Below are 66,200 nucleotides of genomic sequence, written 5' to 3' on the forward strand. Positions count from 1 at the left end.
CCCCTCGCCCTGCCCGCCGCCCTCGCCGCCCGGCTACTCCCGCTGCCGCTTCAGCCCCGCCGCGCCTCGCTCGGAGCCGGCCTCCTCCTTCTCCGCCTCGCCGCAGCCCGCCTCGCCGCCGCCCCAGTCGCCCTCGGCCGGCCAGCCCCCGCAGCACTACCACCCGGGCCGCAGGAAACGCGAGAACAAGGCCAGCACCTACGGCGTGAACTCCCTGCCGCTGCCGCCCGGCTCCCCCTGGAGGAGCAGGCCCTACCCGCCGGGCATCCAGGGGTGAGTGCGGCCCCCTGCCCGCCAGCTGAAGCCTGCAGAAGCCTCGCTGCTCCCACCAGAGCCGCCGTGGCCAACAGGAGCTCTCCAGAGGTTTTTTGCCATTGCCCATGCTGGCTGGGGCTGATGGGAGTTGTAGGCAAAAAACATCTGGCCAGCTACAGTTGCCCGCCCCCCCCCCCCCCCCCCCCCCCCAGTGCTGAAGTCTGCAGAGGCTTATCTGGGAGAACCGGGTTTGAGTCCCCACTCCTCCACTTGCACCTGCTTGGAATGGCCTTGGGTCAGCCATGGCTCTCTTATCTGGGAGAACCGGGTTTGATTCCCCACTCCTCCACTTGCAGCTGCTGGAATGGCCTTGGGTCAGCCACAGCTCTCTTATCTTGGAGAACCGGGTTTGATTCCACACTCCTCCACTTGCACCTGCTGGAATGGCCTTGGGTCAGCCACAGCTCTCTTATCTGGGAGAACCGGGTTTGATTCCACACTCCTCCACTTGCACCTGCTGGAATGGCCTTTGGGCAGCCAGAGGTCTCTTATCTGGGAGAACCGGGTTTGATTCCCCACTCCTCCACTTGCACCTGCTGGAATGGCCTTGGATCAGCCAGAGGTCTCTTATCTGGGAGAACCGGGTTTGATTCCCCACTCCTCCACTTGCACCTGCTGGAATGGCCTTGGGTCAGCCAGAGGTCTCTTATCTGGGAGAACCAGGTTTGATTCCCCACTCCTCCACTTGCAGCTGCTGGAATGGCCTTGGGTCAGCCAGAGCTCTCTTATCTGGGAGAACTGGGTTTGATTCCCCACTCCTCCACTTGCAGCTGCTGGAATGGCCTTGGGGCAGCCATGGCTCTCTTATCTGGGAGAACCGGGTTTGATTCCCCACTCCTCCACTTGCACCTGCTGGAATGGTCTTGGGTCAGCCAGAGCTCTCTTATCTGGGAGAACCCAGTTTGATTACCCACTCCTCCACTTGCAGCTGCTGGAATGGCCTTGGATCAGCCAGAGGTCTCTTATCTGGGAGAACCGGGTTTGATTCCCCACTCCTCTACTTGCAGCTGCTGGAATGGCCTTGGGGCAGCCATGGCTCTCTTATCTGGGAGAACCGGGTTTGATTCCCCACTCCTCCACTTGCACCTGCTGGAATGGTCTTGGATCAGCCAGAGGTCTCTTATCTGGGAGAACCGGGTTTGATTCCCCACTCCTCTACTTGCAGCTGCTGGAATGGCCTTGGGGCAGCCATGGCTCTCTTATCTGGGAGAACCGGGTTTGATTCCCCACTCCTCCACTTGCACCTGCTGGAATGGTCTTGGATCAGCCAGAGGTCTCTTATCTGGGAGAACCCGGTTTGATTCCCCACTCCTCCACTTGCACCTGCTGGAATGGCCTTGGATCAGCCAGAGGTCTCTTATCTGGGAGAACCGGGTTTGATTCCCCACTCCTCCACTTGCAGCTGCTGGAATGGCCTTGGGGCAGCCAGAGCTCTCTTATCTTGGAGAACCGGGTTTGATTCCCCACTCCTCCACTTGCACCTGCTGGAATGGTCTTGGATCAGCCAGAGGTCTCTTATCTGGGAGAACCCGGTTTGATTCCCCACTCCTCCACTTGCACCTGCTGGAATGGCCTTGGGTCAGCCACAGCTCTCTTATCTGGGAGAACCGGGTTTGATTCCCCACTCCTCCACTTGCAGCTGCTGGAATGGCCTTGGGGCAGCCATGGCTCTCTTATCTGGGAGAACCGGGTTTGATTCCCCACTCCTCCACTTGCACCTGCTGGAATGGTCTTGGATCAGCCAGAGGTCTCTTATCTGGGAGAACCGGGTTTGATTCCCCACTCCTCCACTTGCAGCTGCTGGAATGGCCTTGGGGCAGCCATGGCTCTCTTATCTGGGAGAACCAGGTTTGATTCCCCACTCCTCCACTTGCAGCTGCTGGAATGGCCTTGGGGCAGCCAGAGCTCTCTTATCTGGGAGAACTGGGTTTGATTCCCCACTCCTCTACTTGCACCTGCTGGAGTGGCCTTGCATCAGCCAGAGGTCTCTTATCTGGGAGAACCTGGTTTGATTCCCCACTCCTTCACTTGCAGCTGCTGGAATGGCCTTGGGGTAGCCATGGCTCTCTTATCTGGGAGAACCGGGTTGGATTCCCCACTCCTCCACTTGCAGCTGCTGGAATGGCCTTGGGGCAGCCATGGCTCTCTTATCTGGGAGAACCGGGTTTGATTCCACACTCCTCCACTTGCACCTGCTGGAATAGCCTTGGATCAGCCATGGCTCTCTTATCTGGGAGAACCGGGTTTGATTCCACACTCCTCCACTTGCAGCTGCTGGAATGGCCTTGGGTCAGCCTTAGCTCTGGCAGAGGTTGTCCTTGAACGGGCAGCTGCTGTGAGAGTCCTCTTATCCCCACCCACCTCACAGGGTGTTTGTTGTGGGGGAGGAAGGGAAAGGAGATTGTGAGCCGCTCTGAGATTCAGAGTGGAGGGTGGGATATAAATCCAATATCTTCTTCTTATGGCATCCCTCTAGGCACCCCTGCAATGATGGTCCTTATCAGGCAAGGTGAAAGGCAGCTGGGGGTGGTGAGAACCATACCTGAGGTCCCTTGATTGAGTTGATAGCAAAAGTGTTCCATAAATGGCAGCCTAACCTATCTTGGAGGGTTGCTGCGAGGACAAGGAAGAAGGAAGAAGAGCCATGCCTCAAGCTCCCTAGTACGGGCAAGATAGAAAATAAATGGTTGTCTTCTTCCTCTCTTTGTGTTCGGAGTTTTTGTAAGCTGCCTGCCTTTGGATAGAAGACTTTTTATGCATGTCACTCTTTTCAGTGTACGGTGCTGGCCTTGGTGGATCAATGGCCTTGTTCAGTATAAGAGGCTTCAAGGAAAATCACTGGGGTTTTCTTTGGGGCTGTGGGATTTCAGAAGAAAGTGGGGAGGCCTCTGTTGGGTCAGGCCAGTCATTTATCCAGTCCAGAATCCTCCTGTGACTGCTTAGATGCCCTGGAAGGCCCACAGCAAAGCAAGGTGGCTCTCTTGAGCACTGGTATTCAAAGAGCTGCTGTTTCCAGATGTAGAGGTTGCATCTGGTCATTCTGGATTTATCTTCTATGAGCAGGAATCCAGTAGCACCAAAGAGACTAGCAACATTTGTGGCATGGTATGAACTTTCGTGGGTTAGGGCTCACTTCTTTAAATTGTTACTGGAGTCTTGCTCTTTTCTAATGCTACAGACAAACTAACATGCATACCCATCTTGATCTGTCTTATGAATTTGCCTAATCTCTTGTTACAGCCAAGTTGCTTGCCATCACTATGTACTTAGCAGTAAATTCCACAAGTTTAAATAATAGTTTTTTGTATGTTTTGAATCAAGTTGATCAGATGCCTCTTAAGTTCTAGTAATATGAGAGAGGGAGAACAAAACAGATTGCTTACCTGTAACTGATGATCTTTGAGTGGTCACCTGTGCAGTAACACACTTGGGTCCTGAGCCCTGGCTGGAATCCAACCTCGGAGAACTCCCAATAGCTAGCGTCAGCGTTTTTTTGGCTGGCCTTTTCCTCCGCTCTGGGGAACAGGCAGCTACTGAGCATGCCCAGAGCTGAGGAGAAAGCCCCATCCCCACTCAGTTTCTTCCAGCCTCCGCTAGCAAGGCCATCAGCAAGCAAGTAGATGGAGATGCCAGCAGTGGGGAAGGCTGGACGGGTCGTGTGTGACTGCACAGGTGACCACTCGAAGATCATCAGTTCTTTGTTGTCCCTGTACAGTCCCACGCTTGGGTGATTAGCAAGCTGAAATATTCAGATCGAGAGTGCTGGCATATTATGAAAAACAACACCAAACAACCTCGACATGACTTCAGTATCAAGTGGTCAAAGACTCAACTCCCTAAGTCTGGACATCAAGAATGTAATATAAATGTGCAGTAAGAAGAACAGATTACAGCCATGCCAATGTCCTCCGGGGACACCCTGTCAAGGACAAAAAGATGTGGTAGGACTCAAACAACTCAGGTTAGGGCTCCTTTGTGAGCATGTAACAGAATGCAATAGTCATATCACCCAGTTTGTAACCCCAAGGAGAGTAACTGTAGGTCACCAATGAATGTAGTTAATGAAGAGAGTGGAAAATCTAGCTGAAGGACGACCTTTGCTCCAAGAAAGAATAAAGTGAATCCAAATGAATTGCACAGATGTTACTTGTCCGCCTCATGGACATAAACACGAGAAGTAAAGCTGTTTCTCGTGAAACGAAAAGGGGTATGGTTCCCAAAGTTCAAAGGGGCCCGCCATCCACTTAGGAATTACGTGGGAAAAACTATAATGGGATTAGAGGCTTGAGAGGTAAATGCAGTCATAGCATGCCTCTCACTTAGAGGATCTAAATATCCAGTGAAAGAAGAGAATCATACCAGTGACTGTGCCATAACAGAAATGGCAGAAAAACAGAGGGTTTGTGAAAAATAACTTAATTCAGATTCAGTAAGGTAAACCAGATAAGGCAGGATATGAAAAGGGGACACAGAGTCCGGGATCAAGTGATGGTGTACAACATGGATGGAAAAAAATGCTTCCACTGAGCCTGGTAAGGCTATATGGTGGTTCATTTCCAGGCATTCACAGGAACAGTCTGGGCCTCCATTGGCACTACACCAAAGCCAGAGTCAGCAAGTTCCCCCAACAAGTTGGGCAGTAAGAGCAGGGCAACTTGGCCCTATGCTTCAAGCATCTTTTAAAAGTTTTTTTTTTAGATTAGAAAGCAAATCTGAGGAGGTTTCTGAAGATATGAGGTAGAAATGCTGAGGTAAAAAAGTGGAGAAAGCGCAACAAAGTCCGTTCAGGGTGGCAGTAAAGAAGAAACTGTGCAGAGTGGGGCTTTCTTCTCAGCTCTGGGCATGCTCAGTAGTTGCCTGCTCCCCAGAGCGGAGGAAAAGGCTCGCCAAAAAAATGCTGACCCTATTGGAGTTCTCCGAGGTTGGATTCGAGCCAGGGCTTCGAGCCCAAGTGTGGGACTGAACAGGAACAATGAAGAAGATCTGAGGAGAGCCAGTTTGGTGTAGTGGTTAAGTGTGCGGACTCTTATCTGGGAGAACCGGGTTTGATTCCCCACTCCTCCGCTTGCACCTGCTGGAATGGCCTTGGGTCAGCCATAGCTCTGGCAGAGGTTGTCCTTGAAAGGGCAGCTGCTGTGAGAGCCCTCTCCAGCCCCACCCACCTCACAGGGTGTCTGTTGTGGGGGAGGAAGGGAAAGGAGATTGTGAGCCGCTCTGAGACTCTTTGGAGTGGAGGGCAGGATATAAATCCAATATCTTCATCTACCTCACAGGGTGTCTGTTGTGGGGGAGGAAGGTAAAGGAGATTGTGAGCCGCTCTGAGACTCTTCGGAGCGGAGGGCAGGATATAAATCCAATATCTTCATCTACCTCACAGGGTGTCTGTTGTGGGGGAGGAAGGTAAAGGAGATTGTAGGCCGCTCTGAGACTCTGTCCTTGAAAGGGCAGCTGCTGGGAGAGCCCTCTCCAGCCCCACCCACCTCACAGGGTGTCTGTTGTGGGGGAGGAAGGTAAAGGAGATTGTGAGCCGCTCTGAGACTCTTCGGAGTGGAGGGCGGGATATAAATCCAATATCTTCATCTACCTCACAGGGTGTCTGTTGTGTGTGGGGGGGGGAAGGTAAAGGAGATTGTGAGCAGCTCTGAGACTCTTCGGAGTGGAGGGCGGGATCTAAATCCAATATCTTCATCTACCTCACGGGGTGTCTGTTGTGGGGGAGGAAGGGAAAGGAGATTGTGAGCCGCTCTGAGACTCTTCGGAGTGGAGGGCGGGATATAAATCCAATATCTTCATCTACCTCACAGGGTGTCTGTTGTGGGGGGGGGGGGAGGTAAAGGAGATTGTGAGCCGCTCTGAGACTCTACGGAGTGGAGGGCGGGATATAAATCCAATATCTTCATCTACCTCACAGGGTGTCTGTTGTGGGGGAGGAAGGGAAAGGAGATTGTGAGCCGCTCTGAGACTCTTCGAAGTGGAGGGCGGGATATAAATCCAATATCTTCTTCTTCTTCTTCTTCTACCTTTTCCACACAGTAAATAATTCTATAAACGTCTAGCATACTTCTCCCCCTCCCCCAACCATCATCTTCCGAAACGGTTATGCTCTCCTGTAACATTTTGCTTCTTTCCTTGTATGTAACACTTGCAATGACACCTCTCTGTACTTTTCTGAGGTGACATGTGTTGGATGTCTCCTTTTTTTCCTTAGCATTTCCTACTTAACTCCATTGGCACCAAAAGATTTTGTCTTAGAGAACAGGAGAAGGGATCTTTTATTATTTTTAAGAGGGTCACGTGGGCTCAACCAGCACGGCTTCTACTTTAGCTCTAGTGCACTCATTCAAAAATTGATCCATTCTCCATTGGAGAACTGGATCAGGAGGTTACACTGACTACCAGAGAACAGGATGACTTAAGTTATAAGTGGTAGAATGGCAGAATAGTCAGTGCATGAGGGGATGGTTCTGAGGTATTTACTCTCAATAAAACAACAGTTTCCACTTCAACATAAATAGTTTATTTAGAAGTACAACACTAAGAGTTTTTGTGTAGTTCATAAGAGCACTGGTTTTGGATAGGTACAGTTCTTCTTTCTCTCTGAAGTTCTTTAAATAGACCTAGTCACAAAGGCTGATTTCCCTCACTTGCAACTTAGACTAACAACTTCCACAAAGGACACAGATTTCTCTCACACTCCACAGCACATCACTCTCTCTTCTCCCCTCTCACAGATCCTGTGAACAAACTCTCCAAACTCTGACCCCTCAGATATATGCAGGCATAACAAACTCCAAGCATTTGTCCCGCCTCCGTCTTTCTTCCTCTAGAGGCTTACCTTTTAAACTACTCCCCATTAAAACACAAAATAAAACAATACTGTAACAACAGTATAATTGTTGCCTTTATTGTATTTGCCTGTTAGCTTTGGCAAATGTAATGTCTTTAGGGTTGGAAAGGTGGAACACATGTTTCAATAGGAAGACATTTCCACTGAGGAAGAATCCACATGGCTTTTGCAGAGGAAAATCTTTCCTTATTAAATGGAGGAGTAATGTTGGTTTCCATCAAGTTACCTAGAACAGATGTTTGGCTAACTGGTCTCTGTGGTCTAGAAGAGCCGCCTTGTGCGCATGTGTATTGAATGTAGTACTTCAGTCGCTCTGTAGCATAATGGCTGAGTTTGAGTTACAAATCAGGAAGTCTTGTGCTTTAGTTTAGCCTCTGAACTCACTAAGTGGCCTTAGGCAAATTGTTCTTTCTGGACCCATCCTGCAGTCTGGAGGAGTATGGAGAGGATAATTCTGATCTTCTGTTACAGCAATAGATCTGTTAAGTGTAGTGAATACTAGTGTGCTATATAAATGTTAAGTGCTGTTGTCTAAGTGGACATTTAAAATGTGAAACCTGAATATAGCAAATGTGTAGAACAAAGTAGAAGTCTAGTATCACCTTTAAGATCAACAAAGTTTTATTCAGAATGTAAGCAATCGTGTGCATGCACACTTCATCAGACAATGAAATGGCGTACAGTGAGCAGAGTGACATATTGCTGGTGGGCAGTGATTAAACAGGCGAAATAGTACCACGTCAGAATCTATGCCAAAATAACAAAGTAGGAGTCTAGTACCATACAAGTATACTTGTTAAGAAAATGTGATAGGCAGCAGCTCCCTGTACATGGTACACTTGTTGACAAACTTGGATTTAATCTGCCATATAATGCATGCAAAGACCAGAAGAAAAAGCTTGAGGGCGGAATCCTGCACTTTTCAGAGATTCACTTGAAAGGATACCTGCCATTTTGCTTTCAAAGGTAGTTGCTCCAATAAATCCATTTGTTGTTAAGATGCTGCAGAATCCTCTGCCTTCATGCCTAAATATTGAGTATTCTGTTTTTTTTTAAATCCCTTCCTGACTTTTGGGGTTAAGTAAAGCATGTTGCATTGAATCTGGAGAACCACAAAGGATGTTTAATTGTGGGCCCCAATTATAGTGGGAAATCTACAAAAATTGCAGATCCCAAAGAAAAGCAGTGGTTGTGCTTTTGTTTGTCCAAGTGTATCTTCTGCTCCAATCTATAGTGCAGGGTTGTCAAACATGCGGCCTGGGGGCTTAATCAGGCCACCGGAGGGCTTCTATCAGACCCCTGAGCAACTGGCTGTCATTTGCTTCCTTCTCCCTCTGTCTTGCTTCTACATAACAGCTTGCTTTGCAAGGCTTGCTCAATCGCACAGGAACTACAGAGCAAAATCTCTATTTTCTCCATTGGCTGAGGCTCCTCCCTTGGGGAGAAGGGGAGGAGGGATAGCTTGCTTTGCCAGGCTCTCTCAATCACACAGCAGAGCTACTGAGCCAAGCCTCTCTTCCTATTGGCTCAGGCTCCTCCCCCTCCTCATCCCCTGGGGAAGGAAGGAAAGAACTAGAGCTTCCTTTGCCCAGTTCCCTAGGTCCCATGGGAGAAATACAAAGAAAAGACATTTAAGATCAACGGGTGTTAATGTTTTAAGCATGTTTTAAGTTTTTAGTGGGTTTTTTTTAATTGTGTTTGTCGTGTCCTTTATAAAGTTTATATTTCCGCTACCTAATCTTATATAGGTACACACATGGCCTGGTTGACATGGCCCAGCCTGACAAGGTCTCATTTATGTCAGATCTGGCCTTCATGAGTTCAGCACCCCCGCTTATAGTGCTTTGCAGGTGGCAGAAAGTCCCATTCCAGTCCTTTGTATCTCAGTGATGGTGCTGCTGTGAGGGGCCTTGAGGCCTTGGAGAGGGGCTGCTGGTAGAGCAATGTGTGCATTTACTGGAAGGCAATTTCCATGTTTTCATACATTTTTTTGTTGCTCACAGCTCTTTTTTGTGTGGGGCAGGCACTGGAAAGTCGTACAAGACTTTCATACAAGATGATATTCATATCTCTGATCATTTTTTTTAAAGTGTCAGTCACGTAAATCAGGCTGAATGGAAATTTATCATCCTGTGGCAAGGTCCATAGAAGAAATCCTGGCTTCTGTAGCTGTGAAATAATTTGCAACCCCGTTCTTCCACAAAGCAGGTGTTCGAAGACAAAAACTTTGCCGCATTCTAGTGGCTTGAATGTTGGCCTTCATGAGAAAAAGCTGATTCATATCCAATTTATGTCCATCTGTCTATAAAATACACTACAAATTCTTTCGGTGGGCTTTCAAGTGATGCTGACATCTGTATTTCCCTACAACAGGCTTCATGAAGAAATCATGGACTTTTATGACTTCATGTCCCCGCGTCCTGAAGAAGAAGTTATGAGAAGAGAGGTAGTGAAAAGAATAGAAACTGTTATCAAAGACCTCTGGCCAACAGCTGATGTGAGTACATCTTTCATCAGATTTTTTATTGAATCACGTTCATCCTTTCCCAGGCAGGTATCTAGGATTTTTTTCTGGAGGATTTTCCCCCCTGCTAATTTAGTTAAGGAAGCATAAACAAAAGGAGAGGCAGGTCAGGGGGCCAGGAGAGGGTGCAGCTGACAGATTTAGGAGGAGGCGCTGCCCCCATGGCCTCTGCCTAGTTACGGCCCTCTCCTTTGCTCTGTTCTCTATTAGCGTGCACACGAACACTCACACATACACCCATAATGTGACTGTATAGCTCCTTCCATGCCTGCTGGCCTAGACCACAATGCAGAGTGGAATAAAGAATCCCCCCCACCCAAGCAATTACATAAAATTGATGACGGCCATAAAAACATGCCAGTGATTTATAAAGCAGGTTTAAGTTCCTTGTCTTAAAACTTTATTTACAGCACAAAAGCAGAGCAGTATGGAAAGCAGCAGCTCTTATGGTTGCCTTGGGGTCTCCTTGCTGTAAGCCTCAGGGAAGGTGACTATATAGAGCCCAGGGACTGCAGCCGTAGCAGGCTGTTCTCTTCACCTAGTGAAATGCAGCACTCTCCTGTCGTCCTCCATTCTGGCAAAAATGAAGGCGCTAAAGAGAAGAGAAGGTGAAAGTAGTGGGCACCCAGGGTAGTAGTGACCATATAATTTTGCAGTTTACAGTCCTGGGGAAGGGAAAAGTTGTATGTAATCAGACATATTGGTTGGGCTTCAGGAAAGCAAATTTTGACACATTTTTGCTGGGTAGAAATACTTCAGGAGAAGGAAGTTCAAGAGCGGTGGGAGTTTCTTAAAAGTGAAATATTGAAGGCACAATCACGATGATTCCTATAAGAAGGAAAAAAGGGAGGAACCTAAAGAAACCAGCTTTGAGAGATAAGAAAAAAGACTTGTTTAGGAAGTGGAAGGAGGGCCTTATAGCCAAAGATGAATATAAACAAATGACCACTGCTTGTAGAGAGAAAGTTAGGAAAGCTAAATCTCAGTATGAGCCGAGACTAGCAAGAGATGGTAAAACAACAAAAAAGAGTTCTTGTGTTCTAAATAAGAAAAGGAGCAAGGATATGGTAGTCCCCTTGGAAGGACAGGAAGGTGAAATTGTAAGAGGTGATGAAGAGAGGGCAGAACTGCTCAAATCCGACTTTTCCTCAGTCTTCTCTTGTGAGGGAAAAGATGCTCAACCTGGCAAAAACAGAACACATGATGAGGGAAGGGAGTTGCAACCTAGGATCAGTGCCGGGGTAGTACATAAACACCTTCCAAAAACACTTCCAGCACTCAAAGAACAATCATCAGTTCTTTATTTGCATCTTGCTTACAAGCCATTTTCCATTTCCTGTGGCTGAGGGCAGTTCTTGTCACTCCTTCCTGCCCAAGTGGACATTCTTTGTTCTGTTCCTTCTTCATCCACTCCAGGCTCCGCCTCACTATGGCCTTCAAAGCTTCCCTCAGCATCCAGGCCCCATCCCCATCCCTTCTCCTGTCCCAGGAGACAGACCTCTGTACTTTTCACACTGGCCCTGTTCTCCTCCCTCCAGAAGCTCCTGCCAAGAGAAGGCACCAGTGGCTTCTCCTGGCTTCAGGAACTCACTCAGACGTTTCACAAACACCAGTAACCTTTTATATTGTCATCTGAGGGCAGCACTGGCAATAGGACCTTGCGGGAGAAATAATATTTGATCATACTTAATGGTTTGGTAATGCTTTTCAAGAGTTCACGTACATAGTCAATGGCAAATGGCACTTCCCCAAAATGAGAAGGCTTCCAAGTTCTTCTGCCTTGTCAAAGCACTCCTGGCAGCAGAGCCTGGTGGCCAAGAAGTCAAGCACACAGAAAGCATATTGATTAGTAAAGGTGTGCCGATAAGATTCCTGTCTCTATCTACACACTGAGTTGTTGATTTTATAATAAATGTTTGTTATATTGAAACCATTTAACATCTTGACTGTTTTCTTTGTGCTTCTGAAGCAATTTTTTTCCAGGTAGGCTTGTTAGCTCTGAGTTGTTGGGAAATACCTGGAGATTTTTGGGGTGGGCATTGCCTTCTGATACACTTTGGGTGATGTCAGGGGGTGTGGCATATGCAAATGAGTTATGCAAATGAGCTCCAGCACCTCTTTTTCTACAAAATGACTCCTGGTGATTGGCCACAGTGTTTTTGAGAGGAAGGGATTGTCTAGCAAAGGAAGACAAAAGTTAGTTTGGATCAAACTATTAGAAGTTAGCAAATGCCTTGTGTTAATTTTCTGTAGCTGAAAATGATGTGGGTGTCTTCAGGATATTTCTTCAGCTCAGTGGGCTCAATCACATGCTGACTTTGCACCTCTCTTCCAGGTTCAGATATTTGGGAGTTTTAGCACAGGGCTTTATTTGCCAACTAGGTAAGTACTGAGATTTCAACTAACACTATTTTTTCTCTACAGGATATATTAGTAGTGCTTTGTGATAAGAGATAATGCCAGCATTTCTTACTCCTTAAATTTGGTATTGAAAAAAAATAAGCTGAGTTATGTGGGACAATTGAATTGTCAACCTTAAATTGTAAATATGGAATACTCAGATTTTCCATGTAGAACAAATAAGCTGAGCAAATAAGGGCTATGTTTTTATGCACCAAAAATCAGAACATGTTGTCACTGGTTTTTCTTTATAAATAATTAAGCACATCATTGTACTACAGTGCCATTAGAAATTCTAATATAGCTCTGTAGGATTGCAAATTACACAGCTGTGTGCACACACGTCAGAGGCTTGCTGTTCACGTTATAGATAACTAACCACTAGACCTATTGAAAACATAATGGCTTAGGCCTGTAGTCCATTTTTGGGAATGGAAGGGCACTTCTGTTGGTGGAAGAAGGCAATCCCTTCTGATTCCATCCTCTCAGTGCATGCCTCTGTTTCCCCCTCCCCCTGCCCTCCAGGAACAAAATCTTAGGGGCTCGGAGAGCTGCTGTGGGATGGAGAGGTGAGAGTCCCTCTCTCTGAGTTCTCACTCACAAATGGGCCCTAAAATCATAGAGTTGGAAGGGACCTCAAGGGCCATCCAGTCCAACCCCCTGCACAGTGCAGGAAACACACAAACACCTCCCCCTAAATTCACAGGATCTTCATTGCTGTCAGATGGCCATCTAGCCTCTGTTTAAAATCCTCCAAGGAAGGAGAGCCCACCACCTCCCGAGGGTCCAGCCTGTAGGATCCAAGCCAGTAGTTTGATTCCTGTGGTTTCCTTCTATCAACTGATAAATTGTGTGCCTTATGAATCCTGTGTTGGTCTTTCCTCCAGTGGAAATGAACAACTGGATCCCATCCTGTGTGCCAAAGTACATATATTTGTTTTTCCCAAGCAATAGCTGAGCAAATTGACCTTGACTAGGATTCTGACATTTTTACCCAGCTTGTTGTCCTGTGCATGTTAAACTGTATGTAGGAGCCTTTCACTTATAACAGTTGGGGGAGGGGGGAATAACTAGCAAAATCAGTGGATTTAACTCTTCCAGCTAGTAATGAAGTGTGTGAAAATTTCTCTTAAGTTCAAGACCTAAGTGTTTAAAATTAAATCATGTGTGTATGTTTTTAATTATCCATAGTGATATTGATTTAGTGGTTTTTGGGAAATGGGAGAGCCTCCCTCTGCAGCTGCTGGAACAAGCACTACGGAAACACAATGTGGCTGAGCCATATTCAATTAAAGTACTTGACAAAGCTACGGTAAGTAGAGAAATGAACTGTGCTTGCCTTAAAGTAATAGCCCTGGAAAGGGACTGTATTAGCGCAAACAGTTCTTATAATGCGGCTGTTCTTTTTTGCTCAGTTGTCTTTTTGTTTTGGTAAAATTACTTCGTTGTAACCGTTTGCACACTCGCTGTTGAATCTCACTAATGAATGTTTAAAGGATGAGGAATCCAAGTTCTGACTTGTTTGATTTCTGTTTGTAACAGAATGTCAAAAAGAATGCCATCTGAATGTCAAAAAAGCTTTTGAGCATGCAGGTTACTTTAGCTTAGTTTAGTGCTCCTTATTTCTGGAACAGTTGTCTTCAGAGCTGTCTGAAAACTACAGTTTTGTTTGCAGGGTTTTCATTTGTAATTAGATGTAGATGTTCTTGAATAACCATAATTCAGGTGTATCGATACTGATGCTAATGATGCAGATGGCAGATAAAGCAGGATCTGTGGTAGACCTTCGAGCTGGAAGGGGCCATACAGGCCATCTAGCTCAACCCCCTGCTCAGTGCAAGATCAGCCAGAGCATCCCTGACAAGTGTTTGTCCAGCCGCTGCTTAAAGATTGCCAGTGAGGGGGAGCTCACCACCTCCATCAGCTAATTCCGCCATTGAAAAGCTCTCACTGTAAAAAATGGTTTTCCTAATGTCCAGTCAATAGAATCATAGAGCTGGAAGGGATCTCTAGGGTCATCTAGTCCAACCCCCTGCACAATGCAGGGTACTCACAAACACCTCCCCCCTAAATTCACAGGATCTTCATTGCTGTCAGATGGCCATCTAGCCTCTGTTTAAAAACCTCCAAGGAAGGAGAGTCCACCACCTCCTGAGGAAGCCTGTTCCACTGAGGAATCGCTCTAACGGTTAGGAAGTTCTTCCTAATGTTCAGCCGGAAACTTTTGATTTAATTTCAATTCATTGGTTCTGATGCTATGTTCCGGAGCCACAGAAAATAATTCCACACCATCCTCTATATGACAGTCCTTCAAGTACTTGAAGATGGTGATCATATCACCTCTCAGCCGTCTCCTCTCCAGGTTAAACATCCTCAGTTCCTTCAACCTTTCCTCATAGGACTTGGTATCCAGACCCCTCACCATCTTCATCGCCCTCCTCATTCTAGCTTGTCTATATCCTTCTTAAAATGTAGTGCCCAAAACTGAACACAATACTCCAGGTGAGGTCTTACCAGAGCAGAGTAAAGCGATACCATCACATCACATGATCTGGACACTATACTTCTGTTGATACAGCCCAAAATTGCATTTGCCTTTTTTAGCCACCGCATCACACTGTTGACTCATGTTCAGCGTATGATCCACTAAGACCCCTAGATCCTTTTCGTACATACTACTGCTAAGACAAGTCTCCCCCATCCTATAACCATGCATTAGATTTTTCCTACCGAAATGCAGAACTTTACATTTATCCCCATTAAAATTCATTTAATTGATTTTAGCCCAGTTTCCCAGCCTGTCAAGGTCATCCTGTATCCTGTTTCTGTCTTCTGTGTTTGCAACCCCTCCCAATTTAGTATCATCTGCAAATTTAATAAGCATTCCCTCTATTCCTTCATCCAAATCATTGATAAAAATGTTGAACAAAACAGGTCCCAGGACAGATCCTTGAGGCACTCCACTTGTCACTCCTCTCCAAGAGGATGAGGAACCATTCACAAACATTCTTTGGGTGCGATCTGTCAACCAGTTAAAGATCCACCTAACGGTAACAGAATCCAAACCACATTTTACCAACTTGTCAACAAGGATAGTATGTGGAACCTAATCAAAAGCTTTACTGAAATCAAGATAAACGATGTCCACAGCATTCCCCTGACTCCAGCAAGGTAGTCACTTTCTCAAAAAAAGAGATCAGGTTAGTCTGACATGACTTGTTCTTGAGAAACCTATGCTGGCTCTTAGTAATCACATCCATTATTTCTAAATGTTCCAGGACCGACTGTTTGATTTGTTCTAAAACTTTTCCAGGTATAGACGTCATGCTGACAGGTCGGTAGTTACCCGGATCATCTTTTTTCCTCTTTTTGAAGATGGGGGCAACATTCGCCTGCCTCCAGTCTTCCGGCACCTCTCCTATTCTCCATGAATTCTCAAAAATAATAGCCAGAGGCTCAGAAATTACATCCGCAAGCTCTTTTAGAACCCTTGGATGCAGTTCATCTGGCCCTGAGGACTTAGTTTAATTTAAAGAAACTAGGTGTTTATGTACTACCGCTATGCTGATCCTAGGTTGGAACTTCATACCCTCCTTATATGTTCTGTTTTTGCCATGTTGAGCACCGTTTCCCTCAGAAGAGAAGACTGAGGAAAAGTAGGAATTGAGCACTTCCGCCCTCTCTTCATTGCCTGTTACAATTTCACTTTCTTGCCCTCGCAGTGGGCCCACCATGTCCTTCCTCTTTTTCTTACTCTGAACATAAGAAAAGAACCCTTTTTTGTTGTTTTTAGCATCTTTGGCCAGCCTAAACTCATACTGAGCTTTAGCTTTCCTAACTTTTTCTCTATGAACACTGGTGATTTGTTTAAATTCATCCTTAGTTATAAGACCCTCCTTCCAATTCCTAAAGGAGTCTTTTTTATAGCTTCACAACCTTAATTTAAACCCATCATTGTGAGTCCTCTTCTCTTCTGGAAATGCTTAAGATTTCTGCCAGGAGTGACAGCCTTCTGTGGTGTACCCCATGCATTTCTCAGTGTTCCCCCAGCCCTTGGTGGGGAGAAGTCATGTTGGGACTGCAGCAGGGATTGTAGTTCTTCAAGCACCCTTGCATGGTTCCATTGCACAGTATTTAACTGAAATTATTTGAACTATGATTGTTATAACAATTACTGTTTATCAGCATCAGTTTTGTAGTTCTTGCTCTCTTTTTCCTCGCACATGAAGAGTTATGCTTGTGGGAGGGGCTGCGGCTTAGTAGTAGAACATCTGCTTGGCATGCAGAAGGTCTCAGGTTCAATCCCGGGCAACACCTTTTAAAAGATCCGGCAGTAGGTGATGTGAAAGAGCTCTGCCTGAGAGAGCCACTGCCAATCTGAGTAGACAAGACTGACTCTGATGGACCAAGGGTCTGATTCAGTAGAAGGCATTCATGTTTTGTTTTGATCCTAAATCTTTTTATGTGAACACTGAGTATGTCTCCCCAATAACGCAATATCTAAATATTCTTCTGAGCTCATGCTAGAGGCTTAAAATACACTACTGAGGTGTCTCCCTTGCAGATCTATATCACCTCTACACACCCATTTTTATACTTCCACAGCTTGCAGTTGTATATTTGCTAATTTCTCCTTAAATGACCGCCTTCCTTTTTGGAAACTTCATTTAAGTTTTTGTTTTCATATTTTCTTACCAGTTTTCATCTTGAACATGCTGCCCCTGGTCACCTGTAGTTTCTTCTGTTTCCTAATGAATAAACATTTCTGTTCCGTTCCTCTGCCGAGAGGTTTCCAGGGACGTTCACAGCAGTTTTTTTTTTAAATGCAGTAAGGAAGCTCAAAAAGCACAATGGAAACAGAGAACATCATTAGTCCATCAGCCCATATAAGACAACAGAGCAATAAAAATATGAGTGGAGCAGAATTAACTAATGAAAACTAGGGTATAAATTACGCAATAAACAAAATATAAAAACAACCCCCCTCCAAAAAAAGAGAAGAAAATATTTAATTAAAAAGGTGATGAACAAATGGATTTTCATCTGAAGCTGGAAACTCACAAGTTCCATCACCAGGAAAGCAGCTTGGGGGGGGGGGGGTGTCTACAGCTGAGGTGCCATGACCCAGAAGGCCTTACTTGTTGCTGTGCTCTGCTTCACTTCTGCCAAGGATGCGGATGGCAGATAAAGTAGGATCTGTGGTAGACCTTGCTTGACTGGCAGAAGTATATCGAAGCAGGTTGTCCTTCAAATATCCTGGTCACAACCAGGTGTTTAGGTCTAGGGGCTGCTTCCTCACTTGGGTGTTCTGTCCTCCTACGGCCTCTCCAATGACAAGCAGAAACCAGGAGGATGATTTTGGTTCTTATCCATTCAGCGTTACAAGTGAGCTCTGTCAAAGTCCCAGCCTAGAGTGCTAGGATACAGTCAGGAGGTCCACGTGTCCATTACTACATCTGCATGAGATCCTACCCAGGACCCTTCTGTTGCAGCCTTTCACTCCTGAATTTAGCTAAGTGGCAGCTAGGCCCCCATGCTCCTAGGATGGAGCTTCCTGCTGACTTCAGCCCTGGAAGGCCCCAGGCCTTGGCACCTGTCTGGCTGCCTGCCCTTGCCAGCCAGCTTCCCTCCCTCCTTGTTGAGGAGGCTACTGGTGGCATTCATTCCCCCTGCTCTTTCGTTACACATGGGTCTCTGTCCTCTCCTTGCCTCCCTTGGACTTTCCCCAGGCTCTGCTGCTTTATACTCCAACTTGGGGGTAATGTGGGGAAGAATGCTTGTTTTCTTTTTTATTTTCGTTCATTTTAAGTGCCCAAGGTCAGGTCCTTACAAAGCTGAGGCTCACAGCACAAGAGCAACCAAAAAGCAAGACACAAATGCCATGAATAAAGCGCCTCCTAATGGTATTGTTATTCATGCAAAATTCATAGTCATATCATGAAATTCTGTATAAATTTCATCTGGCACTTGAATAGTACAGACGTCCTTTAAAAACATATTAACAATAAGCATAATTCGTTGTCAATCACATTCAGATATGGGACTGTAAACTGCTTCTAGACAATAGTGAACAAGTGATGTCCTTGTCACAACAGAAATGAAATAGTCCTCAACAAGGGACTGTGGGCTCTATTTAATCTGTCGTCTTCAGTCCTGAAAGCTCCAAAAAACTACAAACAATCCAAACAAGATCTGGGTGACCAGTGTTCTTGTTTCGTTTATAACTTTTTCCGTGGAGATTCAGTCAAAGTGTACAGAACTGTCAAACATCATCAGTGATCGAACTTCTTCAGCTTGGAGGACATAAAATTTTACCACTTCCTGACCAGCTAGTAAACACTCAGATACAAATGACAACAGGCATGTTTATATATCCCTATTCTTACCTATTTATTTTCCATTCTCAGAAGAATTACTGGGATATCTGTTCCCCGTGCTCTTTCTTTGTCTGTCACAGCAGCAGAAACAAATACATTTATGTCAAGCATTTATATATTAGAATGTTGGCTTCTTTACCACTCTGGACTCAAAGATGTGGCTGTGACTGCCCACAGAGGCATGGTATGGCATGCATTTGGTATGATAATCTTCTCTATCGTTGCTACCAAAATGATTTTTTTCAGACTTCTAGAACTTTTCTAAGCAGTCTGCCTTCAGATTCTCCCCACCCTATCACTAATTTAATAGATTTTTTTATTGACTCTTTTCTCCAAGGATATCAGGGCAATGTACATGCTTTTTCTCTTCTTTTGCCCTTCCATTTTATCCTCACAGCAGCCCTGTGAAGTAGATTAGGATGAGAGGTAGTAACGAGCCCAAGAACGCTAGGAAGCTGCATGGCGGAGTGGAGAACTGAACTTGGGAATCCCTGACCTGTTTGAAAGCCATTGACTGGCTCTTTTACGTTAGAAAGTGCCCCCAAATCCACAGTTTGCTGGCATACATGAGGAGCTGTTGGTTGGCAAATCATCCATCCATATTCAGGGGCAGCAAGCAGGCCTCTGAATACCACTGCTAGGAGGCAGAAGAATAAACCAGAAAAAACCATTATGCTTGGATTGCTTAGCAGCAAAAGGAAATTAGACCGCCAAAAAACATGGTGGCTAGACACCATAACAGTCAACACCAGCTTGAATATAGAACAACTCAAAGAAACGGTACAAGATTGGAAAATATGGAGAGAATATGAGAGGCCCATAGAATCGCCAGGAGTCGGACACAACTGAATGGTTAACAACAACAACAGGAGGCAATATTAGAGGCTTGGTATTTGAGCCCTGTTTGTTGGCCCTCAAGGACAGCTGATTGACTGCTGTGTGAAACAAGATGCAGGACAAGATGAAACCACTCGTCTGATCCAGCAGGGTTTTTCTTGTAGCTGAAAAGATCTGGGACTTATTATGTCTTCTGTGGCCTCTGGCATAAGGAAATTGAGGCTGCTCTTGCCCTGGTCCCATTGCCTTCTCTCCTTCTTGAGATTGAATGTCAATTTTAGCTTTTTCTTCAGTACATTGTGTAAGAACATAAGAACATAAGAGAAGCCATGTTGGATCAGGCCAATGGCCCATCCAGTCCAACATTCTGTGTCACACAGTGGCCAATATATGTGTGTTTGTGTGTGTGTGTGTGTGTATATAATGTATACACACACATATATATACTGTGGCTAATAGCCACTGATGGACCTCTGCTCCATATTTTTATCCAATCCCCTCTTAAAGCTGTCTATGCTTGTAGCTGCCACCACCTCCTGTGGCAGTGAATTCCACATGTTAATCACCCTTTGGGTGAAGAAGGACTTCCTTTTATCCATTTTAAATCATAGAGTTTGAAGAGACTTCCAGGGTCATCTAGTCCAACCCTGTGCACAGTGCAGGAAATCCACAAATACCTCCCTCCCACACACCCTATTTCATGCTCAGATGGCAAAGATAGTGTGTTCTCTGCTCTCCCGGAGGAGTAAATGTTGGCAGTAAAGCTCTCCTTTTTTTTGGCAGTAAAGCTCTTCTTCATTGAACAATAAATTTCCAAGTTGGTGAATTGCTTTTCTGCCCTCCCTGTCTTTGAGAAGGATGGGTTTGACCAGAAGTCACATCAAAACAAGGCTAGCTCTTCACTCTTCCCAGTTGTCCTGAATCCTGTGCCGTGACCCTTTCTGGTACACGTAGAGGGCTGTTATCATGCCACAATTTATTTATTTATTATTAAATTTATATCCCGCCCCAACCCACAGGCGGTCTCAGGGTGGCTCACAACATAATAAAATAACAATAAAAACAGATAATATAAAAACAATTAAACAATTCAAACAATCAAAACAAGATGGCCCCAAAACACAAACAGTCCAATGTCTCCTGCAGCATTTTCAACAGACAATAATAAGTAGCATGATTTATAGTCGTTTTTAAACCGATGGTGATAGGTACCCTGATATGCAACATTGCCCCATCAAAATACAGTGTCTGGAAGGCACTGGGCAGGTACCAAAGGCAAGGGAACAGCTCCATCTTACATGTCCTGCAGGCCTCTGATCTCAGGTGGGAGCATGTTCCATCAGGCAGGAGCCAGGGCCAAAAAGTCCCTGGCCTTGTCAAGGCTAAGCGGTCATCTTTTGGGCCAGGGATTACCAAGAGGTGTTGATTTATGGAGCACACGGCTCTCTGGGGCACATATGGGGAGATGTGGTCCCGTAGATATGCTGGTCCCAGGCTGCATAGGGCTTTAAAGGGGTCAATTCCATAACCTTGAACTGGATTCAGTATTCAATAGGCAGCCAGTGCAGTTGGTGAAGCACCAGCTGGATGTGCACCTGCACAGGTGTTGCCATCAGCAGGCGCGCTGCTGCATTCTGCATTAGCTGCAGTTTCTGGGTCTGGCTCAAGGGTAGCCCCATGTAGAGTGAGTTACAGTAATCCAGCCTGAAAGTGACCATTGCACGGATCACTGTAGCGAACATCTGAGATAGGGAATCAGCTGCCTGATCAGCTGAAGATGATAAAAGGCTGATCTGGCAACTATGGCCTCTATAGAAAGCAAGGGATCCAGGATCACCCCAAGACTCCTCACCCTTGGTACTGGTCCCCGTGACACCCCACCAAGCACTGAGAGATGGATTCCCAGTCCTGCACACCCATGGCTCAGGTACCGCAAAGTGGCAAACAGCATTTCCCTGGGTGTGTGAAAGGGCCACAAGAAGTAGGCACTGGTGCAGCCCTTCTTGCCCTCTGTCTTATGATCTGCCCAAGTTCACAGAATCCAGTAATGCAAAACGCCACAGTGTAACAAAGCCTCTATGCACACAAATTACAAAAATAATAAAATACTATATTATAAATTGTGCAAATGATCAAGAACAGTTAATTCCACGATCTCTCTCTCTCGGCTTGGCTTCGCGAACGAAGATTTAAGAAGGGTGCAATAGTCCACGTCTGCTGCAGGCTCGCTGGTGGCTGACAAGACCAATGCAGGACAGGCAGGTCCGGCCACAGCGGCTGCAGGGAAAAGTCTGATTTAGGGTTGGTCCTGTAGCAGTGCGATTCTTCCTCAATCTCCTTTTGTCCTCAAGACCAGCTATGCGTGCGTTCTCAAAGGAAGAGACAGCCTGGTGGATGGTGTGCCTCCATGCTTTGCGATCTGAGGCTAGGTCAGACCACTGGTGATGGTTGATGTGACAGGTGCTAAGGGATTTCTTCAAGGAGTCCTTGTACCTCTTCTTTGGTGCCCCTCTATTTCGATGGCCGGTGGAGAGTTCGCCATACAGGGCAATCTTGGGAAGGCGGTGGTTTTCCATCCTAGAAATATGCCCTGCCCAGCGCAGCTGCGTCTTCAACAGCAGTGCCTCGATGCTTGTAACCTCCGCCCGCTTGAGGACTTCAGTGTTGGTCACAAAGTCACTCCAGTGGATGTTGAGGATGGTGCGAAGGCAGTGCTGATGAAAGCGCTCAAGGAGTCGCAGGTGATGACGGTATAAAACCCACGATTCGGAGCCATAGATGAGGGTTGTCATCACAACCGCTTTGTAAACATTGATCTTTGTGCCTTTTTTCAGATGCTTGTTGCTCCACACTCTTTTGTGCAGTCGGCCAAATGCACGGTTTGCCTTTGCCAGCCTGTTGTCAATCTCCTTGTCGATCTTGGCATCTGAGGAGATGATGCACCCCAGGTAGCTGAACTGCTGGACTGTCTTCAGAACTGATTCACCCACAGTGATGCAGGGAGGGTGATAATCTTCCTGGGGTGCAGGCTGGTGGAGAACTTCTGTCTTCTTCAGACTAACTTCTAGGCCGAATAGCTTGGCAGCCTCTGCAAAGCAGGACGTCATATGCTGCAGAGCTGATATCGAGTGGGAGACGAGTATACTCTATATAAACAAATGCATAGAAAAGAACATCCGCCATTCATATAATGAGGAACAGAGAATCCGCATCAGTCCAAAATTGTAAACTTGAGGAAGGGGACAGATTTTTGAATGTTTCCATCTTAGAATTTATTCTGGATAACTGAAAAGCTTGAATAAAACCTCAGCAAAACAAGACACAGAATACCGGTTCTCCTTCAGTGGGGGGGAAGTCATCCAGAAGTGGTTAGGTCACGCCTCTGCTCGCTTGAGAGGGCTATGCAAATTTCTTTTGTTATGTGTGGCTCCTATCAGAGAGACCCGGCTGACCTCTCCAGTTCTGTATAGCCCTGTGCTCTATAGGTCGCTTGAGCTTCTGCTCCAAGCTTAAAAAAAAATGAGCATGTGGTGCTGTTTACAGGCAGAGCCTTGGGAAGAGAGTTTTGCAGCAAAAGCATGAGCAATCAGAGAATGCCGACTGCAGAGACTGTTAACACGCCGTCCAAGAAGACCGGCAGGAAGAGGCCCCCTCCCCCATCCAAGGCTTCGGGCAGAGAAGTGGAGGGACCGGCACGGGAGTCAGAAGAAGAAGAAGAAGAAGATATTGGATTTATATCCTGCCTTCCACTCCGAAGAGTCTCAGAGCGGCTCACAATCTCCTTTCCCTTCCTCCCCCACAACAGACACCCTGTGAGGTGGGTGGGGCTGGAGAGGGCTCTCACAGCAGCTGCCCTTTCAAGGACAACCTCTGCCAGAGCTATGGCTGACCCAAGGCCATTCCAGCAGGTGCAAGTGGAGGAGTGGGGAATCAAACCCGGTTCTCCCAGATAAGAGTCCACACACTTAACCACTACACCAAACTGGCTCTCTCAGAGGAAGTAGCATCCCCATTTGAGCCTCTAAGGAAAGTAGAGCTGCGCTGCCTGTCGTGGAAAGCGACCTTCCAAGTGGCCATAACGTCAGCATGAAGAGTGTCCGAAATTGCGGCCCTGTCTACTAGGAAGGAACTGTGCATATTCCAAAAAGACTCAGGGACACTGAGGACAGACCCCTCGTTTCTCCCGAAGGTAAACTCATATTTTCACCTTAACCAACCAGCCATCCTTCCATCTTTATGTCCTAATCCAACACTTCCAAAAGAGAAGTCATGGCACAAACTTGATGTGCACAGGGCCTTGCTTGTATACCTGAACAGGACTCAGTCATTCCGGCAGACAGACTCTCTGTTTGTCTCACATTGTACACAGACTCAAGGGGAAAAGCTCTCTAAGGCTACCATGGCCTACTGGATCAAACAATGCATTGCCAAGGCATATGAGGTTCAGGGATTACCCCCGTTGGGATCGATCACGGCACATTCCACCAGGTCTGCAGCGACTACTGCAGCATTTGCCACAAGGGCCACAACAGAGGAGGTCTGCAGAGCTGCTACCTGGACCTCCTCCTCAACCTTTGTGAGACACTACAGAATGGACCAAGTGGCTTCTGCAGAAGCTGCTTTCAACAGAAAGGTCTTACAGCAAGTTTTGGAACCATGAGTACCAGAAAAAAAAGGAAAGGCAGAAAAAGAAACCTCCCCCCCTCCCGCCCCCCCAAAAACCCAGCTTGGGTACTGCTAACCACTTCTGGATGACTTCCCCCCACTGAAGGAGAATGGAGCATTGGCTCTTACCTGAAGGATCCTTCTCTTCAGTGGGGACGAAGTCATCCACATCCCTCCCTCAAATGAAACTACATGCAAGTTATAAGTCAACAAGACAAAACGAAGAGGGGAGAGAGAAAGAGAAAGAGGCAATAGCAAGTTGGACAAGAGAAGAACACCGAGAACCGAGACACTTGATGTGGACACTGCACAGAGCAAAGCTTGGACATAACTGGAGAGGTCAGCCGGGTCTCTCCGATAGGAGCCACACACAACAAAAGAAATTTGCATAGCCCTACGGAGTGAGCAGAGGCGGGACCTAACCACTTCTGGCTGACTTCACTCCCACTGAAGAGAAGGATCCTTCAGGTAAGAGCCAATGCTCCATTTTGTTCTTTAGCTGTACTGCTGGAGTCGAGTTGTATTAAAGTTTAAATACTTTTGTATTAATCATACAACTTGGGATGGCAGAGATACACTTGTAAATAATTTATGGACTGGATTCAAGGACAATGAGACTTACCTGTTGGACTGATGTGAATTCTCTGTTCCTCATTATATGAATGGTGGATGTTCTTTTCTATGCACTTGTTTATATAGAGTGGAATTAACTTATCTTGATCATTTGCACAATTTATGATAGAATATTTTACTGGTTTTGTAATTTGTGTGCATTGAGACTTTGTTACATGGAGGTTTTTTGCTTTTATTGGTTTAATCTCATCCATGTTAAGTTCAAAGAATCAGCATTGCTGTCAGGTGACCACCTAGCCTCTGCTTAAAAACCTCCAAAGGAGAACCCACCACCTCCTGAGGAAGCCTGTTCCACTGAGGAATTGCTCTAACTGTCTGGAAGTTCTTCCTAATATTTAACTGAAAATTCTTTTTATTCAATTTCAACCCATTGGTTCTGGTCTGACCTTCTGGGGCAACAGAAAACAATTCTGTACCATCCTCTGTATGACATCCCTTCATGTACTCAAATATGGTTATCATATCACCTCTCAGTCATGCTTCTAGCATGAAGACCATACTCCCCCCCCCCCCCCCGTGGCAGCATCCTCATAACTAATACAAACAGAATAACGATACAAAATTAATTTATGGAAGTTAGCTGAATTCTGTGCAGCTATCAGAATTTAACTTCCTCGATGTAGAGATAAGATTTTATTTTTTGCTAAGAATAATTCTTTACCAAATATGCACAGCTGTGTGAATCAATAACATTAATATTTACAGTAATATCAATAATTAATGTCACTAATCAGTAACCATAAAATATCCTATGTAAACTATCTGAGCAGTTTACCAATAATCTGTTACAGAGTCAGCGCCCCAGTAGCTGTGCAGGCCTCTGCATTTGCTGCTTGCGGCATCATACAGTAAAGGCTGTGTGACGTTTCTTCCAGCTTCAGATTTTCAGATTAAAAGAATGCCCAGGCTTGAGTGCTGCCACCTTAGCAGTACACTGTGATAAAGCACAATATTGCATTTTAAGGCTGTGTGTTAAACCTCACCATTCTTTCTATGTTAAAGCTAGACAAGAGTCACATTGGCCCTTTCACCTGTAAAACTACCATTGCTGCTGGTTCAGGTCACCTTAGTTAGCAAGCAACAGTGCTGGCAACAGTGGAAGTGGCATGGGGAGAGGAGGAGCCCATCAGTTTGGTCTATATCAGCCCAACATAAGACTGGTCTAAATCAATGTGCAATTCATTATAGTGGGGTGGTTTAAGGCTCCCTAGTGAGCTGTGCTTGGATCTCTCTCTAGCTTCTGGAACAAATGACTGTTTTAGCAGCTTCATGACTTTAATTGATCAGCTGCTGAAAAATTGTTGGGGTTGGTTGACTGACTGGTTTAACTGTTGTTGCAGGTACCAATAATAAAGCTTACTGACCAGGAAACAGAAGTAAAAGTTGACATTAGTTTTAATGTGGAAACCGGTGTGAAGGCAGCTCGACTTATCAAAGACTACATGAAGGTACAGTCAACAGAAGAGGAGGAGGGAGGTCTTGGGGCAGGGAGGAGGTGGTGTTAGGGCAGACACAGTTGCCTCATGTGAAAACGGGAGGCTAGAAGGAGCTCTCAGCTGTCCAGCGTTGAGGCTTGTGAGGGAAAAATCCTTTGGCCAAAGATACTAATGTGCATTTAGGATCTTTGTTAGGAGGGATGTTTCTTTACTTTATATAGCCTGTCTTTGTCGCTGAGACTCAAGGAAGATTACAGCATACTAAAAAGAATAAAAATCAAAAGGCAGCCTTTGTGCCAAAAGGCAACTTACTTGATTGACTGAGAAGTCCTGATTAATGGAAGTTGCGGGGCAGAAGCAACAGGAGTTGGCCCCCAGTAACAGACGGCTTTGCTCAACTGCAGATTGGCTTGAAGTGATGCTGACACTTTTTATACAGTAGGGCCTGTGCTCCTTGGCAGATGATGAATAAGGGCACGTGGCAGCTGGTTATGACATATAGAATGTTGCATGGTTACCTAGGCAGTGCACAGTTCCCAAGGGGCAGTATGTCAATGTACGTGTGCAAAGGATTTAACGTAAATTGGCTTGCAAAAAGCATGCATTCCTCCACCGTGCACACTAACTGTGCAGGAATGTCCCTCACATTTTGTGATGAGATTACTGTTTGAGAGAGTTTATACATTGCTAATCAAAAAGGTTTTGCATGACATTTGGTTGTCCATATTTCAAAGAAAACAAGTGTTCATCTTTGTAGACTTTTAAAAGGTCTTGTGATATTTGAATACAGGAAGACAGTTCATAGATTTGTTTATTGCTCTTTGCTTGATATGCCTTAAGCAAGGGGTGTCAAACACATGGCCCGCGGGCCGGATTAGCCCTAGAGAGCTCCAATCAGGCCCTCCAGCAACTTGCTGTCATCTGCTTCAATTTCCCTTGCCTGCTTTTTTCAGCTGCCATTTTGTGTTTCTCCCCAGATAAGCCAGGCAGCAAAGCAGCTTTTCCCTCTCCCCCCTCCCTTTTCTCAAAGGGAGGAGCAGCCTCAGCCAATGAGGGAGCTTGACTCTATAGCTCTGCTGGGTGATTAAGTTTGCCAGGCTTAGTTAATCACTCTGCAGAGCTACGAAGACAAGCCTCTCTTCCTTCTAATGAATGGCTGAGGCTCCTCCCCCTCCTCATGCCCGGGGAAGGAAAGAAAGAGCCAGAGCTTCCTTTGCATAGACCACACCATCAGGAAAGCTACAAAGAGTGCTTTTAAGACTAGCAACGTTTTAGTGAAGGTGTGAGCTTTTTGCCTTGCTACAGAGAGAGAGAGAGAGTTTTGTTGGGCTTGTTATGGGTGTAACTGGGTCCCCCTCCTCTTTTTCACTGTACTCATGCCCTCCAGTCTTGCTCAATAGGAAAGCATGTGAACTATTTAGAAGAGAAATATCAGCATTAGGCTGAGCGTGTGTTCCACCCCAGGTTTACCCAGCAAATTTTCTTTAATTTTTCTTTCACATTTTTCTTTGATTGGGGTTCTTGAATTTAGACTTCCCAAATAGTAGGCTGACACTGACCACTGTATATGGCTGTCTCTCTGTTCTTGTAGTTGTTTTTGGTTGGGGGGGGAGTTGTATTTTTTGTTTAGTTGTAGTCATTTTTCTGGGGGAAATTATAGTTTTGTAGACAAGCACATAGCCCTCAGTCTGTGCCATGGTGCCTTCACATGTTCTTGACTGGTGCATGAAGCAACTTCTGTACAAAAGCTCACAATGCCCAGCTGCTTCACGTTCCTCTGAGTCTTAGGCTCAAAGCATTGACCATGAGATGTCTGTAATGGATGTCAATTAATCAAAAGTAGGTTTGCAACTGACAGATGTGCACACCTGAACAGCACATATTCAAGACTGGTGCAGCACAGACATTGGCTGCAGTTTTTGATGCAATAATTCATAGCAAGAGGTAATTTATCAGAGACTGTAAAACAAAATATTGCAAGCGGGCTAATATTTTAAGCATGTTTTATTTTAAGATTTAAAAAACCTTTAATTGTGTGTCTGTGCCCTTTATAAAGTGTGTATGTCTGCTACGTGGCATTACATTTTATGAGGCACCTGGCCTGGCCCGACAAGGTCTCCATTTATGTCAGATTCGGCCCTCATAGCAAGTGAGTTTGACGACCCTGCCCTAAATGAGATAAAGTTGTCAGTGATTGTGAAAATGTTTGTTTTCATATGAAGAGAAATTCATATTTTTGTATATGAATGTCCATCTCATCCATGGCTTTATCACTCCTGAGGCTGTGAAGGAAATATTGGTTCATTTACACCATGTCAACCAGGTTCCTGTTAGGTACCATGTATCTAGCAGTGTGTAAAACCTTCTGTTTTGATATGAAATTCTTAATGCTCAATGGCCGATCTTTAACAGAGCCAGTAAATAATAAACCCTAACTGCCAACAAGATTATTTTGTTGGCAGCAGAAGAGCTGTGTTCTGCTAACTTAATTGACAGAAAGCGGTTTCTTTTCATTTGCAGAAATACTCATTGCTGCCATACTTGATTTTAGTATTAAAACAATTTCTCCTTCAGAGGGATTTGAATGAAGTTTTTACTGGTGGAATTAGTTCTTACAGCCTAATTTTAATGGCAATTAGCTTCTTACAGGTAAGTCCTTTTCCGTTATTCTTTACTAGAGGAGGGGGGAACTTACTGAGAGCAGCAGAGAGGCCCATCTGACATACAGTGGCATGTTTATGTTACTGCCTGCATGACCTAGAAGTGGTGTCATCGTGTCTGAGATGACACTGGTATTTGGGCAAAAAACAATGGTAAATTTGGCATCTACCGTAGAATTTTTGCCCAAATACCAGAGTGTCACCACAACAGCCCAGATGTAATGATGTCACTTCTGGGTCAAATGGGCAGTGACGTAGACACATTGCTACACGTTGGATGGATTGCTCTCTTTTTCAGGGTAGGTATCTCCCCATCAGCCAGCTGATCAGTGGCGGGGAGAGTGAAGTCTGTCCGTGGGGACACCTCCCTCCATCAGGGAGTCTGACGAACCTATTTTTTTACTCTTCTGGACAATTCTGTCTAGGAGTTAACTGGGCTGCTTCTATTTATTTTGCTGTACAAGTTTTAAGGCGGGGTCCCCATGGTACCCACCAATGTTCTCTCTAAGCTGTGGAGTCTTGTGAGCAAAAATTCTACTTTGTGAGCTGCTTGCATTAAAGTGGTGAGATACTGCATACATTTTTTTTTGCTCTGGGGCCATTTTTCCTGAGCTAAGACAAAAATGTGTGAGCCACAAATGTGTCTGCCCCACTGCTGGCTACAGCCCTGGATACCATGTACAGGACGTCTTCCTCCAGTAATTGAGAAAAGGCTATTTCTAAGCTTTTAACTAGGAAGGCAATTCTCTATTGCTCAAGAACAGTGTGCCACAAGAAAGCATCAGAGTCACTGTAGGCAGTCTGGCTTAATGAATGTGATGAACTTATTTATAAAGCAGCAGAGGTGCTGGATATAAACTTGTCAATTACAGCTACATGAAGATGTAGGCAATAGCAAGCTGTACAGATGAAATATCAGTTCTCTTTCCTTAAAGGCCTTCCTTTGCCTGAATATAGTTAATATGTAATTTGCTAAAAAAGTAACAGCAGCATTCTGAGATGCAGTACGCTGGTGAGAGCCATTGCTTCTGTAATATGAGAAGAGACTGTTAAGGGACATTAAGAAAAATAGTGGATTATTGGTAGTTTGGTAGTTAGGGCGGGCTATATGGTCCTCTCTTCTTCATTTTATTCTCACGACAGTTCCAAGTCTGAGAGAGACTAGTGAATTTTGTGGTGAAGGTAGAATTTGAACTCAGGTCTCTTTATAGTCAAGCCCTCTTAACAATTATCCCATACTGTCAACAGACTGGCAGAAGTATAAATGATTGTCCCCCAATTGCTATAAGACTGTTTTGTTTGTTTGCTTTGCAGTTGCACCCACGAATTGATGCTAGGAGATCAGATGAAAATCTTGGAATGCTTCTAATAGAATTTTTTGAACTGTATGGAAGAAATTTTAATTACTTGAAAACTGGTATTAGGATAAAAAATGGAGGTGCCTATATTGCCAAAGAAGAAATTCTGAAAGCCATGACTTATGGTTATCGCCCATCCATGTTGTGTATTGAAGATCCTCTCTTGCCGGGTGAGAGAATGGGGACCAATAGCATGTTTTTCATTAAGTAAGCTGATTTTGCACTGAGCTTGACGGTGTCTGAAGAGAGGTTTCAACAGGGCTTTTTTTTTTTTTAGAAAAAGCCCAGCAGGAACTCATTTGCCTATTAGGCCACACCTCCTTGCATTAAGCCAGCCAGAACTATGTTCCTGTGCATTCCTGCTCAAAAAAAGCCCTGGGTTTCAAAATACACTCCTGGCACTTGTTTTTAAATAGTCTCAAAACAACCCCTTTAACTTGCCTCAGTCTTTGACTTCTTTGCAGAATCAGAACTGGTGCAATGGTTAAGAGCCGGGTTTGATTCTCCTCTCCTGTCACACAGCCGGGCCTAGCAGGGCCTTCTACTGGCTGCCACCACTCTGGTAAGGGTCTGTATGGAGAGCCAAGAGTACCCAGCCCTCCTGGTCTTCCTTATTAAGAAACACCTCTTAACTGTGACCAAGGAGATGTGAGGATCCAAGGAGTATAACAACAAAAATTTATTTACAGTGCTCAAATAATAAGTGGGTAAGACAGTGAAATATGCCCTGATGCGTATACAGTCCCTACTCCAATAATCAACACTTACCCCCTTGGGTAAGGGAACTTTCCCCTGCTGCAAGCTCTCTAGGCTACAGCCTGCCTCCAGCTCAGCCTTCCAGGAAAAGAACACACCCTGCCTAAGCTTGGCCCTTTTATGTTCTCCTCCCAGGCCCTACCCCTCTCTGGGCCAGTTTCCCTCCAAAACCTTGCCACCCAATCAGAGGGGCAGAAGGGATCCTGGGAAATGAAGGCTCTTTTGTAACTCCTAGGCAGGCTTCTCTGGAGCCTGCAAGCCTCACTAGGCCCAGGATCACGACAACTCCTCTTGCACATGAAGCCTGTTGAGTGACCTTGGGCCAGTCACAGTTCCCTCAGAATTCTCTCGGCTCCCCCTACCTCACAAGGTGCCCATTGTGGGAAGACAAAGGGAAGGCCATTGTAAGCTGGTTTGAGACTCTTAGGGTAGAGAGAAGCAGGGTATAAAAACCAGCTCTTCCTCCTCTTCCTCCTCCTTGCCATGTCTCCACTGCAGAATTGTTGATAGGATGTTGTACTGTATGCCATCACTGGTATAAAAAAATAGAATACAAAAATGTTTGATAGCAGAAATCACAATTTTATCTTATATGTGATTGGATTTATTAATGTTGCACCCGCCTGCCTGTCCCTGAGTTGGTGCATCTTATTTGGTACAAAATGATCAGTTCTGTAATCCATTTGAAGTCTGGCTTTTCGGTTGATCCGTTTTGGCAACTTACAGAGCTGCACAATGCTGCAGTGTGAACCAGTGCAATCATACAGTTTTGCTGGGATGAATTTGTTGCAGGAGATGGTTCCTCAATGTGAGAAATCTTGAACAGTGCCACTCCCAGCCATAATAATAATAAGTTTTTATTTATATCCCGCCCTCCCTGCCGAGGCAGGCTCAGGGCGGCTCACAAGACATGGTGTGTACCATGATTATAATAATACAGTTCATATAATAAAATGCAATTAGTAAATACGGTTAAAAACAGTTACATAAATATTTAAAAACCACAATAAATTAGGGGTGCTACATTACAGTAATATATATATCCAGATGGCCAGATGTCACTTTCAGGGTTCCACCTTATAGGTTTGTTGAAAGAAGACAGTTTTACAAGCCCTGCGGAACTGGTTAAAGTCCCGCAGGGCTCGCACTTCCTCCGGTAGCTCATTCCACCAGTGGGGAGCCATTATTAAGAAGGCCTGCTCCCTCGTTGCTTTCAGTTTGGCCTCCCTTGGTCCAGGGATTTTTAGGAGATTTTGGGAACTAGATCTCAGTGCTCTCTGGGGAACATATGGAGAGAGGCGGTCCCTAAGGTAGGCAGGTCCTCGGCCATATAGGGCTTTAAAGGTAATAACCAGCACCTAGTAGCGAACTCAGAACACAATTGGAAGCCAGTGCAACTCCCTCAGCCCAGGCTGCACGTGTTCCCACCGAAGTAGTCCCACTAACAGCCTGGCCGCCGCATTCTGCACTAGCTGCAGTTTCCGAGTTCGGCACAGGGGCAGCCCCATGTAGAGGGCATTACAGTAGTTTAATCTCGAGGTGACCGTTGCATGGATCGCTGTTGCCAGGTCGCTACGTTCCATCTGAAGAACCAAGTCAAATAGTAATTATTAGGTGAAGCTGTAAGACTAATTGTCAAATTTTAAAAATCATTGGGTCTTTACAGCATGTACTGAAGTCTTTTAAAAGCTGTAATACTGCTGATCTCCTAACACTAAAGCCTGCCCTCACCTCTAGATGCGTATTTGTCCTCCAAGGATCCTTTGTACCGATAAGACAAGAAAGCAGGTCCTGTTAACGGATCAATAACTGGTTAAAAACGACAAGTAGAAGTAAATAGACTGCACTCACAGTAGGCGGCTGCCTTAACATTAGCTGTTGTCTATGACACCTTAATGAACTCCATGTTCAGAGACAGTATACGTGTTGCTAACAGTTATGGCATCTGATTTCCTATAATGAGGAACAAGATGTTGGACTAAACAGACACTTGGTCTGATCAAGCAGAGCTCTCTGTAGCTTATATTTCAGGGGAAGGGGGAGGCCACAGAACCACGAAGGGTCTGGCACGCATGGATAGCCCAAATCAGCCCAGTGTTGTCAGGTTTCAGAAGCTAGATAGGATCAGCTCTGGTTAGTGTTTGAACAGGTGACCACCAAAGAAGTCCAGGGTTGCTGCGCAGAGACAGGCAATGACAAACTTCTGCTTGTCTGTTGCCTTGAAACAGACTTGCCATCAGTCAGCCACGACTTTGCAGCATGGCCCCTCCTGTCACAGTCAGGAACTGCTGGGTTTTGTGCCTCAGGGTTTAAACAGAGAGCCTTTGGGGCATGTGATCATCTTCTGCTGAATAAACAGAGTCCTCTCATTTCAAGGAGGCATTGTGGAAAACGAAATAGCTTCAGTGGAATATTTGCATTCGTCAACAGCGGGGCCTGGCAAACAGCAGATGGGAGCAAAGTGTCAGTGTTTGGTGGGGGGGAGGAATAACTTCTGTGGAGGAAGCTAGCCACCCCCCTGCCTGTGCCGAATGCTTCAAGTTTTGATGTAGGATCAGTGGCAACAACCCAAAAAAGTAGTCTTGTGGTCCTCAGACTGATAAAATTCAGTTCCAGCATATGCTTTCTGTGGACTGTACTCCACAACATGTTGGACAAAAAAAAATGTTAGAATTTGAGGTGCAACAAAAGTCCAGTGCCCAGACTCTTATCCGGGAGAACTGGATTTGATTCCTTACTCCTCCACTTGCAGCTGCTGGAATGGCCTTGGGTCAGCCATAGCGCTTGTCCTTGAAAGGGCAGCTGCTGTAAGAGCTCTCTCAGCCCCACCTACCTCACAGGCTATCTGTTTTGTGGGGGAAAGGTAAAAGGAGATTGTGACTGCTCTGAGACTCTGAGATTCAGAGTATAGGGTGGGATATAAATCCACTATCATCAATATCTATTTGCTACTGACTGACTGATACAGCTATCCACCTGGAATTATGAACACAGAAGTCTGAATGAAAAATGGATGTAGATCAATACTCCCTCTAAGCTTTGGAGTCTTGTGAACAAAAATTCTAACTTGTGAGCTCCTGGCATTAAAGTTGCGAGCTGCTGCCTAAATTAGCGTTCTCTGGGGCCATTTTTCTTGAGCTAAGACAAAAATGTGTGAGCCAGAGGCTAAAAAACTGTGAGCTAGCTCACACTAACTCAGAGGGGACACTGGTGTAGATGAAACTTACCCATTTTTCCATTTAATTGTTACAGGAAATGATGTTGGCAGAAGTTCTTACGGTGCCATGCAAGTGAAACAAGTTTTTGATTATGCCTACATTGTTCTTAGCCATGCTGTGTCTCCGCTTGCCAGATCATATCCCAACAGAGATTATGAAAGGTAACCTGTTCCTCTTTGTGGGTGTTGTTTATTACTTAGGGAACTGGCACTGACTCGACTTTGCATTTCTGCACTAATGGTTCTTTTAATTGGGTCCGTAACTGACGGCAGCAAGGTACTGTGCTGCACCCGGAGAACTTCATGACTAGATTGGGTGGCTCTTCTTTGTGGTCTCTGTGCATCATATAGAGCAGGGGTGTCGAACTCATTTGTTATGAGGGCCGGATATGACATAAATGAGACTTCGTTGGGCCAGGCCATATGTGTACCTATTTAAGATTAGGTAGCAGAGATATAAATTTTATAAAGAACACAGACAAACACAAATATTTTTTTAAAAAAAACCCTGAAAACATGCTTAAAACGTTAGTACTCATTGGTCTTAAAGGTGTTTTCCTTGTATTTCTCCCATGGGATCCAGGGAACTGGGCAAAAGAAACTCTGGCTCTTTCCTTCATTCCCCAGGGGACTGCGGGGGAGCCTCAGCCAATAGAAGGAAGAGAGGCTTGGCTCAGTATCTCTGCTGTTCACTTGAGAGAGCCTGGCAAAGTAAGACTTCTCTCCTCCTTCCTCCCCAAGGGAGGAGCCACAGCCAAGGGAGAAAATAGAGGTTTTGCTCTGTAGCTCCTGTGTGATTGAGCAAGGCTTGCAAAGCAAGCTGTTATGCAGATGGAAGCAAGAAATAGGGAGAAGGAAGCAGATGACAGCCAGTTGCTTGGGGGCCTATAGGAGCCCTCGAGGGGCCTGATTCGGCTACTGAACTGCAAGTTTGACACCCCTGAGCATCTGTGTCAATCCTGTTCAGTAACGTCAAAGCTTAGTTAGAAAGGATTTTTGCCCCTTCCCAGTGTCATGCCCAGGGGCTCCACTGCGCATGCTCACTGGGAGGGGCATGAGAATCCCACCAGTTCTTTTCTGACTGCTGCATGGATAGGATCTTTCTCCTTGACCTTGGCAGTACTTACCTCATTCGCCTAGTTTTTTTCTACCATTTCTACTTTGTCTTCATTTTTCTTGCAGTCTTCACTCTCCGGACCCCTAGAGAGACAGTTTTGGTGGGTTAGTGACTCTTTTCATTGGCTATTTGCTCCCCCACTGTCCCAGAGGGCCTGGGGCCTGTTCCCTTCCACCCTTTTCCCTCATCATACTTCCTTTACCACCACATGGAAAAGCTCTGAGGGTGCTTCAAAAGGTGCACCAAGTGCGTAGCAAAATTTCTCCCACCAGATGGACATGCACTCTGCTTTCTCTGCCTCAGGAAATCCCACCATCCTTCTCAGGATGACTCCAGACATGCCTTGACATCAACCCCTTCCATGTCAACTTCCACTCAGGTGGTCCTAGCTCACTCTGATGCTGATCAATCGGTGCTGGCTCTGGCATCTGATTCGGACACCCCAACTCCTGCCAAGAAATACAGGAAGGGTAAAGAGCACAAGAGGGATAAGGAGAATGGCACAAGAAATAATCTGAAAAATCCAAGAGCCCTCACACCAGCCTGAGAAAGCACTCTCCCCTCGCCACACTCCAGAATCAACCCTGGTCCCCCCACTTCAGCTTCTAGACTCACTGATATGAACAACTCCATTCTCCAAACCGCCAGCTCAAGTGACTTGACTTTTGGACTTCAAGATCAACCTGACTCAGCAAACAACTCACTTCTTTTCCTCCATCACTGAAGGCAGTCCACTGTCTTAGCTGACACCAGTTAAGTACTGACCAGACAACTGTTTTGACTTGTCTAATCACCTACTCCACAGGAATCCACTTCCTTCTACCCCAAACGGCCTGCTTGACCGACCACTCTCTCCATCACCACCTCCACCAGTCCCATGGGATCAACATAAATGGCAATATGTTTATGGAGCATACCCCGAACCATCAACCTTGTCATGGCTCTCCCAACCTCCACCTGACTGGGACATCCACTCTCTGACTTCCTACCACTCTCAATATCAAGACCCCAGGTTGACGGTGGAACTGCCATTACTGAAACCTTCATTGACTGATTGTCCCCCAAAACAACCATCTCCATGGAAACCCTGTCCACAGCCTACCAAGCTAAAAACTCTGCCACTATCCAGACACCAGTCAGAACCCTTTGACACAGAAATGTCCTCCATGCGCTCCAACCAAGACTCAGAGGATTACCTTACTGAACACCGAACCTTCCCCAACACCAAAGGTGACTAAGGAATCTTTGGTCTTGCCCTCAGAAGATTTCATCAAATGGCTGGTACATAGCCCTCTCTATGATACAACCCCAACCGACTGTAACCGATGCAGTTTTCGACATCATACAGAGAGATGTATCTCTGCCATTGGCACTGCCCATGACCTCAGTTCTCCTGCAAGCTGCTAAAGCACCTTGGCAGAAGCCAGCCTCCATGCCAGTCTCTTCTTGAAGAAGAGCTCACAAGTATATGATTCAGGAGGCGGAGTCTGACTTCCTCTTTGCCCATCCAAAACCCAACAGTGGTGGTGACCTCTCTGTCTAGGGAGGAGCACCCCCAGACAAAGAAGGAAAAAACGTGGACTTATTTGGAAGGACAATTTACTTGGCTGGGGTGCTGGGCATCAAAACCACAAGCTATGCAGTCTGCATGAGACACTACCAATAGCCTCTGTGCGAACGACTGGCAGATGTCTTCAACTCGCTGCCTGAGGATAAGCGCCAAGCAGCTTGCTGTATCAAAAAAGAAGGCATGCTACTGGTGAAGCATCATGAACACCACAAAACACTCTCTGGATGTCTTTTCTAAAACCTTGATATGGGCCATCAGCTTACGATGCCATTCTCGGCTCAGATCTGCCACCCTTCCTCAAGACACCAGATCTTTTGTAGAGCCTTTAGAAGGCGAAGGACTATTTAACTCTACTACTGACACGTTCCTGCAGGGCCTTGGCAAAAGCATCAAAACCTTACGTAAATTGGTGGTTGTTTTTTTTTTACTTCCTCCAGGTCATCAAAACAGAAACCTTGGAACAAGTATTGATCTCACAAGTGCTTCACCAAATCTTCTCCAGATCAGTCTTGGAGTCCCATACCTCACCAGAACCAGCAGTGCCCTCCTTATGATGCTAAATCAAAATTTTCTTCATCTTCTTCTCAGACTAGCAGATCTAAGTCATCTCCCAAACACGGCCTTTGACTCCCTAACCAACCCCCTAACCATCATCCTACTTCCCTCCACACCCACTCATCTCCATCCCTACTTACCAACATGGGAAAGAATAACATCAGACCAGTGGGTCCTATCCATCATCACAAAGGGATATAGTACAGAATTAGTTCAGACTCCTCCAGCCTCTGAACTCGTCATCAATCCTCCTTCCACAGTGCTTCTGGAAGAAATAGACAATCTTATCACCAAACAAGCCATAGAACCCATTCCTGCTGCATCACACCCTTCAGTTTGGTGTAGTGGTTAAGTGCGCGGACTCTTATCTGGGAGAACCGGGTTTGATTCCTCACTCCTCCACTTACAGCTGCTGGAATGGCCTTCGGTCAGCCATAGCTCTCACAGGAGTTGTCCTTGAAAGGGTAGCTTCTGGGAGAGCTCTCTCAGCCCCACCCACTTCACAGGGTGTCTGTTGTGGGGGAGGAAGGTAAAGGAGATTGTGACCACTCTGAGATTCAGAGTGAAGGGCAGGATATAAATCCAATATCATCTTCTTCAGGGTTCTAGTCCCGCTATTTTACCGTCCCCCAGAAGAATGGGTGCAATCACCCTATATTGGACCTCAGAGCTCTGAACAAAATCATTGTGTACAAAAAGTTCAGGACGGCATCCCTACAGAACATACTTCCACCCCTTTGGAAAGGGGAGTGGATGGCCACATTGAATCGCAAAGATGCATATTTCCTGACCATCCATCCACATTCCTGCCCTTAGCTCCACTTTGCACTAGGGGACCTCCATTTTCAATTCAAAGCTCTCTCCTTTGGCATTTCCATGGCCACTTGTGTATTCGCCAAAACCATGGTGGTTATTTTTGTACACCTTTGCCTCCAGAGAATAACCATTTCCCCCTATATAGACAACTGGCCGGTCATTGCAGACTCCAAGCAAAACCTTTGACATCATCTTGACATCGCAGTGTCTCTGCTCCACGATTTGGGCTTTCAGGTCAACCACAAAAAATTGAATCTCACACCATTGACCCGGATCCAGATCACTAGAGCTATTCTGGATTCTCTCCTATGCAGGGTTTTCCTCCCCCCCCACCACCAGAGGGTGGAGGCTCTTCTCTCGCTAATTAAGCTCATTCGGGACCAAAGGAATGCCTCTGCCCTTCAGATCCAATGCCTCCTAGGGCTCATGGCTTCCACCATGGCGGTTCTCACCCTTGCCTGCTTCTGCATAAGAACTCTGGAAGTCTGATTTGTCAGAACCTTCTGGCCTCTCATTCACTCCCGATTGAGGGAGTGTGACTACCGTCACAGGTTCTGGACTCCCTTTCATAGTGGGAAAACACCACAACTTGATGGAAGGCACCCCCTTTCATCCTAACTCCCCAATCATGATGATAACGAATGATGCCTCTCTTTGGGGTTGGGAGGCATGCCACAACAGACTTTGCATAGGTGCTCCTTGGGAGCCGCATCTGGTTTCTCAACACATAAACTATTTGGAGCTCCTGGCCATCAGATGCACCATCCAATCTTTTCAACATCTGCTGAAGGATTTTGTAGTAACTGTTCTCATGGACAACACAGCTGCCCTCTACTGTTTGGACAATAGGGACATACAGTCTCCAGACAACTCTGTCTCCTTGCACTGGATATTTGGGAGGACTGTCTCCCTCTGAATATTGTCCTGCTGGCCTCACACCTTCCTGAGCTCCAGAACATCTGAGCAGATTTTCTCAGCAAGGGTGGGGAGGTTGTTTCATGAATGGGAGTTGAACTGGAAAAATGTCCAACTTCTGTTCTGGAGCTGGGGACAGCCAGCCATCAATGTCTTTGCCACGAGACACAATGCAAAGTGACCAGCCTTTTGCTCCAGAGGGGAACCAACCCCCTCTTGCTGTCGGACGGGCTCCTTTACCCCTGGCACCATCAGCACCTCTTCCTGTTCCCTCCACTACCTCTAATAACCAGGGTAGCGATAATGAGAAATGCTCCAGGCATCCTAATCATTCCATGGTGGCTAAGACAACGCTGGTTCCCTTCTCTACTGCTTCTGTCAAGGGGGATCTTCCACCAGTTTCCCCCCGGAACCCAACCTGCTTCTAGCCCACAGGGGACAAGTCTTACACCACAGTGTGCCACATATGAAACTGATGGCATGGGAACTGCCCTAAATGAACTCTTGGCCAGGATTGAGCACATTCTACTCAACAGTAGAAAGCCTTCCACATGAAAATTATATGCGTATAAGCGGAAGCAATTCTTGCAATACTGAGCTTCCGTAAATAGTTCACTGCCATGTTCTGACTTGACAACCATGTTTGGCTTTCTCTTGTCCCTGGTGAACAGGAGTCTCAGCCACTCCTCCATCCATGTCTACCTGGCTGTCATTTCGGTATCCCATACACCTGTGGACAGGTTTTCAGTTTTTACTTACCTTTCTACTGAAAAGTTTCTGAAAGGCCTTCTTGTTTCCCCCAGCAAGGCAACCTACACCTGTCTGGTATCTACCCTTGGTCTTACACCAACTCACGTCCAAGCTCTTCAAGCCCATGACTACCTTCTAGCCTGGAAAACAGCTTTTCCGGTGGCCACTACCTCCTCTAGACACACAGGAGAGTTGATGGTGCTACAGCAGGGATGGCCAAACTGTGGCTCGGGAGCCACATGTGACTCTTTCATACATACTGTGTGGCTCTCGAAGCCCACACCACCCTTCTGGCTAGCTAGGAAAAGGCATTTCTCTCTTTAAATCACTTCTCCCAGCCAAGCCAGCCAATGGCTCGGAGGATGCATTTAGAGTTAAAATTGGTTTCTTTCCACCTTCCCTCTCTCCTTCTTCATGCTCTTGACATCTGCAGGACCTTGTCCTTCCATCTTCATCGGACACGCAGCGTACTGCAAGTCACCATCTTTGTTTGTGATCGAAGCAACCAAGACTTTGGGACACAAAATCTCCTCTCAACACCTGTCACAATGGATAGCAGTAACAATCAAACTGTGCTTCTTGCTGGCAAAGAAGCCACTCCCTGGACCAGTTCATGCCCACTCCACCTGAGCACTTGCAGCCTCTACAGCTGTTAAGGTTTTGCCCAAGTTCCATCATGAGGCTCGTTAAGTTGGTTCAAAAGAAGCTTTTAATGATGAGGCTTGAAGCACACACGAATGGCATGAATTGCAAGATCAAGTCTTGCCAGACTGAAGTGAATTTGCAGATCCTTGGCACTTAAAGGTTACAGAATAACAGCTCCCCTTTTTCCCGCACCCATGAAAAGTCTTTTGAATTAATAGAAGTTCTTTCCCCAAGCCTCTGTGTTACTTCCAATCAAGGCCACATTCCACATACTCCTTCCCCGTTCAGTTGGTTCCTATCAGCGTTACTGTGGGAGACTAGATTAGTGGTGTCTCCCTGTGCTCTTCTTCCACCTGCAGGTCCCACAGAACACAACATACCAAATGGCTACAAAGATCAATGGGGTTAGTATTCGTGGATACTCTTGCAGTATGGAGTTAGTACATCATATAAATGCAATGGCAATCACTTGATAATACTGGGGCATTAACAAGCAAAGGAAATAATACCAGTAAAAGTAACAGCCATAACTGCCAGGGACTTGATCCCGACAACAGCGTTCCTCAAAGGAGTTCTTCTTCCTGAGATGTCACCTGGGCAACACCTCACATGTTTGTGAGACACTGTGCTCTGGATAGTCATCACTCGCAGAGGACCTCTTTGGGCTGAGCAATATTGCAAACGGTCTCTTCCTGAGTCCCTGAATCACCCTCCTCCAGATAAGGCTCTTTTACTTGGCTTGCTATTCTTCCATGGGTGTGATGCACAGAGACCACAAAGAAGATAAACAGGTTACAAAGAAGACAAGAAGGCAGTGCAGAATGTGGAATGGGAAAAAAACAGGTTGCTTACCTGTAACTGATGATCTTCAAGTGGCCCTCTATGGATTCACACCACCCGCCCTCCTTCAAGCTGCTGCAGGTCCCCCTCTAAGGGCTTGCAATGGTCAGAAGGAACTGGCAGGAACCTCTGCACATGGCACTGGGAAGGACATGAAAATCCTTTCTATCTAGGCGTTAACGTTACCTATCAGGATCAGCGCAGATGCTCTGTATCCCATAGGTGTGAATGTACAGATGACCCCTCAAAGATAATCAGTTACAGGTAAGCAATCAGGTTTTTTTCCATTCCACATTCTGCACTGCCTTTTAAAATCTTTTGGGCCCAAGAGAAATGGAGAGTAGCTGATAAAAGTACCATGAAGTCCGTGCAAGGTCCTTTGCATGTCTAAGGAGGCTTCTTAGTTGCAGCCATCCCTCCATGAATCAGTGTTGTTAAAGCAGAAAAATCCTGCTTCGGTGTTTGTGCCCTGATATCTTACGTGGTTGAAAATTTTGTCTTCCAGCACTTTAGGGAGAATAATCAAAGTGACACAGGAAGTAATTGATTACAGAACTTGGATTAAAAATAAATGGGGAAGCAAAGTTAACCTGCCAGCTGATCTTGGTGAGTGGAGGGATTCATTTAAAAATGCCTGTTTACACTTTTTGTAGTTAGCTGTCAGTGAACTCTCTCATTTTTGTCACACAGTGTCTCAGTTTAGACATCGCTCTCATCAGAGTTTGGTGCTGCTTGTGTTCTTTTTCCGTCTGCTTAGGAGTTCAGTCTTGAAGGATGGTGTGGCTTCCAGAGATGGTGCCATAACTACAGATTGTAAATTCAAATTTTGAAAAATCATGGCTTGCAAACTTAATTAAGACCATAGTTTCCATTTCTCATGTGCTGGTTGAATCACAGAGTTGGAATGGGCCGTCTAGTCCAACCCCCTTCTAGTCCAATTCCGCCCCCCCCCCCCCCTCAGTAAAGAGTCTGTTGGCTTCAAATGGTTCTGTTTATTAAGGAATCAGGTAAGGCAGAGACTCACATTTCGGGGTCTGAGGCAAGACTTTGACTCAAAGGGTACAGGTATACTAGCGAAAGCAAAAGTGCGCAGAAGCACAGCCCCCTCCCCTGCGGTTCCCACAGTCCAGAGCAAGTTGTTCTCATGGCCCCTGCCTCTGCTTTCATAAGGTGAAGTGTAAGCACCTACATTCCCAGGGTACCATTCTTGTTTACAGCATTCTTGCAGGAAGCAGCACTTAGCATAGACTAAGCAACAGGGGGCAGGCATAATCAACACATAGCCAAGGAAGAGAAGGGGGGGAGGATACAATATCATTCAGAAGAATTAACCCCATAGTGGCAGTGGTGCTTGACACCCCTGCTTAATGCAGGATCAGTCTAGTTTGTCCAGCTATTGCTTGAAGACTGCCAGCGAGAGAGAGCTCACCACCTCCCACAGTAGCTGATTTCACTGCTGAACAACTCTTATTGTAAAAAAGTTTTTCCTGATATCCAGCCAGTACCTTCCTGCCTATAATTTCAACCCCTTATTGCAATTCCTCTCCTCCGCTGCCAAGAGGAACATCTCCCTGCCCCTCTAAGTGACAGCCCTTCAAGTATTTAAAGAGAGCCATCATGTCCCCCCCCCCTCCTCTTCTCCAGACTGAACATTCCCAAGTCCTTCAGCCTTTCCTCATGTTAAGTGCTGCACAATCCCTATAAATGATCACCTCTAGAATGTAATCAAATAAGGTTTATTCATTAAATTAAGATGTTACAGTTCCAAGAACGGAGTCTTGGCGAAACTGAGCCCCTCAGGCTCAGGAGGGACGGTGGCTCAGTGGTAGAGCATTTGCTTGGGAAGCAGAAGGTCCCAGGTTCAATCCCTGGCATCTCCAAAAAAGGGTCCAGGCAAATAGGTGTGAAAATCCTCAGCTGGAGACCCTGGAGAGCCGCTGCCAGTCTGAGAAGACGATACTGACTTTGATGGACCCAGGGCCTGATTCAGTATAAGGCAGCTTCATATGTTCATATGACATCCATATATAACCTTCTGTTCAGACCGTTATAAGCTTAAAGTCAAAGCACCTTTTTCTCTACCAGTGGGAGCATCCCCTCCCCCCTTGTGATCAGTTCTTGCTGAAGCAGGTTATTCTCAAAAGCGAAAGTCTCTGGGCAGGTGAAGCGACTGACCTTCAACGCCTAGTTGTACCACACATTCCCAGGGTGGAAAACTGCTTATGCATAGTTACAGGCATAACACAGTAGATTATCCAGCAAGCTCACTAAACCAAGCAAATCACCACAGCTGCATCCCGCTGGGCCAAAATGGATGTGCTCCTGGCAAGAAGCAGTCTTGACACCTTCTAGGGCTTGGTCTCCAGGCCAGATATTGACTGCAAGCAATAATTTGTTATCACAGACATTATCCCAAGCTGCAGTTGAGCCACGTGTCGTGAATCATGCGGTGCACTTGTCACTTTGTGGTAACTGCCTACTGTTGCCTATGTAAAAATTAGTATTGGCTTTCTTTAATATAAAAGATGATGCTTTTATATGCAATGTTGTTGAATGTCCATCCTGACAGATATTCAGATGAAAAGAGTAGAACCAGTGTCTCCATTTACTGTAGTCCAGAACAGAGATGCTGAATCGCTATATGGCCAGCGTTTGCCATTGTCCTTCAGTGGTTCCCAGCAGTTGTCGTCGGGTTCATCCACCTCTTCCGTTTCATCTCTTTCTGGCAGCGATATTGTAAGTCCCCATTCCTAGCTACTTTCTACTTGTTTCTAGCTTAATTTTAATGTAATGCGATATTGATATAAGGCTGCAAATTGTAATGCAGCTTCTGTAACATTCGTGTCACTTAAATTAGCTAAAACAGAAACCGTTTTTTACTTTCTTGAAAACCTGATTGTTTAAAAGACTGAAGGTTCTCTGAAATGCCTGTGTTATCCCCATAACTAAATCGTGAAAGAATATGCTTGGTGCCACTTCGGCATTTCTTCCTCTTTATCCGTTTCCCTAAAAGCTTCACACTTGAAAGAAAGCTTTCTTTGTTTCCTGGAATGCAGGAGGTGCCTTTTCATGAGCCGCACCCTCTTTCTAGAGGGCTGCATGTTGTGCTGAGTGTTGCCCAACAGATGTACTCTGACGGTATAAGACTGCAAGACGCAGAACTGAAATACGTTTTCCCCCCCAGAACTTGGTTTTCCTCTGATCCTGCTCCAGAGATCTGATCGTAGTGGCAAGGATTCAGTGCAGTATTAATCCGCAGAAAGCAGGAGGTTTCTCCCTTGGTCGAATTTTATGTCATTCGAAAAATAATCGCAAAATACTTCATAATTATTTTTCTAAGTCCCACAGTATTTATTCAAAAGCAAGGTGACCATGAATGCTTTATTATTATTATTATTTTTTTAAAGAAAAGCGTTCAAATCTTAAGATAGGACTATTAGAAGAGGCAACTTCCTTGGTCTTCTGAAGCCCTGGGTTAATTTATACACTGCTGTTTTTAAATTAGTAGTCAATGTTACATTTCCTTTTTAAAACAAACAACAACCACCACCTTCCATCCCTTTCCTGTTTCACAAGGATTCGGATACTCCGCCTTGCACAACTCCTAATGTCTACCACTTCAATCTACAAGCACCATCTCAGCTTACGATCAGCTTACCACACACATTGCCTCTGCCCAGTGGTAAAACGCAGTCTGTGCCTGCAAGAACCTTGATCATGGCAACTAACAATCAGGTATGTGCTGCCCAATGGAATCCTCCGATAATTGATAGTGGTCTGGTCCATGTGGAGCAGTGGGGACAAGTTCATGCCACTTGTTTAGGAAGTGTTCTAGACTGTCCTCTAAGCATATTGTCACTTCGTATGAATGAAGGCAGATCTTGTGAGTAACATACATTGAGAAGCCGTGATATGACTCTGCCCTTGATTAAGGTTAGGTGGAAAAGTTAGTGAGATGTGTGGGTTTTCATCAGGCCATAATCTTGAACTCTTCTTATGCTTCCAGCAGCACAGCGGAATGAAGTTTTCCTTGAAGGGTGCTCACAGTCATAACCAATGCAGTGAATACAATTCTGCCAGCAATGGAATCATGAGGCAGCCAGTTGGCAACAGAGGTCACCACCAATATAACCGTAATATCTGGAGAAGAAAGAAGCATAGAGACAGTTTGCCTATTAGCCTTAGCAGATGATGGCTGACTGAAGGGGTCTGCTCTTGACTAAGCCATGGAGTGTGATGCCAGGCTGGGGCGGGGGGACTCAAGACCAGCGCTGAGTGCATCCGTTTGAGTGTGTTGCCAAATAACTGCATTCAACATTTGCATGTTTCTTTGTGTGGTGGTGGAGTCCATCTAAAAAGAAATTTATTGTGCTTATCTGTGAAGCCTTATACAACGTGGAAGTTTTGTCTTCTCCCTATCTATGACGTACTACAGTGCCAAAGCAGCTCTGGTGTGAATACTGTGTGAGGACCATAAACGCCATGGCACATGTGCTGTAGTTGCGTTTGTTTGTTGTGGAATTTTCTTTGTTTCATCAGAAAAATTACAGATGGTTTGAACTTTACTTTTCTCTTGTAGAAGATCTTTGCCACTTTGTATGCTGCTGCCCCCCCTTTTTTTTGCTCAAAAGTTTCTTTGTTCAAAGCATAATTTTAGTTCAATAACTCCACAAATATTTTAACTTGCATAATGGTATGATTAAGTTATGTTTAAGAGATGGAGAATTCAGAGAGTGGGGGATTCTTTCAGTTTTGGTTTTGCTTCCACAGATTCTTGAATTTTCTAAGTGGGGTTCACAGTTTAGGAGGGCTTGTCCAAGCAGCTCCATCACATTGCTGATACTGTAGGTTTCTTAACCTACAGTGGAACTACTAATTTGGCTTTTCTTTAATTCAAAAAAATATTAAGTTCCAAAGTGTTTTGACCCCTTCTTTTATTTTACTCATTATTTGACACCAGTTTGTCACTAGAAAGATGGGGCACGGTCTAGTGAACTTGTACAACTCTTCTTCACTTCAACAGGAATCGCAGAGTAGGACATCTCACTAGATCGTACCTTCAGCTTATTAAAAAAAAGCCTTTTTTGTTTTTCTTGGTCAGAGCAAGTTCCAAATATTTGACAAATGGTTGGTTATGATTTGCACTCTGGGTCTAAACAATGTTGCTGACTAAAATATCCAACCTGAAGAATGGGGAGAAAGGATTTGCGTTGGTTCTGCTGAGGAATCTGTGTTGTGGTGTGCATTAATTGTGTCAGGAGCAAATTCCTGAAATGTACACTTCAGATTTTCTGTGCTTTTAAAGTAACTTTTTGTTATCTTGCAGAAGGGGCACTGCCCCATGCTTCCTGGGCATGCACACACACTCTCTTTCTCAGATGCATACAGGTATACTATGCAACTGTATATCACCATGACAACTCTTAACTTTTTTTAAAGCAAAAAATGTACATCCTTCATAGCTCTGGGTTTTTAAAAAGCACCTCATTGCCATTGGTCGCATCTTTTCATGCTTTTTTTTTTTAAATGAACATTCTTAAATCTCCAGAGCCCTGTCTTACTAGTTCTGCTTGAACTAGGAGCCCAGAAAGAATATTTAAATGGAGAATCATCTTGCTCATCTTTTGTATTTCTGAAATGAAGAAACAAATGTTCTTAAAAACTGATCTTTGAATGTTTGAGATGGACTTATTCCTGTGAAACTAAGCTTTAATATCTGCCTTGGATGTCAGCATGGCACACACTAAAGAAACCCGTCAAAATGGAACGTGAAAGTTTTGGGGTCCAGTAAAGAGAAGAGTGTGACATTCCAAACTATAGAGTAGCACATGTCATCTGCACTTCATCTCGATTCAGAGTTTATCACAACTACAACTTGAAAATTCTACGACTGTTCATTAATGAGCATTTGTATTAGCATTGGATGTACGCTGCTGTTTTGTTATTACGGGAAAGGAATGACAGTATGACTTTACTGTGCCAGCATCTGTTGGGAAAGGTAAGTCTGCAAGTACAAAATTCCTTCCGCAGGCAAGAACGAACAGAGGCAGAAGCTTTGCTAATGCAGTGTGTCAGTTGAGCAGTCAGCAGTGGGAAATAAACCTAGTCATAAGCTATCTGATGTTAATTGCTCTGAACATCTGGGTTATGATCTTAAGGGCTGCATATACAACAGCTGATCCAAAGGACTTGTTGAAAAGTGGTTTTGGGGGAACCTGCATTTGGCAATATCTGCATTATAGCTGCTCAGGGCCCCACAGCCGGAGGAAAATATAACAGTGCTTATTCTTCCCTAGGAAAGATGCCACAAATATTTTAGAAGATGAGTAATAACTAGTGAGCATATGAACAGTGATTGAATTTTGAATTGCCAAGATCTCAGTCCTCTTGGAGTCTGACTTTTTAGCCTTGACTGCTTGGTTTAACTTCACAGGGATTTAAACAGATGCTGGCACAAGAAAAGATCGAAGCTTGAATAAACCCAGTATTCAAGGGCTGATACACAGATCTGTACCATTCTTACATGCTAGCAATATTGAGTATGAACCTCCATTACAGAAACCGCAGTGTTTGAAATAGTGTCCATCTTTAAAAACAGGATAGGCTTAAGAGAAGCAGGTATCACGTTCCATTAGAGTCATGGTGAACCAATAAATTGCACTGGCTACCACATGGGTTATGTTCTATAGCACCGTGGATAGCTGTTTAAGATATCATGTTATTCTTTTTGTGTGTATAACTGTGTGGAAAGCTAAAATACATATTTTTATGTGAAGTTTTGTATTCTTTGATTTTTAATAAACTTTCAAGGCCATTTGTCTGGTGACCTTTTTTAACCCATGACTAATTTGTAACCCTTATTTTTGCATTTAAAAAAAACACACACACACACACATAACAAGAAACTAACTGCCATGGTGGATCAGATTGGAAGGTCCGTGTGTTCCAGCAGCCAGTTTGGAAAGCAGCCAGTGGCTGTCTCTGAGACCTCTGCTAGCCGTGTGCACTAAGCGATGGGAGCCCCTCCATCCCACCCCAGGTTTGGCTTCAGCACTGAAGGGTACATTCACTGCCCTGAAGCAGGAAAGTGCTGTCAAGTGACAGATGGTTTGCCATTGCCTACCTTTGTGTAGTGACCCGGGACTTCCTTGGTGGTCTCCCCTGCAAATGCTAACCGGGTTGAACCTGTTTAGCTTCCAGGAACTGAGAAGCTTGGGCCACTGGATATGGAAATGCTATTTATCACAGCAATAGCTGTTCGTGGAAAGTGGATCTAATTTTTCTTTTTTTAAAACTGCAACTGAACAACAACAAAATGCCCATCTCTGCTTTTGGTTGTCGTGAACACTGTAGGTTAATTATGCACTTGAGATATGAAATATATGAAAAATTCCTCTGCCCTGTTGCCAGCCAGCTTTATGGGGTGTCTTCTCACCTTGCAGAATTTTGAGTAAAGTTGCCCCTCATTGTGAGAGTGATCATCTACTCCTTATTTTGGAAACAAGTTCTCGCTCTGCATTTTTTGGTATTTTTTTAGATGCTGAGGGCAAATTGGACTGCATTTCCCCTCTGCCTCGACTAGATAAATCCCCTGATTGTAAGATTCATAAAAAGACCCCCAGTAGTCAGGTTCTGTCCCTGATATCCTGGAATTTAAGGGGATGGTATTGCAGAGTGAGGGAAATCAGTGCAATGAATCCCATTTGCAACTTTGACATAGTGCTTTGTCAGGAAACCTGGTGCCTGGAGGAGCCCTTCTGAAGGGTTATGCATTTGCTCTTCCTGCAGAGGCATCAGAACATGGTAGAGCTGGAGGTGGTCTCTGCATCTTAATTTCCTCTGCGCTCCGATCGACTGTCATATCACTTCCCAATTATGACCAGTTTGCATTAGCCCTTTTGTTTGAGAGTAGCAATTCATACAGTATAATAGTAAATGTGTATTTGCCACCTGGTGGAACAAATGACCAGATTTATGCAAGATTTTTGGGACTAGAATCGTATCTGGGTTATCTGATCGCAGCCCACTCTGCCGCTCACATTATCATTAGTGGCGATAATGCCCACGTTGGCTCTGTTGACCTTTGTGCGCATGCAAAGAGCAGGAAATGTTTGGCAGAGGCTATAAGTAATGAATGGTCCCTAGCTAGGACATCAAACGACAAAGAAGTTAATTATCTTCTTAGCCAATTACTAATTAGTTTAAATCTCAAAGTCTTAAGTGGGTCAGCTTTATGGGGTGTCTTCTCACGTTTTAGAATTTTGAGTAAAGGCTTTTCAGACCAACTGCAAAGAAAAGCTAAGACAACAGCTTACAGAAAAGTCTGATTGTTATTCTTAGCTTAGCTCTTTCTTAAAGGATTTCAGTTTTAGAAACCTGAGATTCATTGAGAACAATCTATCATAATAAATTTAAGGTGGACTGAAATATTTTAAGCTGTTTCCAGAGACCAAGTTGCCTTGGCTTCAACATTTGTATCATGACTAGGAATAAGGGCCGCTGTGGAGAAAAATACAACAGGCTCCGGAAAGAGGCTCTGGGGGAGTGCCCTCCCACCCTGGCTGCCTTCCCACCCAAGTGAAAGCATTCGCTCCCCCCACCCTTGGTGTCTTCCCACCCTGCCAACTTTCCATCCCCACCCCTCTCCAACTACCACACATCCCACAACCGCCTTCTCCATTATTCCCAATGGGAATAAGTCTCCTTAGGGAATAATAGCATTCCCAGCAGACATTTCCCTCCCCTCCCCCCATTTTCTGATGACCTTGAAGTGGGGGAGGGCCTCCAATCGGGGATCCCCTGCCCCCACCTGGGGATTGGCAACCTTAGCCTGCCCCCTCCCCTTCTTTCCCCAGTGCCGCACTGTGTTTTGCCCCCCTCCCCCACCCACGCGAGCAGAGGAGCAAGGAGACTCCGAGTCAGTCCTACCCACTTCAGCAGGGCCCAGGCTGACTGTAAGTTGTTGGAAGAACAGGCTGGAGCAGGAAGAGTTTTGCCCCCTCCCTCACTTCTGGAAGTGAGGGGAGGGGAGGAGAAGCCTCCTTCAGCGTGCTATTCAAATAACTTAGAATCAGCCTGGTTCCTGCTGAGTGATTTTCCGTTTTCCCCAGGTGAAGTCTGCAACCTCAGTTCTTATAAGGCTGCTACAGGGAAAGATTTGTTTTGTGAACCAAGGCTGTCATGGGGGAAAGACAGTCTTGCAGCTATGGGGGGTCCAAGGCCATCTGGCAGAGGCACTGGATGCTATGCTGAAAAAATGGTGCCTCTATCTCAAAAAACAGCCCCAGATACCCATAGATCAATTCTCCATTAGACTCTAAGGGAATAGGTCTCCATAGGGACTCATGGAGTGCCCAGCAAACATTTCCCTTCCCCCCTGCTTGCTGATGACCCCGAAGCGAGGGGAGGGCCTCCAAACCAGGAGATCCCCTGGATTAAGCAACCAAAGTGAAATACAGATAAGGGTGGCAGAGATACAAAGCAACGTTTCTGTGTACAAATAAGTCTCAATTGTGCTTCTGAAAAATAACACACTAAAGTTACTTTAGTATGAAAATATAACTAGCCTTATTTATTTATTAATTATTTGTGATTTATATCCCGCCCTTCCCACGAAAGTGGCTCAGGGCAGCTCACAACAGATAGTCAGACATAAAATTAAATTAGCATTTAAATATATATACATTTAAAACATTCAAAGCATTTAAAACCTTAAAAACATTAAACATTACAACAGTATGTATAGCAAGAATCTGGTAAAGCTACATTTAATTTCCCATATCAGTTAGGTGTAGGCTAGCCGGAAGAGGGTTGTCTTACAGGCCTTGCGGAACTGAATAAGGTCCCGCAGGGCCCTCACCTCCTCCGGCAGCTGGTTCCACCATGTAGGGGCCATAATAGAGAAGGCCCTGTCCCTAGTAGATTTTAGGCGGGCTTCTTTTGGCCCAGGGATAGCGAGAAGATTTTGGGTTCCCGATCTCAGTACTCTCTGGGGAACATGTGGGGAGAGACGGTCCTTCAGGTAGGCAGGTCCTAGGCCATATAGGGCTTTAAAGGTGATGACCAGCACCTTGTACCGAACTCGGTATATTATTGGAAGCCAGTGCAGAGCCCGAAGACCCGGCTGAATGTGCCCCCATCTTGGGAGGCCCAATAACAGCCGGGCCACGGCATTCTGCACCAACTGCAATTTCCGAGTTCAGCACTGGGGCAGCCCCATGTAGAGGGCATTGCAGTAGTCCAACCTCGAGGTGACTGTAGCATGGATCACTGTTGCTAGGTCATCGCGATCCAGGAAGGGAGCCAACTGCCTTGCCCACCTAAGATGAAAAAACGCGGACTTATCAAAATATATTTATAGCAATTGAAGCATCAGCATTTCTGTGATGACTGCTGAAAGTGAGCAGTTCCAAGGCTGCGGCAGGAACATTCCCACTCCTATTCCCACGTGCCGTTTGCACTCGTTCAACAGCTGAACTTCCAAGGACTTTCTTTTGCTTCCTAGAGCATGGCCCTTTGGAAAAAAAAGAGACAAAAATGAAACACCTTGACGGCAAAATTTAGAATTACGATGGCCCTGTAAAGATTGTGGCAGGGGAGGGGGTTGCTCCTGTTGGGTCACTCGACAGCCGAGAGGGGGCACTCTTGCATTAGATTTCCTTCCAGATTGGATTTGAGATGAAAAACCCAGCTGGCCAGAGCTAGTCACCTGAGATCGACTGCATTGGTCAAATCATTGCTAGTTTAAATATGAAAGTGCAGATGTGCTAGGAGCAACTCAAATAAGGGGTGGGGCAGGAGAGGTTTCCTGAGACCCCTGCTCTGGTTGAAATCTGGGGAGTGTTGAAACTATCCTTTTATTTCTTTATTGCCTTTAATTCACTGCTGACTTATGACGGCTTCATGAGGTTTTCGTGGCAAGAAACATTCAGATGTGAGTGATCATTCCCTGCTTTTGCATAGTGATCCTTAACATCTTGAGTGGTCTCCCGTCCAAGTCCTAACTGCCAGCCCTGCTTATCTCCCAAGAGCTGATGAGATTGTGCCAGCCTGGGCTATTCCAAAGCCTAGTTTTGAGGGAGGGCACCACAAAGCCCTGGGCAGGGTGGTTAACTGCATTGGCTGAGGGAAATGAGCTCCATAAATCCCATGTTTTGGGTTTAAGGAAAGGAATTTTCTCCAAAGCAATTATGGTGGTGGTGGGGGGAGATGTTTGTTGTTTTGTGAGCCCAATCTCCTTCGCCCCCCACCCCGGTAGTTAGCCTCAGGGTTGAACAGAAATGGAGTCTGTTCCCACTCACCACCCCAGTTACCTCAGAGGAGAAGTGAAAGTTCAGTCTTCCTTTGCCCCCAGGCAAGTGTTGGTGCCAGAGGTTCCCACAGTTCTCACATACATACCCTGCACACTATGACAAAAACTCTAAAATCTTAATAGGGCAAGACTGCATTGGATCCCACACCTAGAGTGTATGGGATCTTGGAACCCTAAGGGTTAACATCAGAATGGTCCATTCATTTGCATTCCACATTGGACCATCCTGACAGAGTTAATCCTTTTTGAAATTCCAGTTTCAGTCAGATCACCTATATGTCATGGATTTTCAGAACCATTGCAAGATGCTTGATGGAGGTGGGGCTTTATCTTGTAAGTCTCTGATTGATAGCAGTAGCCTCTGACATCAGACATGGAGCTTTGCATGGGATTCACTAAATCAGCTCAAGGAGGCTGAAGTTGGTTCCTTATTCCCAGTTCCTTATTCATGACTTATTTGTGAATTCAACCAAAAAACACTGAGGAGAGTTTGAAAGCTCTGAAACCCAAAATAAGGTCTGGAGCACCATGCATCCCCATGTTCAGGGGACTCTCTCCTTCTAGGAGACATGTGCTGTTTCCTGGTCCAAAGAGCAGTTCTCATGCCAGTACCCCCAAAGTGAGGTGCCCCAGAACACACACAAAGGCAGAAACTCAGGCCACGCTATACCCCAAAGCAATCTTTAAAAAGGTAAAGGTAATCCCCTGTGCAAGCACCAGTCGTTTCTGACTCTGGGGTGACGTTGCTTTCACGTTTTCATGGCAGACTTTTTACGGGGTGGTTTGCCATTGCCTTCCCCAGTCATCTACACTTTCCCCCCAGCAAGCTGGGTACTCATTTTACTGACCTTGGAAGGATGGCTGAGTCAATCTGGAGCCGGCTACCTGAACCCAGCTTCTCCTGGGATCAAACTCAGGTTGTGAGCAGAGCTTAGGACTGCAGTACTGCAGCTTTACCACTCTGTGCCACGGGGCTCTTAAAGCAATCTTTGGACCATCCCGAATGACATATCCCTGCACTCTGGAGATTGTCCCCTGTGAGCATACATAAAATGCTGCCCATTCAAAACACTGGTTCTGGCACCACAAGCGTCTGTTTGGAGTGCCACCAAGAGTATTCCAATGGAGAGTTGAAAAAGGAGCTGGTTTGATCTTTTTGCCCTCTGCACCCCAAAATAAGTTCTGAATCACCACTTACCATATACCCCCATGTTCAGGGGACTCTCTCTTTCTAGAGGACGTGTGCTGTTTCCTGATCCACAGTGCGTTTCTCTCGTGGCAGCTGCCCCAAAGTGGGGTGCCCCAAGACAATCACACAGGCAGACCCTAGGGCTAGGCTGTACCCCAAAACTATCTTTGGATCAGCCTGAAGTACACATCCCCATGCTTGGGAACCTATCCCCTGCAAGATGACAGAGTGGTGCCTGCTCCCAACACTTCTTCCAGTGCCACAAGCTTCCATTTGGAGCACCACCAAGAGGCCTCTATTTCAAAGGAGATTCTAATAAGGAGCTGGTTTGATTTTTTGCCCTCTACACCCCAAAATAATGTCTGGATCACCATGTATCATACACCACAACATTCATGGGATTCTCCCCTTCTGGGGGACATGTGCTGGTTCCTGTTTCAAAGCACAGTCCTTGTGCCAGCCTATCCAAAGCTGAGTGCCCCCAGGTCCAGGACACTCACGCAGGCAGATGCTGGGACCTGGCTGCACCCTGAAACAATCACCCCAAATGACATATCCCCATGCTCCGGAGACTGTCCCATGTGAGAAGACATAAAGGGGTGCCAAACACTGGTTCTGGTGCCACAAGCTTCTATTTGGATTCACACCAAGAGCCCTGTACTTCAAAGTAGATTTGAATAAGGAGCTGGTTTGACCTTTTGCCGCCTACACTCCAAAACAAAGTATGGACCACCACACGTCATACACCACCCCGTTCAAAGGACCCAGCCCTTTGAGGGAACATTGCCACTTCCTGGTTCAAAGTGTGGTTCTCATGCTCAAAGTTGAGTGCCCCCAGGACACTCACGCAGGCAGAAACTGAGGCCAGGTTGTACTCCCAAACTATCTTTGGACCACTCCAAATAACACATCTCCACTCTCTGGAAATTGTCTCCTGTGAGAATAGATACAGTGCTGCCAGGTCCAAACACTGGTTCCAGCACCACAAGCTTCTATTTGGAGTGGTTTAAGTTCACTTCCATTGACCATAAGCATCTGGACATTGGAGACTTCCCCTTATCTTCAGTTTTCAGCCTTCAGCAGAAATTGGGTCTCACAGAAGGTTGGGTAGGGGTTAAAGGCTCCTCCAGACTCTTGTTACTGTAAACAACTCTGCACATGCTCTGAGGAATCTGTTACAGTCTAAGTGACATGTACTTAGCTGAGTTTGTTCAATCTTATTGCTTTTTATTTGATAATGTCAGTGCTGTGTTTTGTATGCCTTCCCTGCATTTTGTTTTGCCCCTTTCCACTACTTTTTTCAATCCAATCCCCCTTTCCCTCTCGTTTATGATAAACCTTTTTATAACAGCATTTTTTGGCTTTGCTTAATACAGTTGACTTCTCTGGAACATTCCCCTGAATCTCTTACCTACTTGCTAGACCAGGTGATGCTACATAGTTGGTTATAAGGTATTTTCTAGGTCTTTTACCCGGTTGGTTTATTATTCTAGTACGGAGTTTAGAATAATATAATCATAGAGTTGGAAGGCAACTCCAGGGTCATCTAGTCCAACCCCCGACACAATGCAAGACATTCACCAGGGCCTCCCCTCCACACACACCCAGGGACACCTGATCCAAGCCCAGAAGATGGCAACAAGATTAAAAACCCCTCTCCATGACCCATGGCAAAACTGGCTTGGAGGAAAATTTCTGCCTGACCCCGAAGTGATGAACAGGTGTGTGAGAAGGGGCCACAAGAACGAAGCCCTGATGCAGCCCTTCCTGCCCTCCTTCCCATGATCTGCCTAATTCACAGAATCAGCATTGCTGTCAGATGGCCATCTAGCCTCTGTTTAAAAGCCTCCAAGGAAGGAGAGCCCACCACCTCCCAAGGAGGAAGCCTGTTCCACTGAGGAACCTCCCTAACTCTCAGGAAGTTCTTCCTAATATGTAATCAAAAACTGTTTTGATTTAATTCCAATCCGTCTAACCTTCTGGGGCCACAGAAAACATATCACAGTCATCTCCTCTACAGGCTAAACCCTCTCAGTCATCGCCTCTCCAGCTTAGGGTTGCCAAGTCCAATTCAAGAAATATCTGGGAACTTTGGGGGTGGAGCCAGGAGACTTTGGGGGTGGAGCCAGGAGACATTTTGGGTGGAACCAAAATCAAGGCTGTGACAAGCATAATTGAACTCCAAAGGGAGTTCTGGCCATCACATTTTAAAGGACGGCACACCTTTTCAATTCCTTCCTTCCATAGGAAATAATGAAGGATAGGGACACCTTCTTTTGGGGCTCATAGAATTGGACCCCCTGGTCCAATCTTTTTAAAACTTGGGGGGTATGTTGGGGAGAGGCACTAGATGCTATACTGAAAATTTGGTGCCTCTATCCCAAAAAACAGGGCCCCCCCAGAGCCCCAGATACCCGCAGATCAATTCTCCATGATTTTTCTATGGGAATAAATCTCCATAGGGAATAATAAAGTTCCCAGCAGACATTTCCCTCCCCTCCCCCCACTTTCTGAAGACCCTGAAGCGGGAGGAGGGTCTCCAAACCGGGGGATCCCCTGCCCCCACCTGGGGATTGGCAACCCTACTCCAGCCAAGTCCAATTCCTACTCCAGCTCCTTGAACCCTTTCTCATAGGACTTGGTCTCCAGACCTTCCTAGTGGATAACTTGAGGCATACCTTCTCAGTGGGCCAGTCTAGATGTTCTCAGGAGGTATGGAGTGGTAGTGGCTGGTTACTTCTGATTTCTAGGGAGCTCTTGCTTTAAGGCAGTTTCCCAGCCTGGAGATGAGGCTGAAGTTGGTTCCTTATTCCCAGTTCCTTATTCATTCCTTATTCATGACTTATTTGTGAATTCAACCAAAAACACTGAGGAGAGTTTGAAAGCTCTGAAACCCAAAATAAGGTTTGGACCACCATACATCCCCATGTTCAGGGGACTCTCCTTTTAAGGGACATGTGCTGTTTCCTGGTCCAAAGAGTGGTTCTCATGCCAGCTGCTCCAAAGCAGGGTACCCCCAGGACAATCACACAGGCAGACACTGGGGCCAGTTGGACTCCAAAACAATCTCTGGACCATCCCAAATGACACATCACCACCCTCTGGAGACTGTCCCACGCAAGAAGACACACAGCAGCACCCAATCCAAACACTGTTTCTGGGGCCACAAGCTTCTATTTGGAGTACCACCAGCAGGCCTGTATTTCAAAGGAGATTTGAATAAGGAATGACACCATGGCCTCTGCACCCCAAAAACAGGTTTGGACCACCAAACGTCACCCACACCCACATTCAGTGGACTCACCCCCTCTAGGGGACATGTGCTGTTTCCTGGTCCATCACACACTTCTCTTGCCAGCTGCTCCAAAGCACAGTGCCCCCAGGACAATCACACAGGCCAACACTGGGACCCGGCTGCACCCCCAAAGCAATATTTGGACCATTCCAAAGGAAACATCACCACACTCTCGGGACTGCCTCCTGCAAGAAGACATGCAGTGGCTCCCAATCCGAACACTGGTTTGGGCATCACAAGCAGCAGGATTTAATGACACAGCGTCCACTGTGCAAAACAGCCATTTTCTCCTGGAGAACTGATCGCTGCCATCTGGAGAGCAGTGGCAATTCTGAGTGATCTCCAGTCCTCGCCTGGCAAGAATGGCTCCCCAGGAGGAAACAGCTGGTCTGGAGGGTGAAATCTATGGCATTGTACCTTTCTGAGGTCCCACCCCTCCTCAAGCCCCACCCTCTCCAGACTCTACCCCTCAAATCTCCAGGAATTTCTCAACCTGGAGTTGGCAGCACTATGTCCTTCCCAGAAGCAGTAGCAAGCAGTCAGCCTTCAGTAGCCAGCCTCCAAGTGGAAACCAGACGGGAAGAACACAGTATGGTTGAAAGCTTGGAGAAGCCCGTGTTCCAAAGAGATACAAAATCTCTCAAAAATCAATTAAAGACTCATAAATAATTCCAAACAGTTGACAAAGCTAAATCTAAAATTAAATTTGCTTCAAGAGAAGTAGAGAAACAAAGTCATTGTAAAGGAACTCTCAAAACGACGATGGTTTCTACAAAATGAGCCATGTGCATGTACATACTTGCAGGCCCTTGCTGAGAAACCATGTTTACTTAGCACATGTAATTTTAGCTAGAGCATATTATGATGCTGTTGTGTGGAAAGTAAGAGCAGCTTTCCCCCAGGGTGAAGCTGAAGGGATGGAATTTGGGAGATGGTGTTTTATAGCTGAGGCCATTCTGTCCTAGTTTCCAAACAAATAGTTATAACCTCAGCACTCTGTCTGAAAGCCATCCCTGGATGTGCATCTCTCCTACATACAACATGACACAGTGTCAGAAATGATTTGTTGCTCACAAATTTACAGCATAGCGATGCACCATGGAAGAGAATTAGGGCACAGGGAGTGTCTTGTGTCTCCCATCCACAGACAGAAGCATCGTCAGAAGGTTTGCCAAGCACCCTGTCATTAAGTAGCCGTTGCTGTGAAGCTTAGAGAACTCTTATTATTATAAAGCCTAGAAGGAAGAGAGGAAGTAAAATAAAAGCAGACATGTGAGATGTTCTGCCCTGTCTGGAAGAGGAATTACAATGTGGCAAGTGAATGAACATTAGGTGGAACAAGAGAGGACTGCCGAGGATTCATGGGGTATTGGAAATCACAGCTTTTATGCCGGTCCCCATTGCCCCTGGCTCTGCCTGTGCTTTTCCTCCCTCCCTCTCTACTGATTTCCCCTTTCCCCTTGGCTCCATTTCCCCCTTCCCCAGCCCCAGTGTGCATTACCTGACTCCCTCTGGCTAGCTTCAGCTCTGATCTCCTCTCCCCTTCACCCATGGTAAGTGCTCTCAAGTCACAACCAGTGTTCCCTCTAAGCTGCAGAGTCTTGTGAGCAAAAATTCTACTCTGTGAGCTACCTACTAGGCTTCCCAATCCCCAGGTCCCAGCGGGGGATCCCCTGGTTTTACAGGCTCCCCCCCTCCCCCAGCCAGCTGGCCCGCGGGGGAAGCTCCACCCCCACAGCCATTATGCACCTCCAGGAACGATTCCCATAGGGAATGATGGGGAATTGATCTGCGGGTGTCAGGGGCTCTGGGGGGGCTGTTTTTTGAGGTAGAGGTGCCAAATTTTCTGTATAGCATCTAGTGCCTCTCCCCAAAATACCTCCCAAGTTTCAAAAGGATTGGACCAGGGGGTCCAGTTTTATGAGCCCCAAAAGAAGGTGCCCCTATCCTTCATTATTTTCTATGGAAGGAAGGCATCTAAAAAGGTGTGCTGTCCCTTTCAATGTGATGGCCAGAACTCCCTTGGAGTTCAATTATGCTTGTCACACCCTTGCTCCTGGCTCTGCCCCCAATGTCTCCTGGCTCCACCCCCAAAGTCTCCAGATATTTCTTGAATTGGACTCGGCAACCCTACTACCTACATTAAAGTTGTGAGCTAGAGGCTAAAAATCTGTGAGACAGCTCACACTAACTCAGAGGGAACACTGGTCACAACTGATTTATGGCGACCCAGCGAGGGGCCTTCAAGGCAAGAGAAAAGCAGAGGTGGCTTGCCACGGCCTTCCTCTATAGAAGCTTCCTTGGTGATCCATGTACTGACCCTGCTTAGCTTCCAAGATCTGACAAGGTCCATCTGCACCACCCCACCTTCCCTTCTCTCTTCCTCACCCCCCCCACCCTTATCCTCCTCGTGGAGGACCTGTGGAGGTTCCACAATAGGTACCATTTTGAGTGCTTAAAGCAGCTCATCCTGTCTCCTGAGTTTGGGAACTTTTTTTTTTTTTTTGGCAGTCTGCCCAGGCACAAACATTGTACTGTTTTTTGAGGGATTATGCCTCCATTTTTTTGAAAAAAAAAATCAGATCTGGATACAAACCTGCAGTTCCTCTGGGTTTGCAGATCTATAACTATAGCAATAGCTGTTGGATAGCATGCTACACCGTAGATAACGAGGAGGCCACCTTTCTTGCAGACAACTACTGTTAAGCAACTCCTTGCAAATAACAATGCAGCCAGCAGAATGGCTCACACATATGTATTGCATGAGCCTGCCTGGGAAGAAGAAGGTAAGAGCTATGTAGGTGCCCCATGTGTTTTCTGGTGGCACTGCAACATCCTACTTCATAGGCAAGGCTGAAAAGGACACAAGTATAGCATGGCTATTATCTGAAAATGTTCCAGAGTGATTTGTGGTCTGTCCTGCAGAGGTGGGGCATGGGGGTAGGCAAGGTAGGCAACCATCTGGGGCGCCACACCACCTTGGGGGTCCTGCTGGGCGACCCCTCTCTCCCCAGTTGCCTCTGGGGCATCGCAGCACACACACCCCAACGCCACTGAGCGGGGCTGGGGCCAATGCTTGCATAGCACCCCTTGCAAGAAGCATGCTACACAAGCATTGTAGCATTCCCCCAACCCCACTCAGGCTTCCCCTGAGTGGGGTAGGCAGGGCACTGTGGCAGTGGGCACGCTTGGAGCCAGGCTCTGAGCATGCCCACTGCCGAGCTGCCCCAACCCAGACTGGAAGCTGGAGGCAGGGCCATGCTGGGGGGGCAAAAGCCCCAGCACTGACCCTACTGCCCTGTCACCCTTGGGATTATTAACAGTGCAATCTTTTCCAAAATTACTCCAGCCCAAGCCCGCTGAATCACTGGACCGAAAGGAATTGCAAAGGAAGTTCAGGAACAGAATTAAAAGGGAAATTGTTGAATTTCATGTTATTGCAACACTCGGAACAAATACCCACCCCAGCATTTAACAGGGATGTTGGTTTTATCTCATTACATATGCTTATTCAGTCCTCATAGATGTGTTCTCATCAAGAAATGCTATACATGTTAAATGTTTTTCTTTTTTGAAATAGTATTTTATAGTATGATGGCAATGCAATGTGATATATTGCAGTACCTTGACGTAAGACTGCACCCCAAGAAAAGGATTCTGTTAGCTTAAGAAAAGCAAAATGTTACACAACTGAATCTCAGTTTACTACTCTTAACAATAAAAATTGTATTGATTATGTAATGTAATTGTAGATTTAAATGTAATTCTCTGTTCTGGGGACAAAGAAAAATGCCCCACTTCAAATAACAAGATGCTGCAAAGTTTGCCTCTGTGCTAGAGAGGAGATGGATGGTATCCAGTGACAGATTCTAACCATTTAGGATACATCAGTCTCCAATTCTGAAATATTTATTATCTTTGGTATTTTCATATCCTGGTTGAACCCAAACGGATGATAACCAGAAACCAAGTTTGTTACTCTTTTCCATCTGTTAAAAACATGTTTTCTATTTTGCTTGCTAATTTATTTATTGCTTACCCTCTATATGTAGGACTGTGAATTCCATTCCATTCCATTGTCTGACTAAATGTGCTTGCACCCAAAAACTCACACCTTGAATTAAAGTTTGTTGGTCTTAAAGGTGGCACTGGCCTCTAACTTTGTCCCATTGAACTCAATGGACCTAGATTGGAGTAACACAGCATAGGACTGTTTCCATGATTTCCCAAGTGCTGGTAGCATGGTAAAACAAGTTCTCCCTGCTCTATGAATGAAGCTAGACTTGTGTCTCTTTTGACAGAAGCATCAAAACATAGTCAGCTTGCCACCAACACAGGCAGTTCTACTTAGATTTGCTGGTTCCTCTGAATAATGTAAACTCCGTGAAGCAGTTAGTGCAGAATATATTGCTTGAAGGAAATCTCTGAATTGTTTTCCTCTGTATTTAAAAAGCCTATGAGGTGAACCGTTGTCCCAACACGGCCCAGTCAGCATCTCTAGCCTCCCATTGGCTGACTCCCCTGTCCCCGCCTACTGCAGGTCTGAGAACGCTGAACAAATGGCTAAAACAATCTTCCTCAGTGACAGACACATCTCCAATGGCTTATCTGTGTATTCTCTGTCAACTGGTCTCAGAAAGGGCTGCTGCTCTACTGTGGCCTCACAAAAGGCATCACAGCCACTGCTGGCAACAGACCTCTGCCACCCCATCAATGGGTCACACAGATGAACTCCAAACACATGCAGCCTCTGAAGGACACAGAAATAGCCAGGGAGCTGCTGCCACCATAATGCCTAGCCCCGCCAGAAGCATTTCCTCAGAGGCTATGGCTACCACTTCTTTCCTGTCACTCCCTCTCTCCCACCTCCCCTCCCCTCCATGATCTGCACCGGATTCTTTTGAAAGTCCTGCAATATGAACTCTGCGGGCTGCAGGGCCAGCTGATTGTGGGAGCAGAGTTTACTGAGGGTCTCCTGCGAAATAATGGAGATGGAGGATCCCATGTCCAATTCCATGAGGCAGGGACCCCCTTCGATCAAGACCTGCACTTTGACCTTGTTGGGGGTGTCCTGGGGCAGGTTCATTACCTGGATGCTGTTTGCGGCTGTTGTGTGTGTGTCTGTTGAGTTGTGCTGGGGCCTCCTGTTGGGTCAGGCCCTGCAAGCTCGGGCGATGTGGTCCACTTTTCCGCAGCTTCTGCAGTCCGCGTTATGGTAGGGGCAGTCTCAGCACTTGTGTGGGTCCCCACAGCTGGCGCACTTGGTGCTCGGCTTCTCCGCTGCCTGTGGTCAGTTTGGTGTTTTCAGCCTGCTGTGTGGCTGGCAGTGAAGCTGATGTTCCAATTCCTTGTCGGAGCTGTCTGAGATCGAGGCAGTGGCGGCCTGGTTCGCGGAAGGGCTGGTGTGCGTCTGTTCAAAGGCGGTTGCCTGTCGGAGCACTTTTGCGAGGTCGATGTCTTTGTCCTCATATGCTAGCAACTTTTGGCACATTTTCTCCTCCCGGACGCCAACCGCAAAACAGTCCAGAAGGATCTCTTCCAGGTCCCCCTTGAAATCACATCTCAGGGCTAATCCATGGAGCTCTGCAAGATACTCGGTGGTGGACTCAGCTCGTCTCTGCTGTCTCGTGTAGAACGCGTGCCTGCGTGTGAGACGGGACGGCTGTGGTTCCATGTGGTTCGTCATCACCTTGACCAGCTGGTCGTAGGTTGCCCTTGCGAGGGTGGTCGGCGCAATGAGTCACTTCATCAGCTGGATGGTCTCCACCCTGCACGAACTCAGGAGAAGTGCCTTCTTCTCTGCCGCAGCCTCTATTTCATGCAGCTCTATGTAGTAGTTGATGTGGTCCACCCACGATTCCCATAAGTCAGGCTGGGTGACGTCGAATGCCAGTAGGGTTTGCCCGGGAGCAGTAGCCATGACCTCGGCCGCGGGAGCACTAGAGCTCGGATCGCAGGGCTTGCGGGCGGCTGGAGGCTGCTCTCTGATTACCAGTATCCCATCCTCATAGCCAGTGTAATGTACTGATATCGGAGATGTTCAGATGGCAACATGCTTTATTAGCAAGTACATCACAAAGACAACATGGCAGGGTCGGGTCCCCTGTTACATACATTTCCTGGAACAACCTTCTTCCTGGCCAGTTAAACTTCCCGCCACTGATCATCATAGGCGGGCTGCGTTCGTCCCTTCTAGGCACCGCCCACAGGTGCACTGTGCTGTACTTCCCCAGGATGAATGCCAAACACAACAAATAATAAACAATTTGTTTAGTTTATTTGTTTATTAGTTTAGTTTCTTGTATAAAGGTAAAGGTAGTCCCCTGTGCAAGCACCAGTCATTTCCGACTCTAGGGTGACGTAGCATCATGACGTTTTCATGGCAGACTTTTTACAGGGTGGTTTGCCCTTGCCTTCCCCAGTCATCTACACTTTCCCCCCAGCAAGCTGGGTACTCATTTGACCGACCTCGGAAGGATGGAAGGCTGAGTCAACCTTGAGCCGGCTACTTGAACCCAGCTTCCGCTAGGATTGAACACAGGTTGTGAGCAGAGAGTTTGGACTGCAGTGCTGCAGCTTTACCACTCTGTGCCCTAGTTTCCTGTATACCCCTCCTTTCTCCAAAATGGAACCCAAAGCAATCCACGTGATTCTCTGCTCCATTTTATCCTCGCCACAGCCGTCCCATTTGGCTGGCATGCGTATTTGTATTATGGAAAAAAGAAGATGGACGGTTTTTTCTCTCACCGTTATATAAGAAATAATTTGTTAAATACATGGATGAAATACAAGAAATATGGGGATGAGAGAAAACCGTTATGGATAGGTGAAGAAAAGTGGTTGTCATATAATCAATTATTCAAAATACAAAGTGGCAAAATAGAACTGAAAACTGCTGAAGAGTTGAGTAATAAATATGATTGGTTCCAAATGCAACAAATAAAGAGTTTGGTGGATAATGATATCAAAATGGAAGGAATAAGAAAAAAACAAACAGAAATGGAAGAAGTTCTGCTTGGAGATAATGAAAAATTAATTTCAAAAATATATAAATTACTATTAAAATGGTCTATAGAGGATGAAGTAGGGAAATCTCAAATGATTAAATGGACAATTAATGTAAATAAAGAAATACAGATGGAAACTTGGGAACACTTGTGGAAGAATTCTATGAAGCTTTCGACATGTCATAGTATTAAAGAGAACTGTTTCAAAATGATGTATAGATGGTATATGACTCCTAAAAAATTGGCAAAGATGAACAATAAGATGCCAGATAGATGTTGGAAATGTAAAAAACCATGAAGGTTCTTTCTATCATATGTGGTGAACTTGTGAAAGGGCAAAAAAAGTATTGGCAGATGATCCAGCAAGAAATTTCTAAGATCTTGGGATATGAATTTAAGAAAATTGCAGAGACTTTTCTGTTGGGATTACAAATGGAAAAATTTCCAAAAGAAGATAGAACTGTAATTTGGTACTTGCTTTCAGCTGCTAGGACATTATATGCACAGTTGTGGAAGCAAGAAAAAATACCAGAGAAATGGGATTAGATCATAAAAGTTATGACATGGAGTGAAATGGACAAATTAACAAGAATAATAAGAGACTATGATTTAGAAGTTTTTAAGACTGAGTGGAAAAAGTTTAGAAGATATGTAGAAAAAGAGTGGAAAATAAAAGGACATTGGACAATTTTTGATAATGCTTAAGTATTAGAAAGAAGAAGAATATAAATTTTTGTTTTAGTAGTTAAGGGTACCTTTAAATATTAGCATTTTAAGTAAATAACACCGGTGGGGGTCAAGTAACGGGGGAGGGGTGGGTAGAAAGTAATACATGGGGTAGATAAAAGAAGTTATTAAGATGTAAGAAATAGATTTGTTACCATATGTTACCAATAAAATTGTTTTAAACTAGGTAGGCCTGGCTGAGAGAGTTTCACTGGCCCAAGGTCATGCAGCCAGCTCCCACAGCAGAGGGCAACTTGGAAAGGGTCTCTCTCAGATCCTGACCTCTCACCGCTACACCACACTGGCTTTCTGAGGCAATAATATTGAAGGTAATAACCTTGTTTGCTATCTAATAAATGGGGAAACTCTTGGCTATATAAACAAGTTCCAAAGTAATTACTTTGGATAACTTCTGTTATTCCTATTACATGGATACAATCTACAGCAGATGCATTTTGCTTCTTTGTCAAATATGAAATTGTTTCTCTACTCCCCACAGCATTTACCATTTAAATACCTAAATCTGGATTTATGTAAATAACCCTAGGCAAAGAATTTGCCTTAGTTAATTAGGGATTATCTCATTTTTGCAAGGCAGCTCTCCTTTATACTCTCAGTTGCCTGGATTTACATTCAAACCTGAATTGATTTAATTTGAAAGAAGCTTTCCAAATGTTCAGACTCAATGCACATGGCAAGAGCATCTCTGCAGCTATTTTTACTAACATTCAGGGCTTTTAGATAGCCATATTTACAAAGCGGCAAAGAAAAGGGAATGAAATTCATTGGCAAAACACACACAGTCTGTAAAACCCACTGAAATATTAGCTTCCTTCAACACTAAGTGGAAAAACCAGCATGCAAATCCATGGAAACATGGATCCATTAGCAATTTTTTTTCCAGGGTTTTTCCAGGCTGCAGCTAGATAAAGTCTAGCTGCTTGTCACTTGGGGGCATTAATACTTTCACTGTTCAAGAGATGTTAAAAATAATGATGAGACCCTTTATTAACTGAAGAAATAAATTCCTAAGTACAATATGATGGGCCACAGAAGCAGAATTTTGTCTCTCACCATTCATATGTTGTCAAAGCATGAACAATCCTCACAAAGGGCAAGCCACACGCATAATGTGCAACTGATTTTTACAGACTCCTTAGGGTGCATCTTATCATCTTAACGGCTGACATAAAAGGAAGGGAAGAAGGGACTTTTGACCCACCAGAGACTATGGTAGGAATTGTGAGACCCACATGGACAAAAGCTATATGCCATTTGGAGTTGTAATGAGGCAAGAATGACAGTAGTATGCCCTGTGAAGGCCTAAGTCCCCACTTTGCCTGGTGAAAGGTTAAGAGGAAGAAGGGAGAGGAATCTTGTGCAGAGAGCAGGAAATCACTTCACATCAGATGGGATCACCTGCGCGAAGGGAAGCCAGC

General features: G+C 45.6%; 1 protein-coding gene across 1 annotated transcript; it reads left to right on the forward strand.

Moving 5' to 3' along the window:
* Positions 1–254: 254 nt before the first annotated feature.
* On the forward strand, positions 255–48,047 carry TENT4A (terminal nucleotidyltransferase 4A). Its single transcript, XM_060253972.1, has 12 exons — positions 255–273; positions 9,536–9,659; positions 12,022–12,068; positions 13,278–13,398; positions 25,939–26,046; positions 28,555–28,683; positions 30,009–30,222; positions 34,061–34,187; positions 41,739–41,839; positions 43,803–43,969; positions 44,810–44,968; positions 45,243–48,047. Exons 2-12 carry the CDS (start codon positions 9,552–9,554, stop codon positions 45,423–45,425), a joined length of 1,464 nt encoding a protein of 487 aa, XP_060109955.1. The 5' UTR covers positions 255–273; positions 9,536–9,551; the 3' UTR covers positions 45,426–48,047.
* Positions 48,048–66,200: the final 18,153 nt, after the last annotated feature.

Source organism: Heteronotia binoei, chromosome 14 (assembly GCF_032191835.1).
Source record: "Heteronotia binoei isolate CCM8104 ecotype False Entrance Well chromosome 14, APGP_CSIRO_Hbin_v1, whole genome shotgun sequence".
Classification (NCBI taxonomy): domain Eukaryota; kingdom Metazoa; phylum Chordata; class Lepidosauria; order Squamata; family Gekkonidae; genus Heteronotia; species Heteronotia binoei.

Coding starts and splice junctions, on each gene's coding strand:
- TENT4A (XM_060253972.1), top strand. CDS start 9,552: ATGGACTTTTATGACTTCATGTCCCCGCGTCCTGAAGAAGAAGTTATG. Junction 12,069..13,277: donor GGGCTTTATTTGCCAACTAG/GTAAGTACTGAG, acceptor AATTATCCATAG/TGATATTGATTTAGTGGTTT. Junction 30,223..34,060: donor TGAAGATCCTCTCTTGCCGG/GTGAGAGAATGG, acceptor TAATTGTTACAG/GAAATGATGTTGGCAGAAGT.